The sequence below is a fragment of the Diceros bicornis genome, chromosome 7 (genome assembly GCF_020826845.1).
Source record: "Diceros bicornis minor isolate mBicDic1 chromosome 7, mDicBic1.mat.cur, whole genome shotgun sequence".
NCBI lineage: Eukaryota > Metazoa > Chordata > Mammalia > Perissodactyla > Rhinocerotidae > Diceros > Diceros bicornis.
In genome coordinates, this window is record NC_080746.1 from 80416923 (window position 1) to 80489011 (window position 72089).

Consider the following 72089-nt stretch of genomic DNA (forward strand, 5'->3'; position numbering starts at 1 on the left):
TTTAACAGTTTATTAGCTTCATATAAATTTCAAATATTTTGACAAATATTAAGGTACGTAGTCCTCCAATTGTACTTTATTTTGGGAAAGGAGTGGACTTATCTAACTCCAGAAAAATACATTCCTAATCCTTATGCCAAGTTGCTTCTTTAAATCTAAATGGAAAAATGTGTTGATGGAAAAGCCAAACACTGAATGTTGTATGTGCACACGGTAAAACATGGAATGAAGGGGCATTGTAAAGACCAAGGATGGAGTTCCAAGGACAATATATAAGGAAGCATGAGGGGATCATTTTGTGAGCTCATCAGTGGTGGCTTTGAGAATAGCGACCTAAAGCAGAGTCCATCTCAGATGTTTCTAGAACTACTGACTGCATTCTGCTACCACTACTTTGTCCCATTACAGTGTTTGTTGCTTGTGAATAAAGTCAGTCATTTCCGTTTACAAACTTGTCTTCAAAGTATTATTTGTGAGGTTTGGCAACCAGGCCTATGAATTTCTGTTACTGTATTTTAATGAAAAGTATCAGAACTTTTTCTAGATATTCCATCATGTTGAAAATCCATCTTGTTCAAAGCCTTGAAGTTTAAAAATTAGTACATGGTTGATCTGAAAAATGCTTCCAATTTCCAACAAAACACAACTTCAAAAAAATCAATATTATATTAGCTCTGTGGTTAGCAAGAATTTATGAAGAACTGAAAACAAACATAGCAAGAACAGCAAGAGAGAATAAGAAAGAAAAGACATTGACACAAAGGCAAATTTTCTTGTAAATAGAGATCTCCCAACCAAGAAAGAGTAATATTTTCTTTAAAGGTCAATGTACCTCTATTATGAAAAATGCTCTTTGAAAGCCCCAGTCACACACGAATATTAACCCAGCAGGCAAATCCTGTAGAGGAAAGTTATATGTTTTGGGGAAAAAAGGCAGTAATATAGAAAATGCTCAGAAATTTTCTTGTATTCCATTAAATACAAATAATCTATCTGATTGTTTTTAATAGCTTTTCTATTACAAGATTGTGATTTTATGAAGCTAAAATAGAAATGCTGGTTACGTCTAGCTCTCTTAAAATTATTCTCAATTCTGTAGGGGGAGGACAAATTGAAATATTTAATTAGATTTCAGCTTTTCTGCCCCTAAAGTCTCCTCATCAGCATGGTACTAATGCCTGGTCTCACCTGTTCCACTATCAAGTTAAAACCTACTGTGAGGTCATTATGATGTGGAAGTATATCTTTTTTACTAAGTCTCAGTCTTCGCAACAAGGAGACATCTTGCATCTTTTTGCATTTTGTAAGAATACATACATTTCATAGTTTATCTTCCCAAAACAACTCTTTATACTTTTAACAGTAAATATCCATGAATATTTCTTGATATTTAATACTAAAAAGAAAAAGAAAGAACATAATTAACAAATACCTGTCTGGTCAACCACAAACATCCGTAGGAGAAAGGGGGAAATGTAATCCATTCTACAGATGGCATGCTCATGTTGTTACCAGAATCTGGACGTTTAGACAAATGTAAGATAACACCCAGTTTTCTGTTGTATATTATGAAAATATTGACCAAGGAGAAAAGAAAACTACACATATGGTGTAACTAGTAAGTTACCTAAAGTTTTATTACCTAAACAACATTTAGGAAAACAGATGGTGGTAGAAATGTGGCATACTCTTAAAAATTCCAGGTCTCTGAAAGCATTTTGACTTAAATTTTTTATGGTTAACCATTTAACAAGTAAAAAATTCATATAAACCCTATATATTTTGACTTTGTATCTCCCCTGAATCAATCAATTGGAAACTAACTAATATCTTTTGCAGTAACACGGAACTGCTGGTGGATAAATGATACTCAAAGGATAATTGAGGAAATTTGTGTTCATTAACCAAAATAGCCCTTTCTTCTAGTATGTGAATGTACACCTGGGAATGGCATAGATGCACATAGATGGCTAAAGTTAGAAGGTCTGCTAGGATCCATGGGGAGGAAAGAATAGGTCATGGCACTATAACTGTATTTTTTTTTCCTTGTTCTTTGTCAATGTCTCGTTTCAACAAACCTTTGAGCACATGGGGGGATTTGCTAAGTCTCACTTTTAAATGGCAAATGAAATAAATAAGAATAAATTCAGATGTGCTTGAAAAAGTAGTTCACTAAGTACCAAAATACAACTACCTTTTGGAAATAGTGTCATATTTACATTATTTACACCCAACAATGCTTAAGTGCATTAACTGCTGGATTCCAAATATAACAATAAATGGGACACAGTCTTTTCCTTTGCATTCACAGTATAATCTAGAGGGAGAGAGGAAAAAGAACCAAGAGCCAGAGCATAATAATTTCTTACTTATATGTAAACAGAACACATGTTAGAAGCACTAAAGGGGTCATCTGAAGAAGACCCAGGAGGTTTTGGAAAACTTTAAGCTGAATCTGAAGGACCAAGTGTAGGAGTTAATTAGAGAAAGAACTTTCTGTGAGACGTAAAGAGTGTGTGTGTGCAGTGGTGGGTGGAGTGGACATTCTAGGCAGAGGGAAAAACATGTACAGAGACAGATTCAATGATTTTTAAACAAATTTTGACTTGCTGCAAATTTTAATTCTGACAAAACTTTAGTTGCAAGTTTGGTGGAGGGTAGGGTGGTTGCCATCACCTAGAAAGCCTGGATAAATGCCTAGCAGCTACATCTCAAAACAGCTTTCTTGCTCATTACTCGTCCAGTTCACTATTAATTGTTCATGTCATGAAAATTACTTGTAAATGAAGACATGGTAAACATTAAGAAGATGTTTGGCTTGGTGAGTAAGCATATGCCCAAGACATAGACTCCTTGGGGAAAGAGGGAGAGTAAGAGGTCATTCTGATAAAAGTTGGGAATTTAAAAAAAATATTTCTGAATTGAGGGATTCATAAAGGTCATGAAAGTGAACATTAAAGGTTCATTTGGACAGTAAATTATCTTCTCCAATTTGTTAATGTTTCAGGGTCTATCTCGCTTTGGTAGTGGCAGTACAGTGTCTCTTTTCCTACCTGCAGATATGCTGCCATAGTTAAATAGGACATGTTTTTTGAATAGTAATCTACATAAATTTTTTATACTTAGATTACTCCATGGCCAGAAATGTTCTCACACTGAATATATGTAAAGAGGCATGCAGCCCAGAAGCTTAGGAGCACTGGCTTTCTCATTGTACTCTTTGCCTTGTCCAATTCTGCTAGACTAATACCACCACAGCAGACCTATCAGGAAACCACCACCAAGGCTCTTGACCATCTCTTCTCTGGTTCTCTGGGTTTCCCATGACTGGTGTCAGATCCAGCACACAGTAAATTTCAGCTTACTTGGGCATGAATAAGGCATTGGTTCCTTGCGATTCCTACTTCAAAAAACGTATCCCAAAGTTACCCAACGTTCCCGTGAAGCCCCGTCACTAATCCTGGGGACAGAAGGCAGTCTCCTCCTACCCATGTGGGAATGTGGAGCACATCCACAGCTCTCTAATGGGACTTCTTCATCAACATGTCTCTCCACTTTCTTGACCCTCTCTTGTTATAGAAGTGAGTAAAGGGGTTCAAGTGTCAGGAAGCAAGTTCCTCTTTGTTCCCTTCGTAAGAGATGTAGGGAATTCCTTTTGCAATCAGAGAGACCATGATTGACTAATTCTGGCGGGGCATGCTAATCCTAACACAACTGTTCTCTCCAGAAACCACTAACCAAGCTCTTTGTCATCCCTTCTCTGTCTCACATTCATTTTTGTATGCTGATATTTATTTCCTCGGTAGTATAGTCAAAACTAAAGTTAGACAATCCCCATTCTAAAAATCTCATTATATAACAGTTTAAAATGAAACAGGAATCATGTTTATACATTCCTTTCAGAATTCTCTCTCAGTGTATATTTCTCAGAAACCATTAGATTATTAAAAAAAAACAAAACTAGGGAAAATTATTTATAAACTGTCCTCTATGAATCAGTTCTGAGTTCTAGACCCTTTTTTTTAATACCTGCAAGAATAAAAGAAATACCAAATACAGTTGTTTCCAATCAACTGAATAGGAAATTCATAAAGGGGAAATATATTTACCAGAGAATCATAGATTAATAAGAAACCTTGGAAATTATCTATATCCTCTTGTCATGACTTTGCTGTGATAATCGCAACTGAAGAGTTAGCCATGTTATTCAATTTAAATCTAAGTTACATAACACTGATATCAAAATAGTTAAAACAGGAAAACTACAGCCAAAAGAACATTAAATAACGTTGTAAAGGAAATATAATTGCGTCAATATTTCAATGGAAAAACTTTTCTTAGCACAAAATCAATCTGAAAAATAGAGTTCTTTCTTACACAAATTCACCGTCTAATTTGAAACTCTTGGAGGGAGATTGTTTTGGAATTCAGAGATTTTCTGATTTATAAGGTGAGGGGCCTATACTATATATTATTTAACACCCCAGAGAGATCTGGAATGTTACCCTGTTATCAAGTACATAAATGTTAGAGTAATAAAAGTCATGAATAATGGGATAAAAACTATAAATAGTTTCCTGTAAGCTTGTTTCAGGGTTGTCCGTAAAATGTATTTCAAAATGTTTACTAAAGGCAACACCCGTGAAGAATAAAGAGGTGGAAGGAGGAGTAGGCAAAGAGTCTCCAGAACTCTATGCACATCTGACACTAGTGGAAGAAGAGAAGGAAGGAAAGATTGAGTAGGAAAAGTCCTCAGAGCACAGCACCATTCTGAGAAAATCTAGGTGAGTCCAGTCAGGAATCCCCAAATTGAAGGCCCCCTTTAGAGAAACGCCATCCGGCAGATGGCAGGGTTGTAGTCCTGCACTGTAGTCAGTCATTGGCTGGAAGCAGCCCTTAGGAAGTATGGCCTGGTGTGAACACCACAGTGGATCCAAAGATGTGACAGTAGGAGAGCGTCAATCAGCTATGATCCCTCAGTAAGCCCTGTGAAGGGAGATCTACGTGGGGCACTTCCATGGCTGCTAAAGCTTAGCAAAGAGAGATGGAAAGTCCCAGAGCCAACACAACAATCTTATAATATCAGCACTATTATCATCTCCATGTTATAAAAGAGGAAACTGAGGCAGCGTGTTTAAGGCATTTGCCCAATTTCACACATCTAAGTGAGTGTCAGAACAGAGACTGGACAAGAAAAGTCCAATATACGCATGAGAGAGTGTGGAACATCTTGAGCATCTCTCGAGAAGTGATGAGGGCACAGGTGTATATATTTCATAAAAGAACCCTGTCATCATTATAGTAGGTGGGAAACTTCCTCAAAGGATGTAGCAAAATTTTAAAAATATACAGAAAACTAAGTGTTTTCCTATAGGAATGTCTATTCTAGGAAAGAAAGTTAATATAAATGTCAGAAATAATTCTGAGTTACACAATTTTCTTTCCTTTCTGCCACTCCCCACTGTCCACAGCATCCTCCCCAAACCACACATTCTCAATCTCTCGAAATCCAAGGCTTCCACTCGTGCATTACATTTCCCACCATCCAGTCTCCAGGAAAACATTGCTTCTTCAATTGTCACTTCTCTTCCTTCAATTGTTGATGTTTCTCACCCACAACATTATAACTTTTCACTTCAGTGTCTTTTATATCAAAAAAAAGTTCTGTGATACTTTCCAGTCACCACCCATCTTCTCTGCTCCCCATTTCAGTTACACACCTAGAAAGAATTTTCTCTACTTATATTCTCCACTTCCTCTCTTCCTGTTCTCTCTCAAACTCCTTCGAAATGGCCTTTGACCCACTACTCCACAGAAACCATCCTGTGGAAAGGCATTCTGGAGTCAAAGTGTGAATATAAGACAAAAACACAAAGGTTTTTATTATCTGGCAAAAGGAGATGTTCATTTATCTGTCAGGTGTGCATTTAGCAAGCCTGCCTATATAAAACAAATATTTCTTAAAGAAAGGTTATTTATAGTAAATTTACTGAAAGATAATAGAGAACATTAACAGTAACATACGTGGCAGTAATGTATTGGAAGCATATCTACTTAGAAAAGGAATTTTTTCCCCCCAAACTTGTGAATCAATCCACATACAAAGGAAACAGCAACAAGATGTTAACACCTGCTTCAGGACTCCAGATCTCTATTTTTCATTCCTGTAAAAATGAAACATTATTAAATGTTTATTAAACATTAAAACATCTTTATTCAGAGCAAACAAATATTGGGTTGTTAACATTCAGGCACAAAGAGAGATATTTTAAAGGTTTTGTATGTATTGAGAGTGGTCAAGATACCCACAAGAGTTTTTGTGTTTAGACAAAATTTAAGTCTCAAATTTAGATGAAATTTAAAAGCTCTACTTTTGTATATTGATGCAGTTGTCTTGGAAAACAATATAGCAATACACAGCTGGAGCAACTGAGGTATTCATACTCTTTGATCCTTCTAATTCCATTTCTAAGAATTCAACATATGTAAATAATTAAACAACGAAAACAAGAAATGACCGAGATTTCATTGATAGGTTATCTGCAATAATATAACCTTAAAGATATATATATACACACACACACTTATATATAGTAATTACTAGACACATAGAAAACAAATGCCCAATAAAAAAGGGAGATATTGGTATGATATATGTATATGGTATATGATATGGTGATGTCCCTTAAGATGCAGAAGAAATGTTCACATTATGGTTTAAAAAGCAGAAAAAAGGTAATGTATGACAAAGAGTATAATTGTAGTAGGATGGGAAAATTACGAGCATTTCTCTTCTTCTCACAATACTCTTTAATGTTGCTTTATTTTATTCTCTATACTATAAAAGCACATCATTGAATAATTGTTCAGCTTTGGCACTTCAATTTAAAGCAATTATAAATGATTTATAAAATTGCACACACACAGGGCTATTTCTATCTTGGGTAATTTACGTTATGGTGATATTTTACCTTTAAAAAAGCTTCACGAGAGAACATTCAATGCTCTTCATTTTGGGCTTGATCGTAAGACCTACTTTGGACTATGGAAAGGGGCAGGAGTAACAATATGCTAATTCTGGGTCTAGGTCTTTAAGAGGGTTTGGATATTTCCACTTGCCCCCTTATGCCTCTGCCATTGCCTTGAAGAGCATGTCATGGATAGCCCATCGGGGCCCAGAGAATGCAAGTCACATGAAGCAGAACGTCCTACCCCACTCATCTATCCAAGACTTGAAACAGAGTCTCCTGCCTGAGCTCATTCAAGATCATCCAATCTTCACGCAAACCTGCAGAGAAGAGAGCAAGCCTGATCCTGATAACAGAGTTGCCCCAGAAAACAGCATATGTGCGATTATAAGTTATAACTGTTATTAAGTCACTGAGTTTTGGGGTGGTTTGTTACCTGGTGTTAATGTAAAAATAGCTAACCAATACACGTGGCTATTGCTTGCCACAGCAGGAAAACACAAATCAGAAAGACAAACACCTAGAAGGAGAGGTAGAATGCAGAAAGAGAAACTCATAATCAGTCAAACTAAATCTTGTATTTTGCACAGGGGGGCCAGGTAAAACACCTCCAAAACTATGGCTGAGACAAAGCATGTGCCCACTGTGACTGCCCTCCTGGCTATGTCTAAGGCTTTTGTGAACTCTTCTTTCTTCATGGATTTTGAAACTCGGCGTGAAATTCAATCTAAAAATGAACACTTTTAGTGTTCTTTATTTGTTTATTAACAAGAATGGAACATGACAGTGTCATTTCTTACTTCAGTAAGCTTTCACTAGGTGGAGAAGGTGGAGTGCTGATTTATTCCTGGGCAACAAAACCATCTATAACAAGGTTTGTGAATTTCTTTTAGGTGGTTTATCAGTGAAAAAGTTTTGGAGTTAATGGAGGTACTCTTTGGGGTTCATGAAAATCCTCATATAGATTTATTTTATTTTAAATAACCAACTTGTTAACTTTTTTAAAGGTTTTCTTAATTAACATAAATGTTCATTGAGTGAATGCATAAAATACACTAATGAGCATCATCTAGGACAGCTGATCATCAAAGAATCTTTGACTGTAAGGGAATGAGGACAGGGAGGACCTAACTCTACAAACCAATACACAGTCATAAAATGTTTATGACAATGGAATTTTCTTTGTTTCTCCATTGAGACCATTACTAAGATTGCCATGGCTTTACTATAATTTTTACAAGAATTAGCTAACTCTAAGTTTAGTCACCAACTAATGGAAACTATAAATTGTGGGTGGAGATGCAGTATGTAACTAAAACAAGACTAAAAAAATAAATTTGTTAGAAATCAAAAATCTAGGCCCCCAGGAAGTTTGTTGTAAAATTTCTACATTTTAAAACTCACATCTTGTGATTCATGCATTGTTTCACAGGGTTTTAAGAAAAGCTTCTCTTATTTTATAATCTTGCCAAAGGAAAGGATTCTGTTACATTTTTAGGACATCCAAACAATCCTAAAGAAGAGTCTATATACATGGTATATCAAAAATGCATTTGTGGAGCTGGGAAAACATTTTTAGGATATCAGTGGTCATCAGTGAACACAATATTTTTATCTTTTCTTTTTTGAAGAAATGTTTTACAATGTTTCTCATTTTGTATCATACCTAAAAATTATCTTTGGCCAATTATCTTTTGGCCAACTTATCTTTCAAAATAAGTTCTGGTGAAGGAACCCCCCCAAAATACAAGAATGTCTATTTTACTCGGTCTTGTAAAAATGTTTGTATAAGCCTAAACAAATAAGGTTCTATAATATCTCACAAAAAGAATACTTTCTTGTTTAGCAATAATGTATCTTTCCTTTTTTCTCCTTTAGTAGAAAGTCTTAGTAGAAATGCTGGCATTTATCTTCTTTACATGGTTAATAGATGTTCATTCTATAAACAGCTTTAGTACATTTTTCACTTGTTCTCAGTATCATAAAGTGAAATTACACTTGCAATTTTTCACTCAGTTTCTATTCGTTTTGAGCATCTTAGTGAGTTTGTTAATGTGTTAAAATGTTAAAAATGCACTTTTTATAGTACTTAATAAAACAGGAATTTTATTTACATACCTATTCTTTTTTAAAGTCAAGAAGATTTTTAAATTAGGCTATTACACTGTATTATGTTTTTTTTCCTCATTGTAAAAGAATTATATTTTTATAACAAGATGTAATAAAGAAAATAAAATCACTCATAATTCTACTCATACACAACTACTCAATACTTTGAAGTGTTAAAAATGTGCATGTAATCATCATATTTATAATTTCTTATACAAAGTTGGGGAGAGGTATTGTTCAACATCCCTGCCGTGCCTGGTTTGGATGCTTGCTCTATCTCTTCAAATTGTGTTTTTTGCTGTTTGGTATGCCTTGCAATTTTTTCTTGACGGCTGGACATGATGGAAAGGAACTGCTGTAAATAGGCCTTTGGTGACGTGGTGGTGAGGGGCAGGAGTTGGGGAAGCATATAATAGTCCTGTGATCAGATCTCAGTCTTTTAATGAGATCTACGTCTCTGCACTGTGAACTTCACAAGCGTTTCTCAGTTTCTTTTTCTCCCCCCTTAGGTGGGACTGGATGACTAGAGCTGATTGGAGTTGGGTATTTCCCTTCTCCCACTTGGAAGGCTAGAGCTGACTGGAGTTGTTTTTTTCTTTTCTCCAGGTCAGTTAGGCTCTAACAATACTCCAGCAGGTTAGGATTTATTAACTAGTTTCCCCTGAGGCCAGGCCTTGTTAGGAGCAGAGTGTTCTGGCATATTTCAAAATGGTTCCTTTTCCCTCCCTGTTGCTAGAGACTCAAGGATATTTTTCTTGTATATTTATAGGGGAAACTGGTCAAGCCCCCGGAGGTAAATCTCATAAAATTGCGAGGACCCCCATATGGCTGGTCCCCCTGGGTCCACACTGCGCCTCCAACAATTTGTCAATTACAGTGCAGGGTTTCCGACCCCGCACTGTTCCTGTGACAGAATCATGAGTCTCTTTGTCAACCAGTGTCCTCCTGGCCGTCTCTCCAGTCTTGGGGGCATCGGTTTGCCCTCTGTCCTCCCCTCTTGTAGATCCAAAAAGAGTTGTGGATTTTTTAGTCTGTTCAGCTTTTGACTTGTTAAGGCGGAGTAGCTACTTCCAAGCCCTTTTTGTGTGGAACAGGAAGTCAGAGGTTGATATTCTTTGTACACTCTGAGTTGATAAAGAATTGCAGTAATAGAAAATGCTGTTAGGATTGAGTTTTCCTGGAGTTTCTTGAAGTATTTAAAGCCACTAAAACTAGTTGTTTCAAAATGACTTCTTTATTAATCACATAACAATTTTGTTTACCTCCAATCTGTGCAATTAAGACTTAATGTAAAAAGAGTCACGTAAATACTAGGGTCTACAAATGCAGGCAGAGTGGAGGAGAAGAGAATTAAATGTTGGTTATTATTTAAAAGAAACAGTAGTAGATGTTCTAAAAACATAAACTGAGATATCATTAAATTTAGAACTAGAGGAAATTAAAAATAATCTACCCCAAAGATTTATTTTACAAAGACAGAAATTGAAGTACACACAGTTTAAGTGATTTATCCAGGCTTAATGAGAAATTTAATGGCAAATTTGGAAAGGAACCCAACTCTCTTGTGGGCCACTCATTTTATTTGATCAGCTATCTCTCTCTTTCTGTCAGACAATGATGATAGGGACCCTAGAGTCATACATGATCCTTACAAAGGCCACTACCTATGCCATATATGTTCCTAAAATCCTAATAAAAATTCTCTACAGCTAATATAACTTCTCTGATGATAGAAAATTCCATGTAGCAATCAAATAGGGAATTCTGCATTTGTGACTGGCATACGGTACTCTGTGTGTGTGCGTATGAGCATGCACGTGCATACCCACCCACACTAAATGTCTTTTATTTCATCATCTACATCTACTCTTCACCCTTTTCCATCTTGCTCCTGGGAGACTGACCTGTATTAACCACATGGACAAGCTCTCATGCCTCTGGCTTCCGTTTGGTTTGCCTAATGGGTAACCTCAGCAGGAATTCAAAAAGAAAGGAAAGTAAGGTGTCGGGGGAAGAGGGAGAATCTCCCTCTGCCCTTTTCCTTAAGGTTCTTATGGCTGGCCAAATAATTAAAAGACAGGTTAGCAGGAGAAAATAATACCAAGTTTAATAACATGTATACATGGGAGAAAGCAGGGACACTGCATTTCTCAACACAATAGCAGAAATTCTCATCTTAAATACCATGTTCAGCCAATGACAAAGGAGGATGTGGGGGGTGGGGGGAGTCAGTTACAGGAGATTACCACTAAAGCACAGTAAACAAGAGTAAGGTTATTATGCAGATTTAAGGCCTCACCTTCCACATTGATAAGCCTCTAGAAATGAGGCCACCCCCCCCCCCCCCCCCCCCCCGTTCCCAAAACAGAGAGGGAGATACCTTTACAAATGGAGATTTCCCTTATAAATGTAAATGTTTGTCTGGCAACTCCTTGCAGGGCCATCCAGAGAATGTGGCCAGAGAGACAGAACTTCTGATAAGATGGGCTTGTTGGTGCCTTTCCTATTGTAACATTTATCCTACATTATCTTTATAGCCATCATGATAGATCTGTTCCAGGAAGGATTTACTATGTCAAATTCTTTAGGCAGTTAGTGGGGGAGGTCAAATGTCCCTAGAGAAAACAACCAAGGTAAAGAGATAGATTTCAGGGTGGCCAAATCTTGATCTCCCACAAAGGTTACAGTGTGTATGCCTGTGGCTCTGTAATTTTAGGTGGACTCTGTGCTTTGAAGAAAGATTTCTGTTCCTATCAAGGTGACCTCTACACAACTCTGAGGAAATCAGTGTGTGTGTGTGTGTAGAGTTGTCCAGCCTCTCTCTCATTGCTCAAAGATAACAACCCAAAGAAGTACTAGAGAGAAAAAAATAAAAATGAAAATTCAAACACTAAAGAATAGGAACATAATGATATATGAGATCAGTAACATAAACTGTGAAACATAAGTTCTAGACATCTTTGATCTGCTGTCATATAAGATTTAAAAAATTTTTCTCACCATAGGAACCAAAATATCTTCTTGTGGTGAGACCTAGCACTGTTATGCCAGTTTGTGTCTTTCATGCTTTAACACCGAATACTTAGACAACTGAGGTGGCATTCTAACTTTCTACCCTTGTTCTCAACACTTTATTGCATTCAGCAAACAAATAATGTCCTTCTAAAATCACTGTGATCATGTATCTTCCTTCTTAAAAGATCTTTATTAATTTATATTTGCCTAGTGAATGCAGTCATATCTCCTTATCCTTGCACACAAACCAATCCTCAGTCTAACCCTGATATACACTTTCCAAATTTATTTTACAAAATTTCCTTTGAGGAACCCATCCTAACCAAGCTGATTCACTTATTTCTCATCACCATACTAAAATATATTCTCTGATTTTGCTTATAATGTTTTTGAAATTTCTTCTTCTTCCCTCTTCACCAGAATGTCCTGTTATATAAATCTCATTTGGTTATTTAACAATACACAGGTTATTTTCTTTCCTTTTCATTCAGATTTCAAGCTCCTAGACAGCAAGAGTCACATCCGATCCTGCCTGCGGCCACAGCGCTGACCAGAAAAGAGTAACTTCGTATTTTGATTTGATAGAGAACAAATAGTTTAGAAATTTTCTCATCTCTTACATACAGTGAAAATGTCCAAGCACAGTTTGACAATTTGGCTGGGAGTGACCAAAAGCCGTTAAACCATAAACGTCCATGTGAAATATTTATTCAGTGCCTGTCATGAACTAGGCACAACACAATGTGTGGCGCTAACAGGGCTGGTGGTGTGGAGTGATGAAGGCCATCCAGCCCTTAAATAGATGGGTTAACTGCTAAGAATGTGGGAGTCCAGGTTGAGGGGGTGGGTAATGCCCTTGAAAATATTATACAGATTTTCCTCATTTTGCAGCTTACAAAGGAAAAACCTATGGATTTCAGCACAAAGGTTGTCATCCTATTTTCAGATGGAAAGAAAAAAATATATGGCAATTTCAAGAATTATCTTTTTACTTTCTTGTCAGAATCCATTTCCAAAAGGATAGTTACTTTACATTTATATTGAATACATTCCTTTTATTTGCTAAGTCTCAGATAAAATACCGTATTCTCTTGGCTGAAAATTTAAAATAAAAGGCATCTAAGTGGCTAAAAAATAGTTCATTTGCAAAAAAAAGGAAAAAAGAAAGAAATCATGAAAACTATAGAGGGGGAAATGGTTATGAGGCAAGACAAAAATAATGCTAGAGTAAAGGTCCTCAAGTGTTCGGGGTCAGGGAAGAGGGAGATGGCTACAAAGAGTAGGATCTTTAAGAGGACATGATGTCTGGATGTTTCTCTATTGCCACTTAAAAGCTGCAGTGGGTGGAAAGAGTAGGAGAAAAGAGTGCCGTATAGTCCATGACAACTTCCCGGTTGTTAGTAGGAAAGAGATTAGTTGAGTCCCTTCAAGCAAAGGATCAACTAAAGAGAGGAAATAAGTGATTACCCAGGGAGCTACAAGGAAGTCACCTACAGGAGCGTGGGGGTGCCCAGCCTCACACCTCACAAAGGTTCTGGTTTTAGGAAAGTAGGAATCCCCCCACTTAGTTTGCATTAATATCCTGGAATTTTTACAACGCTGTTTATCGATCCAAACACAATAAGCAATTTGTAAAACTTTTGTATTAAAAAATAATCAGAGTTTTTTGTTCCATGTTTGATAATTAAGCCTTTTATAATCCTATATTGTGTCTTCTTCCCTATAGTGGCTAACAATTCTGCTCCCAGTTCCAATGTGTGTGGGGGGGTTTCCACACTACCGAGCTATTCTTGGATACCAGCCGAATGTCCTACAATTCAACTGAATTCTGACACTATCTACCTAGAGATAGCTTTAGACTCCACAGACTGAGTTCAAGGCTCAGTCCCACAAGACTGCCCCCACTTCAGATGCCAGTTGCAAGTCCAAGTTGTCACCAGTGCTTCTGACCAACCCGCTATAGAGCAAAAGTTCCAATGACTCCCCTCCTTGGGTTTGATTAATTTGCTAGAGCAGCTCACAGAACTCAGAGAAACATTTTATTCACTAGATTAGCAGTTTATTATAAAAGGATACAACTCAGGAACAGCCAGAGGGAAGAGATGCACAGGGCAAGGTATGGGGAAAGTGTGTGGAGATTCCATGCTCTCTCTGAGCACTCTACTCTCCCCCAATCTCCGTGTGGTCGCCCACCTGGAAGCTCTCTGAACCCTCACCTTTTAGATTTTTATGGAGGCTTCATCAGACAGGCATGATTGGTTAAATCATTGGCCACTGGTGATTGAACTCAATCTCCAGTCACTCTCCGCGCCCCAGAGGTCAGGGAGTGGGACTGAAAGTTCCAAACTTCTAATCACAGCATTGGTTCTCCTGGCAACCAGCCCCTAACCATAGGTGGGTTCCAAAAGTCCTTCATCAACATAGCAAGAAACACCTTCATTGCTGTCATCACAGGACATTCTAATGGTTTTAGGAGCTCTGTGCCAAAATCAGGGGTGAAGACCATGTATCTATTTCTTATTATAAATCACAATATCACAGTGGCTTAATACGTGCATCCACCTTTAAAGGTCCAGCTTCTTGGGATTCACAGCTTTCTTAGTGTAGTTGTATAGAGATGATAAAGTCTACCTAAAGAATAAAGTTTCTGGGCCGGCCCTGTGGCTTAGCGGTTAAGTGCGCACACTCCGCTCCTGGCGGCCCGGGTTTGGATCCCGGGCGCGCACCGACGCACCACTTCTCCAGCCATGCTGAGGCCGCGTCCCACACACAGCAACTAGAAAGATGTGCAGCTATGACATACAGCTATCTACTGGGGCTTGGGGGAAAAATAAATAAATAAATAAAATCTTTAAAAAAGGGTAGGTGCTGGATGAATGAAGGACAGCACAAGCCACACTAGATGACTGTTTAAAAAAAAAAAAAAAAAGTAAAGTTTCTTCCAATTCATTCCTGGATGAAATCCAGGATTACAGCCTATGCTTCTCTTCTACAAGATGCTATAATGGTCCACCTTCATCCAAGTAGTGATTTTAAAGCCAGGCACCTAGGAGACCTGGAGTAGGTAGTGTGATGTGATGGTTAAGACTTAGCTTGAGAAATTGGTGCAGCCACTATGGAAAACAGTATGGAGGTTCCTCAAAAAATTAAAAATAGAACTACCATGTGATCTGTCAATCCTACTTCTGGGTATATCTTTGTAGGAAATGAAATCACCATCTCAGAGCAATATCTGCACTCTCATGTTCACTGCATCATTATTCACAATGGCCAAGACATGGAAACAACCTCAGTGTCCATTGATAGATGAATGGATGAAGAAAATGTGGTATATATACAATGGAATATTATCCAGCCATAAAAAAGAAAGAAACTCTGCCATTTGCAATGTCATAGATGGACCTTGAGGGCATTATTATAAGTGGAATAAGTTAGGCGGTGAAGACAAATACTGTATTATATCCCTTATATGTGGAATCTAAAAAAGCCAAACTCAGAAACAGAAAGTAGAGGGTGTTTACCAGGGACTGGGGAGGTGGGGGAAATGGGGAGATGTTGGTCAAAGGATACAAACTACTTGTTGTAAGATGAATAAATTCTGGGGATCTAATGTACAGCATGGTGACTATAGCTAACAATACAGTATTATATACTTAAAGTTGTTAAGAGAGTAAATGTTAAATGTTCTCACCACACAAACACACACACAAAAGGTAATTAGGTGAGGTGGTGGAGGTGTTAATTAACCATATTGTGGTAACCATTTTGCAATGTATAAGTCTATCGAATCGTCATGTTGTACACCTTAAACTTACACGATGTTATATGTCAATTATAGCTCAATAACGCTGGAAAAAAATTAAAAATAAGTAAATAAATAAAAGACATGGCTTGGGGTCAGGCAGACTCCCCCCAGTCTTGCTTGATCAGCTGCTATCTATGGGACACTGGGCAAGTTACTGAATCTTGAAGGTCCTCAATTATCTCATATAAAATGATGAAAATAATACCTATCTCATAGAGTCATTGTAGTGATTAAATGAGAACATTCAAGCAAATAGCATAATACAAAACATGACACATATTGACATTAGAAAAATTGTAGCTCTTGTAAGTTCCTGAGTGTGCCTGAAAAGAACAGAGGAGACTGAGGAGGCCAGGCTCCAAATCCTTACCCTGCTTCAACCAAAGCAGCATTGCTGTGATCTGGTTTGCATATTGAGCTTTGTGAGAGTTAATTTGAAGAAAGTTTCCACTATTAAAAAAAAAGAAAGAAAGATTGTAAACAAGACTTTAAGGAAAAAATAACATCCAATTTTCCTTAAACACTTGTCCTATGTCTGGTTCTATTCCAAAGATTTCGTATGTATGAATTTCTTTAATCTTTACAACAATGCTATGAAGTGGGTACCAGTGTCTGCAATATACATGAGAGGAAAATGAGATACAGAGAAGTTAAGTAAATTGACTAAACTATTTGGTTAATAATTGGAAGAGACAGGAGTTGGATCCAGGCAAAAAAGCTCCAAACCTGTTAATCCATTCTTCTTTTCTCAGGATAAGCCTTTTTCCAATCGACTTTTTCCAAATGTCTCTTCCTCCTTGAATTGTGAGGGAAAAATTACAGCATTTGCTACGGCACTATGTAAATCATATTAGTGAACTAACGGTGACAGACCCAAAAAGATGGTTGTCCAGGAGCTAACTGCAGGAGCCATGAAAATTTCCAGAAGCCCAACTTTAAGAGAAAGGACTATGGAATATTCTCATTTACAGAGACATTCGTGGGCTTTGAAACCAAACAGACTTGGAATCAAATTATAACTCTATGGGACGTGTATCCTGTTTTAGTCCCATTTCAGTGGAAATTTATAGAAACTCAACTCCCTTCAAGCTTAAGCATTAGGAATTGATTGAAAAGATACTGAGATGCCTTGCAAAATTTAGAGAAGAGGTGGAAGGATACAGCCAGACCATGGGACAGTAGGGATTGACACAAGGTACTCGACACCAACAGGGCTGTCTTTTCTCTATGCCTCATATTCTCTTCCTTTCCCCCAACCTCCATCCAAAGACAGGGCTACCCTCAGCTCTAAATTGCATCCTTAAACTCATGACTAAAGAGAAAGTCTGAGTCTTCACCGCTAGCTCCAGCAGAAAATCAAGAGATATAACTCTAATTATACCAGCTTGGCCCTGTCTTTCTTTTCCTATCTGATTACTAATCACTGAAACCATAGGGTTTTACTCTTTTTTTGAGAGACAGCAGGTCCGTCACAGAAAGAAACACACTGTGAGGATCGTGTAATGTAAAATCAATGGCTAACACCGGGTCTTATTTTATTTGTATCTGAAAAATTAGGTACCTCTGTCCAACTCATAGGTTTATAATAAGGATAAATGAAATTGGATATGAAAAACAATTGGGGCACAATGGAGGCTGAACAGCTCTTAGTTTCCACATCTCTTGCCCCTTTCTCAGTGTCCTGGACACTACTGTTGAAGACAAGTGGTCCTTAGAGAGAAAGATTGGAAAGGGGAGATTTGCTATTGTACTTCTTCTTGACCGTGTTTTTCTGCCATATGTTCTAAACATTTTGCAACTCACCTATGAAAGTGGAAGTAAACCAAGATGCTACTCTTCTCCAGACTTTTACTTCATGTCTTCTGGTCTGTGTTCATTGCATTTTATATTTTGCCCAATCATAGTTCCATCACAATGCGGTATAGGCGTTTGTTTGCACCTCTTTCTCCCTTGATAAACTGAAAGAGGGCAGGAAGCATACATTATTCCTGCATTAATCCTCAGTAGAGATGCACACGATAAGTGCTCAAAAATGAATAAATGAGTGAGTTCTAGGGGTGTGGGTTTTATCCTGTGATTATATACTTACTGCATTGTTTATATCAGATGCATAATAATCACCATGGTTTTAAAAGTGATATGTGTCATTGATTAAGAGATTGCTATATGACAGATGGTACTAGTTTCTTTTCATATATTCATTTAGTTCTCATAACCCTAGAGATATATAGTATTATTTATACTCATCCTTTCCTCCTCCTACCCCTTATTTTTTCAATTACAAAAACTTATATTAAAAAGGTCAAGTGATTTTCCCTCAGTACCAAATTAGAAAAAATAAGAGTCAAGATTCTGGAAGGTTTTTCAGTGTAAGATTTGTCTGAATGTCATATACATCACATAGAGAAACAGATAAAGAGGAAGCCGTGTGTGCTGCTAAGGACTTCGTTGTTGACCATCATCGTAGTTTATTGAGCTGAGAGCATCTCCCCTGGGAGGGCGTGCTAGGTATCTGAGGGCCAGAAGGTGATTGTCGTGCTAGTTCAATGCCTCTCACATGTGATCCTGTTTTGTTGTTGTTTTTTACTGAAACATATATGTTTATGGAAGCACTTTTCTGCTGATTCTTTAGCTTTTTCCTAAGAAGCACTTTAAACCTGTATCACGTAGTCTGTCTTGTAGTATTTACCTCAGAGACCTTGCAACTCAACATGGGCAGTTGCTGTGGCTGAGAAGAGGGTCAAGTCAGCCTTAAAAGCAGAATCTCTGCCAACCAGGGAAATAAGTCTGATTTTATGAGCCTCTCGAACCCAGGGCATGTAACGTTCTTACTCTTTCTCAGATATAGTTACTTCCTGGTGGCCGCCTTCCACAAACTAAATTCAGGTGAGAGAGACAGACAAACCCAATTCCACAAGTTTCTGTTTGTATTAGGAAATATTCCTTCTTAATGATGGCAGGGTCTGAACCCTGATCCAGGATACTACTTTCAAGTAGGAAGATACCTAGGTAGGAATGTATTTTTTTTCATCAGAGTGTTTCTTTAGTAATTCCAGAATTAGAATGGTTTGAGAACATAGTCCTCAAGGTCAGAGAGCACCGGTGACCTCCTGATAGACCCTGTGGACCACAGAATGGGTTCTGTTTGTTTGTGTTGTTTTAATTTTATTTGCTTTTTTTTCCTTTTCTCAATCAGTACATTCTCTGTTGGTCAGTATTGGATTCAGTGACAAAATTTCTTCTCTGTCCTCTGTCTTTTTAAAATGGTGACATCCTTTCTCTTCACCCTCCCTTCTCAGTTCAGGTGATGCTATGTGGAGGCTGTATTTTGGCACTTTTACCATAGCCCACAGTAAAAATGCATTTTACATTTACATGCATCCCTATTATATATAAATATCACTCCAAGGGAACAAATTTTCACTTTGTAACCATTACCATGACTTTGTGTAATATATTGAGATATTTTCTATCTTCTCCTATCTCTTCTATTCTTTTCAAATATTACAAGGCAAATTATGACCCACTAAATTGATTTCATGATCTATTGAAAGGTCATGACCCTTAGTTTGAAAAACACTGGTTCAGAGGGGGAAAAAATTCCTTATATTCCGCCTTCTGCATTAATTTTATTAGATTATTTAATAGAATATTAAGGGTTCCCTTTATGTCCTTTTTGAGGGAGAAATTAGAAAGCTAATGCTCTTATCCACACTCAAAATGCCACGGAGTGATGAAGAGTTAAAACAATGAGCAACTTTAAGATACTCTCACTTTTAGGAAAAAGAAGAGAGGCTGATCAGTAATGTAAAATATAATGTTTTAAAAATGAGCCCAAGATTAGGAGTCACATGGACCTGTGTTCAAATCTCCCATTTACTATATAATATTGAGAATGTTACTTAAGGGCTCCAGTCCACAAACATAGCATTTGTAAAAGAGTAATAAGAATAACGTCACTGCAACTGCCCAAAAGGATTATTTTGACAATTAGGTGCAGAGACATTTGAATATTAGAACAGCATGCTTTATAATTTACCTTTTTCAACCAGGCTCTAAAAATAATTACGCTCTAATGACCAAAGTCATTTATTGTATGTAGTTAACTTCTCCTTTATGTATCTCGAATGATAGTAACTATTTACCATTCTTCTTGGAGAATTGAAAAAATAATTCAAATCATTTTCTTGTTTTGTGGTTCAGATGGAAAATACCAGTCGAGTCTGTGATTCACTTATACCCAGATTCACAAAGAACCCAGTAACTCTTAATTAATGCATCCTTCCCTCTGTACAAACATAAATACAAGTGCTAAACTCTCGTCCAAAAAAATCCAGGTCTCTCCCTCATTGCCACTGAAGCTAGAGTATTCAGAACCTGCCACTGCCCTCATGCAGGTGCCTGCCCCAGGATATGGTACATCATGAAGGTACCAGAAAGAGAGAACATCCTTCCTGTCCTGCTAGCTCACTCCTGTGAGCTTCTGGTATGTCAGCTCTGTAGATTCGCTCGCTGGACCACCTCGCAGGGCCCAAGCCTGTCGGGACAATGATCAGTTTACAACAGATTATAGGACCCATGACTTTATGGTCCCAGACACTACTCTCTAGAAAACCTAGATGTATACACACTAAAAACCAGAGTTTACACCTGAAATTAGTAATAATTTGGCTATTTCCTCACCATGTGGAATAATGAAAACAAACTTTTCAGTTCTCACTATTAAAAACTATAGTTTGCTAACAGGGGAGATAAATATGTACTGTATTACTTTCATGTGAAGATACATATTTTCCTACATTTTAACCTATCTATAATATAAGTGAGTCTTGCAATATGTCAACATTTATATTTTCCTTAAAAGGAACTGTTATTAAATCAACAAATCGTTTTATCATCGCCTCTCAGAACAAAATTAAGGAAAGATGATATTACTATAACATAATACAGTACAAAGCTTAGTTTGCAGTCTGTCGAGATTTGATTTAGTTTGTGAATGTAATGAGAAGAAGTTTGAATAATGGAAATCGTGGGAGTTGAGATATAGATATTTCTCCCCGCTCCGCCCTGCACACGACCATCAGCAAACAGAATATCCAATTGCGGGGCATGAAGTAAATCATTTTTGTGTCAGGCTGTAAGTTTCTCATCTATCTGAAGATATCAGTAAATAACACCCCTGAAAATCCACTTTAAAACAATGTTGTAAGAATTTGTCTCCCCTAAGAATGTTGACATGGTAAGGTACAAATTATTCTCAGTGAACTCCAGTGGTCTGTGTTAATCAAATACAAGCCTGTCTGCATATTCTTCAATTAGCATCCCCATTTCTTGTGTAAGTAAGAATTTGACTGATGTCCTGGAATCCAAAACTGAAACTTGAAAGTATAAGGCCAAGCTAGAGGGAAAAAAAATGATCGACAAAAAAAATTCACAGTCTATATGAAAACCTAAAAGTGTCTAGAAGATGAGTGCAAAAAACTGATATTGTCACTCTTGTGTAAAGATTAGCATCTAGACTTACCTACAATCATAGAATTTCAAGATCCATAGTCAAACTAGAGCGTACTGTTATGGTTTACAAATATTCACTTCCAAGTAACACATTTTTAGATATAAATATGACTCTGAAAATGATTCACAAAATTATTTGTATTCTTTTTAATCTGCTTTATTTACTGAGGAAAATATAACTGAGTTAAATAAAAGCATTTTGCTTTATAGTATACTGTTTCTTTCCGGCTGTTTCATTGAGTTATATTACAATCATAATTTTGTTATAGTGTAAATGCTAAATAGAGTTGCTCAGTTTTGTATTAGAAAATATGGCTCTGTCTCTGTCTCTTTCTATATATGTACACACACACGTATTATATGTATATATACACCTGTATATGAAGAGTATATATATACACATATATGTTAAATGAATAATTCCAAATTGCAGAGCTATAATAACTCATTTAATAGAGTTATATGCAAAAGCTTAAGCTTTTAATTAAAGAGAGTTCTGTTGGAACTGAAATATTACCACCAAACAGCTGCGCAATCCAGGAAAAATTCTCTTGACCTCCCAAGGCTTCAGTTTTTTCAACTCTGAAATGGGAATAATACCATAGTGTTATTGAAAGAATTAAATAGGTAGCGTATGAAAATGGAAGTAGAGTCTGGCACATGGTGAGTACTCAACAGATTGTCCTCCAGAGAAATTTAGATCCTAAAATTGGAGGAGGAGAAGCTATATAGCATAAATTATGAATTATATTTATTTAAAAATATGTAGATAAAGGAAAATTTCTGTTCTAAAGGAACAGAAATTGCAAGATTTATTTAAATATCAATTTTTTCTCATTCACTAAAATCTGATATATAAAATGCTGATTTATATGTAACTATGTAGGAGCATATATTATACGAAGCAAAGTATGTACATGTACTCTTTCAAAATGCAAAATTTCATGTTGGTTGTATGTCTGTATAATCAATATTTTCTTCTAACTGTATATATCTTCTAACTATATATTCCTGTCTTGAAAGTTTTGCTAATTTCCAGTAATGGTGAAAGTGGGCTTTGTCATATACAACTAGACAACATCTAAGCATGTGAAATACATATGTAAAGTATATATACAATTTTGAGTGTGGCTGTGGGCCTTGCACAGGAAAGGGAAAATGGATCTAGAGGGAGAAATATTTTATATCTTTCATATAATTGCTACATAGAGGCATGGCTGGATTTGCAAAAGAAACCAAGTAGCTACTCACAAGTAAGAAATATCTTAGATCATGACAGCTGCATCGGAGGACTGGAGTTGATATGAGGTAAAGGTATGAATAAATACTGAAGGGAGTGACTGAACACAAATACTAAGGAGTGTGTTTTCTTCTGATTATGCTCTGGCCTTGTTATGGTCTGAATGCTTGTGTACCCCGAGAATTCATTTGTTGCAATCCTAACACCCAATGTGGTGGTATTTGGAGGTGGGACATTTGAGACATGATTAGGTTGTGAGGGCACAGCCCTCCTAAATGAGATTAATGCCCTTATAAAGGAGTCCACGGAGAGCTTCCTAGCTCCTTCCACCATGTGAGGACACGGCAAGAAGCCCTCTGTGAACCAGGAAGCCCTCAGCAAACACTGAGTTGACTGGCACCGTGATCATGGACGTCCCAACCTACAGAATTGTGAGACATAAATGTCTGTTGTTTATAAACCACCTAGTCTATGGTATTTTGTTATAGCAGCCTCAATGGACTAAGGAGGAAAATTGGTACTAAAAAGTGGGGTGTGGCTATAATAAATACCTAAAAATATGGAACTAGCTTTGGAACTGCGGAATGGGTAGAGGCTGGAAGAGTTTTGGGGGTACATACTAAAAAAAGCCTACATTGTTGTAAATGGACCCTTACAGGCAATTCTGAGATCCCAGAAAGAAAAGAGGATCCCTGTAGAGAAAGCCTCAGTCTTCTTAGAGTACCTAAGTGGTGGGAAGGCCATTCTGATGAGGTCTTAAATCGAAAAGGAACATGTTATTAGACAACGGAGGAAAGGCCATCCTTATTATAAAGCGGCAAAGAACTTGGCTGAATTGTGTTTGCGTCCTGGTGTTTTTTGTGTTGAAATAAATTTTTACGTCCTAGATGGAGCTGCTCCTGCTCTCAGGACTGCCACTTCAGCAAACCAAACTTTCATGTTGCTGTAAATGCTCTGTTCGGCCAAAACAGCAGTGTATCCAATCAGCCAATCCTCAAACGCCAAGCCAACTCTGAGCTCTATGCTTGTTTCCTTATTCCTTGATCTTTCTCAATAGGATCAGATACGCACCACCGCCAATCATGCCCTGTTTGCACGTCACTGTTTCTAACACCATAAACTTGCTCTTGCTCAGCATCCCTGGGGAAGAGTGCTCCACTGCTTGTGAGGCACTGGACTCCCACAATCCATGGATTGTTTTCCCTCGAATAAAGGCCATCAAACTCATTAGTAAATTGTTTTCATTTTCTCATTTGACATACAGAAGGTAGAACTTGTGAGCAACGAAACTGGATATTTGGCCAAAGCTATTTTTAAGCAAAGTGTTGAAGGTGGGGCGTGGCCTCTCTTATAGTCTTATAGTGGCTTATAGTCAAATATGAGAAGAGAGAAATGACTTAAAGGAAGAATTATTAATCAAAAGGGAAGTAGAACTTAAAAATTTGGAAAATTCTCAGCCTACCCATGCTGCAAAAAACGAGAAAGCATATTCACAAGAGAACACGAAGGGGGTGGCTAAGCAACCCTTTAATTAGGGGATTAGTGTGGGTATGAACTAGGGATTTAATCAGCTGTCCCTGCAGGAAAACAGCCAATTTGAACAGAAGAGGAAGGAATGAAGGAAGGTTGTGGGACTGAACCGTAAAGCTATTTGGGATATGCAATATTCTTCAAGACAGGGGAAGAAAGACCTCAAAGATGATTCAGAGACCATTAGGGCTGCCTCCTCAGTTTCAAAAGCTGGAGCCATTGCCTGGTTTTCAACAGGCCAGGTGACCCAGCCCAAAGCCTTGGGGACAGCATTCATGTACAGCAGAGCCATGGGGACGTGGCCACCTCCACCTAGATTTTGAAGGATGGAGCCACCTGGAGTTTTGTGTATGTCACCAGTCAGAGGACGCAGACAAGGGCAAGGCCCAGGGGAACCATGCGGCAGGGTTGCCCCAGAGACCCCAGAACAGTAGAGCCACTGGTGTGGATTTCAGCACCGGGGAGCCACAGGCACATAACTCCAACCCATGAGAACTGCCAAGTGGGCTGCACCCAGCAAAGCCATGCGTGTGGGATGTCCCAGTGTGTCCAGAAGGTGAGACTGGCATCCCACAGGCCTGGTAGGCAGAGCATCCTGTTAAAGAAGGTTATTTGTGAATCTTAAGATTTGATGTTGCTTGCCCTGTTGGGTTTTGGACCTGTCGTCCCTTTCTTTCCTATTTCTCCCTTTTGAAATGGGAATGTCTATCCTATGCCCATGCTACTATTGTATTTTGGAAGCACGTAACTTGTTTGACTTCACAGACTAACAGCTGGAGATGACTTGATCTCAGGATGAATTGTACCTCGAGTCTCACCCATGTCTGATTTAGATGATGTTTAGATGAGACTTTGAACTTGAGACGTTTGAGTAGATGCTGGAACGAGTGAAGACTTTTGGAGCTATTGGGATGGAATGAGTGTATTGTGTACGTTGAAATCTTAATGCCCGATGTGATGATATTAAGAAGTGGGGCCTTGGGGAGGCGATTAGGAGATTAACGCCCCGTTAAAGAGGCCCAAGAGAGCTCCCTTGTCCCTTCCACCACGTGAAGACACAGTGGAGAAGTCTGTGACCCAGAAGAGGCCCTCGCCTGACCACGCAGACACCCTGACCTCGGGCTTCCAGCCTCCAGAACTGTAAGAAATGTACTTCTGTTGTTTATAGGCATAGAACTGTGTGGTGTTATGTTTCAGCAGCCCAAACTGACTAACACAGGTCACATTTCTTTTCCCTACCAATCTAAGAACTTACGTCATAGTTCTAGAAAGATGATGCTATAGTGAAAAAATAAATGACTAAAATCTGAGTAAGAATATAACAATACAAAGGAGTGCTGGCTTGGGGCCTGGAAAAGAGTGAATATAGCATAATATGGAGATAGGAAAGAGAGAGTATTTTTCCTATACCAGCAAAAACAAGTAAAGATGTGTGTTGTAGCCAGAATTGTATATAGGACATTCTCTTATATTACCCACTGGGCCAAGAAGTCCCAAGCAAGTGTGGCAAGTGAATTCTCAAATGTGATCTTGCTGTCCCATTTCCTTCTTCACCTGTACAGCTACTGGCATTAATTATTCTGATGGGTTTCCTTTTCTCATTGCAAGGGCATCCCTTTATGAATGCCACAAATGCTACAGCACCCTTTCCAACCCCAGGCCTGGGAGACACAGGACACACACACTATAATAATAGGCTATTCATCCAGTTCAAGACATGTGACTGTCAGCTCCATGTAAGGCATGGTGTGGAGTTCAGCTGGCAGGGGCTGGGAGACCCCTGAGTGGTCTAGAGGAGTGGGGTACAGGTTCAGCACACACTAAACTCATCTGGTTTCATAATGATGATAATAAAAGTAAGATTGTGAACTTGTTCCTCATTCATTATGTACTAAAGTTAGACTTTATTCATAAGCATGGCCATTTTTTCCCCGTAAATGTGAGTTTGGTCCCAGAGGCTAATATGAGAATAATGTGGAGGAATAAAGAGCATGAGCTTTGTAGTCAGTCATGGGTTAAAATCATGACCCTTCCACTTATCTTTTCACCCTAGGCAATTTATTAAGATCTCTGAATATGTTTTCTTGTGCAGAATGAGTCAATTACACCTTCTCCATGTATTTCTTTACTCAAAAAGATAGAAAATTTTTATTTAAGCAAGTGATAAAATTTTGGAAAAAATTAAGATAAAAAACAGATCTTAAGTTGCTGCATGAATGTTTCTCATATAGCATTGGCTGCCTGTAACTGCAACCCTTTTTTAAATTTAGGAAATATCCACCTCATGAGGTGAAGTCTGTCGCCCACTAGAGAAGCAGAAAATATCAGATACTCACTTTCCTGGGCTCTCTTGAAACAAAAGCTCAAAAATATAACCCAGCCTCCTTCAAGCACATGTTTTCATAAAGTAATTTGAATCAGAAGCTAGCGATGTAAAAATCAGAAACTGTACAGTCTCTTCTGCAAAAAGTGACATTAGTGTTCACAACTACCCCCAGGTTCCAGAAGTAGCTCCATAGATGAGTGTGGATGGTTGTGTCAACCACGTAAGCTGTTGTGTCTATGCCCATGGCAGTGAAGTGATGTATTCTCTAGAAATCCTTATAGCACCTGGAACATTGTTCTTGGCTACACAGCCACCAAGATAACATATAAATTGAGATATTTTAGGATGCCTTGATATTTTAGGATGTTTTTAAAAATGATTAGGAGGTAAGTCACAATTTATTTCTAAGTGAAGTTTCCCCTCCTCTGCTTTGCAGAGGCTGATCAACCCCTTCTTGATGTTTACTCTCCAAAAAATAAATCATAGATGCCTACTTCATAATGCATTAGAGAAAAAGACACTGAATGAGATAGTTCATGATTGCTTTAAAAGTAAAGAGCTATTTTAAAGAAAAAGGTTGTTTTTTGCTTTGTTTTTATGTAGATCTACTCCCAAGCTCTTTCAAATTTGGGGCAGAGTTCATCTCAATAACTCAACAGACTTATCAGGCAATAGAACTGAGGTCCCGGGTTTTTTGGTGGCTCTCAGGTGGGCGCGCAGCCCTCAGCTCCTAGAGGCCACCACAATTTTCTACCATGTAGCCCTCTCTACACATCGTTTGCAACATGGCCATTTGCTTCTTCAAGGCCAGTGGGAGAATGCTTCTTTCCAGTCTGCTGACATAAAGTCATATAATATAGTGAAATCATGGAAGTGACACTCCATTACCTTTGCTGTATTCTGTTTATTAGAAGTGAATCACAGATACTGGCCACATTCAAAGAGTGGGGCTTACATAAGGGCATGACTGATGATGAGGTTGACTCATTAGGGTTCAACTTAAGGCATGTCTGCCTTGGTAGTGACAACCAACATCTCTGTTCCTATTTCTTTTCATTACATTTGGGCCACAATATAAGGCAGGAGTGATGGCAGCAGCAGTGGAGCTGGGACGTACACAAAGGAGATGAATCATAACAATATATTTTTCTGTAGAATACTGGATCTTGGCAGGTGAAGGGTGAATGATGCATGTGAAAACAGATAATCCAAAGGCAGATGTAAAACTTGTTTAGTATGGGCTACTCGGCCCTGGGAGCCTGGGCAGACATGGTCCACAGTAATAAATGTTAAAAAAGAAGAAATAGGGATTTAGCTAAAAACTGTTTTGATTGCAGCACAGAAAGTGCTGCTGACTTCCTGGGTTATCTGCTAAAATAGAAGACTCTAGGATAGACATCTAAAACAGAATTTATTACACTGCTAAAAAGTCCTCAATCGATATCCATGCCCATAACAATTTGAAACCGCCTGTGTGAACAGAATAGGTTGGATTGAAATAATCCTCACAACACTAGAAACCTCTTTGTGATTTTTTTACTCTTTTGTCATAACATCTGCCACAGAAAACAATATTGAACCAGAGTCACCATTTTTATTTCATCCTTAACAGATGCCTTTGAAAAGTCTTAATGTATAATGATCACAGCAAAGTCAACACCAATTGAGTTTTAAGGCAGACAATTATAGCAGTAGTAAGAGTATAAAGAAAAATATACTAAACATTTTATTCACCACACTGGGTGGAATAGCTAATTTAATACTCACCATTTATCCTTAAAATATTGACCTCCTGAGGCCGACCTGTTGGTGTAGTGGTTAAGTTCGCGTGTTCCACTTTGGCAGTCTGGGGTTTGCAGGTTCAGATCTTGGGCAAGAACCTATGCACCACTCATCAAGTCATGCTGAGGCGATGTCCCATACAGAAGAAATACAACTCTACAACTATGATACACAACTAAGTACTGAGCTTTGGGGAGAAAAAGAAAAAAAAGAGGAAGATTGACAACAGATGTTAGCGCAGGGCCAATCTTCTAAAAAAAATATTGACTTCCTGTGCACTAAATGCCTTGCATTTCATGTGTTATATCTGATGGTTAATAACTAAAATGAAACTCTGTGTAATTTTCCCAGGGCTATGAAACCAGGAGGAAGTAGAATTGGTTTTCAAATCCAGGTTTGTCTGACAAACCAGTGTCTCCCACAATACCTGTTCTACTTTTAACCAGTCAAAAATAGATGTTTTCTTCTGAGGACGCTAGGTATGAGGGAGAGGAAAAGGGAGAAGGATTATAAGGAAGAAGAATTGCAAGGCTTGTCCTGTCAAGGGCAAAGAAAGAACTGGGCAAAGGGCTGAAAAATGTTGTTTCCATAGCTTGGGAAATAGCAGTGGGGAAATGCTGTACTGAATAGCTGGAAAATGTAAACAAAGGTAAATTAAAAATTGTAATATTTTTGCTTCTGAATCTTAATATTGGCAAGATGAATAAAGCAAATACTTATATTACCTAGAGTATTGTAGATTTTTCTTAATCAAGTTAAATTTAAAAATATCTCAAGAAATATTGATTTATTCACTTAATTATTTATTAAACATCTAAATATGCCAGACAATAAGTTAAACTCTAGCTAAAAAAATATAAAGACAACTCCTGTCCTCAAGTAGCTTACAGTCTAATGAATGGTACTGGAAAAACTTGTCTATGTAAACAAGACAGGATGCAAATAATCACAGATTCTGTTTTTTACCATGAGCTTCAACGTCAGCTTGAGGTTGTCACCACTGTCTTTTGATTTAATTAAGAGGAGATGTGTGTATACCCCATTTCAGCTTTTACTGGAACATCTATCTACTGTTTACAGATAATTTCTTACCCACAATAGTAATATTTACAAAGGCTTTCTGATGAGTGATGTTAACTCTGGAAATGCAGTGCATGTGAGTTAGAACAAGAAATATAAACCACAGTAATTTAAACAAATAGTTTAATTACATTTTTCTAGTAATTATATATTTACATAAAACAATTGGATATCAAACTGACAAATAGGCACTGAACAAAAATTTGGACAGGTCCTTGCTCAGTGAATTAAAAACACCGTTAGCTCATTATTCACAGGAACAGTGAAAAAGCGCATGCTTTTAACTGAGACCTGGGCTTCAGTATCTGTCATACCAAAATTGTGACCTTGAGAAAGCTACTTATATTTAAGAGTCCTGGTCCTTTGCTTTAATAGTAATATATTGAATAATGTTAAGAGTCATGGTAAGAATTAAGTTGATAAACTGTTTATTAAAGACAGCTGTCAATAATTACGTCATTAAAAAGTTGGGAGAACACAGGAGAATAGCTGTCACCTCAGAGTTACAAGAAATTGACAATTTTATGTCCGCATCTCCTTATTTCCTTGCTTTGGCATGTGAATTGCTAGCAAATATGAAAAGAAAGGTATTTACAGACCCCTCTCTCTGCCACACACACACACACACACACACACACACACATACATATCTCGACAATATGAGACATCAATTTCTGTTTTTGAAGCTATCGTTGAAGAATAACTTGAGCTTCCTTGAATACTTTCTTGTCCTCACTAAGATGGCATTTCTGGTTATCCAGAAGGCAAAGTACATTCTTTCTGTGGAGGATCAACCAAAAGGCTCTTAGGAGATTCCATTGAAAATACAGGCCAAACGAGGTGAGAAAGGCAAAGACACAAATTTGTCTTTTGCCTGACCTTTGTTCCTGTCATTTTTTGTCTCTTCCATTTCTCCGAGGAACGTACTCAAAGACATCCTCATTGATAAGAGATGTGATTGGAGAACATTGTGTCCTCTAAAGTTGGTCAATGATGGATGAGCTTTTTATACCCTTTGGTTCCTTCTGGAAAGCAATCTCCGATTTTGATAAATATTTCTTAGAACACAGTATAATAATAAAGAGAGGGCGTGAGACACTAAAAATCCAACTTGGGACTCCTTCAGCATATCAAATCCTGGAACACAGGTGACAGATGAGCTCTATCCTGCCTGGTTTCTTCATTTGAGAGATGTGGTACCTGAAATTCAAGGAACCCAAGCCATCACCTAATAATAAACAGCTAGTAGAAAAGGGGCCTAAATCCATATGCACTATTTCTGAGTCTAGCGTTCTTTTCCTTAACTACTACCTGTGAATACCATAGTTTTCTATTTATAAAAACTGTAAGGATAAGAAATTGGTAGGAATAGAAAACAAAACAAAACATAATATTGAAATGTGTGTTGTCTTGAATAAGGTTTTATTATTTTCTTTCTCATATGGCCTTTTTTATTATGTAAATAGAAAATATCTTCTATATTTAGAAATTGAGCTTCTTTTTATATTTGAGACATGGAATATGTTTAATATATTTTAATGTATCTGTATGATTTTTGATTGTGTATTGATTTTATGTATATCAATATGTTTGTTTTATTATAGAATATTTGATATATATAAATGAATATTTTAGCAAATATATGCACATGTAATACTGAATGAACACTTGGAATCTACTATCCAACTTAACAATTAGAATATTACCAACATCCTGTTTCCTTGTGCCCCATTCTCAGGCCCCAATTCCTTTCTCCACCTCCCTCTACTTAAGAGATAGTCATTATCCTGATGTTCTTTTTTAAATTATTCTTTTGCTTTTCTTTATAGATTCCTATACTATTTATTTTTCCTTGTTTTTTAAATCCACATGGATATGGTTTCATGTTGTATATTGTGCTGCTATATTATATTCTATTTTATTCAATGCTTTGCTTCTAAGATTCATCCATAGAGATGTCATATGATGTTTATAACGTAAGACAGGAATAGAAATTTCCATACCATATTTGCTAGCTAAAAATGTACTTTTAGATCAATAATTTTTGGCATGTGCCAAATTAAAAAAAAAAGTTGAAATATTAAAGTTATTTGCAAAGTGTTACATCTGATTTGGTAAAATTGAAACACTCATATCAAATGAACACTTGGAAGCTAGTGCAATGAAATTGAGCATAATGTCTAAAAGGTAGAGAAAAACATTGTCTTTGTGTGTTGAATATACCTAAAATTCAAGAAATAATATTATATTTTTTTCTTAATTGTGGTAAAAACATATACATGAAATTTACCCTGTTAATAAATTTTTAAGTGCATAGTAAATTATTGTTAAAAATATTCTCATTGTTGTACAGTATATCTATAGAACTTTTTCATCTTGCATGACTGAAAGTCTGTACCAATTGCACAGCAACTCCACAATTGCCTCTCCTCCCAGTTCCTGGTAACCATCACTCCACATTTTGCTTCTTTGGGTTTGACTACTTTAGATACCTCATGTAAGTGGAATCATGGAATATTTGTCCTTCTGTGACTGGTTTATTTCACTTAGTCTGATGTCCTCATTGTTCATTCAGGTTGTAGCATATGACAGGATTTCCTTCTTCTTTTAGGCTGAATAATATTCCCTTGTATGTATATATGACATTTTCTTCATCCTTTTATCCATCAGTGGACATTTAGGTTGTTTCTGCTGCTTGGCTATTGTGAATATGTTGCAATAAACATAGGAGTACAAATATCTCTTTAAGATCCTGTTTCCAATTCTTTTAAATAAATACCTAGAATTATAATTGGTGGATCATTATGGTAGTTATATATTTAATTTTTTGAGGATGTTCTATACTGTTTTTCACAGTGACCACACCATTTTACATTCCCACGAACAGTGCACAAGGGTTATATTTTCTCCACATCCTCGCCTAAATTTTTCTTTTTTTTTCTTTTTTTTAGTAATGGCCATCCTCACAAGTATAAGGTGGTATCCCATTGAGGTTTTGATTTCCAATTCCATGATGATTAGTGATGCCATTTCTTTGGACAGACAAATGGAGAAATGTCTATTCATGTCCTTTGCCCATTTTTTAATTGGGTTATTTGTTTTTTAGTTATTGAGTTATAGGAGTTCTTTATATATTTTGAATATTAACTTATGATCAGATAGAGGGTTTGCAAATATAGTCTTCATTCTATGGGTTGCCTTTTCATTTTGTCTATTGTTTCTTTTGCCGTGCAGAGGTTTTTTAGTTGCTTGTCTATTTTTACATTTGTTGCCTGTTGTTTTAGTGCCATATCCAGGGAATCATTGCCAAAATCAGTGTTCAAAATATTTTCCCCTATGTTGTCTTTTAGGAATTTTATAATTTAAGGTCTTATGTTTAAATCTTTAATCCATTTTTAATTGATTTTTGTGTATGCTGTAATATAAGGGATTTCAGAATTATTTTTTATATTTCTGCAAAAAATGCTATTGGGATTTTGATAGAGATTGCATTAAATCTTTAGATCACTTTGGGTAGTATGGACATTTAAACAAGATTAAGTTTTACAATCCATGAACACGAGATATCTTTCTGTTATTTGTGTCTCCTTTAATATCTTTCAGCAATGTTTTTTAGTTATCAGTGTACACATTTTTTTCCTCCTTGGGTATGTTTACTCATAAATATTTTATTCTTTTTGATGCTACTGTAACTGGGATTGTTTTCTTGAATTCTTTTTCAGATTGTTCATTGTTAGTGTATAGAAATGCAGCTGACACTTGTATGATGGATTTTGTATCCTGCAACTTTGCTGAATTCAAGTATTAGTTCTAACACTTTTTTTATGTGTGTGGAATCTTCTGGTTTTCTATGTATAATCTTAGGGTTCTCATGTCATCTGTAAACAGAGATAATTTAGTAATTCCTTTCCAATTTGGTTGCCTTTTATTTCTTTTTCTTGACTAATTGCTCTAGATAGGACTTCCAGTACTATGTTGAGTAAATGTGGCCCGAGTGGGCATTCTTATCTTGTTCCTGATCTTAACAGAAAAGCTTTCATTTTTTTACCACTGAGTATGATGTTAGCTGTGGGCTTTTCATATATGGCTTTTATCATGTTGAGTTAATTTCTTTCTATTCCTAACTTGTTAAGTGTTTTTATTACAAATATATGTTGGATTTTGTCAAATGCCTTTTCTGCATCTATTGAGATGATCGTGTGATTTTTATCCTTTGTTCTGTTACTGTGGTGTATCACATTTATTGATTTGCATATTGTTGAACCATCCCTGGACCTCAGGAATAAATCCTACTTGGTCATGGTGTATGATTCTTTTAATGTGCTGTTGAATGCCATTTGCTAGTATATTGTTGAGGATTTTTACCTCTATATTCCTCACTGATACTGGTCTGTAGTTTTCCTTTCATTTTTTTTTAATGGCTTCTTCTGGCTTTGGTGTTAGAGTAACGCTGGCCTCATAAAATGAGATTGGGAGCATTACCTCCTCTTCCATGCTTTGAAAGAGTTTGAGACGGATTGAATTAATTATTCTTTAAATGTTTGGTAGAATTCACCAGTCAAGCCATCTGGTTCTGGGCTGTTCTTTTTGGGCGATTTTTGACTACTAATTCAATCTCCTTGTCATTTTTTCTGTTCAGATTTTATATTCCTTCACGACTCGGTCCTGGTAGGTTGGATGTTTCTAAGAATTTGTCCATTTCTTCTAGATTATCTAATTTGTTGACAGGTAATTGTTCATAATAGTCTCTTAAAATCCTTTTCCCTCTCTGTGGCATAAGTTTTAAGGTCTCCTCTTTTATTTCTGATTTTATTTATTTGAGTCTTAGCTCTTTTTTTCTTAGTCCAGCTAAGGGTTAGTCAATTTTGTTGATCTCTTCAACAAAACAAGTCTTACTTTAGTTGATTTTTTTCTATCATTTTTCTACTTTCTATTTCATTTCTTTCTTTCCTTTTTTTTTTTTTTGTGAGGAAGATCAGCCCTGAGCTAACATTCATGCTAATCCTCCTCTTTTTGCTGAGGAAGACCGGTTCTGAGCTAACATCTATTGCCAATCCTCCTCCTTTTTTTTTTCCCCCAAAGCCCCAGTAGATAGTTGTATGTCATAGTTGCACATCCTCCTAGTTGCTGTATGTGGGATGCGGCCTCAGCATGGCTGGAGAAGCGGTGCGTCGGTGCGCGCCCAGGATCCAAACCCAGGCTGCCAGTAGCTGAGCACATGCACTTAACCGCTAAGCCACAGGGTCGGCCCTATTTCATTTATTTCTGCTCTAATCTTTATTATTCCCTTCCTTAGCTAACTTGGATTTAGTTTGTTATTTTTTTGTTTTTCTGAGGTGTAAAGATAGGTTGTTTATTTGAGACCTTTCTTCTTTTTTAATGCAAATGTTTACTGCTATAAACTTCTCCATTTGTACTGCTTTTGCTGCACCCCATAAGTTTTGGTATGTTATGTTTTCATTTTGTTTGTCTTAAGATATGTTCTAATTTCCCTTTTGACTCATTGGTTGTTCATGAGTGTGTTATTTAATTTCCATATTTTTGAATTTTCCAGTTTTCCCTCTACTATTGATGTCTACTTTCATTCCATTGTGGCAAAAAAAGATATCTAGTATTTCAATCTCTTTAAATTTGTTAACACTTGTTTTATCATGTACCATCTGATCTATCCTGGAGAATGTTCTTCATGTGCCTCAGAAGAATGTGTATTCTGCTCTGGTTGTGTGGAATGTTCTGTATATGTCTGTTAGTTCTGTTTGGTGTATAATATTGTTCAAGTGCTTTGTTTCCTTAATGATGTTCTGTCTGGTTGTTTTGCCCATTATTGAAAGTGGAGTATTGAAATGTCCTACTATTATTGTGTTGCTGTCTATTTCTCTCTTTGTTTCTGTCGATGTTTGCTTAATATATATGAGGGCTGATGTTAGTAGTATATATGTATATTTATAGTTGTTATATCTTCCTGGTGAATTGCTCTTTTTTAAAGCTTTATAGAGGTATAATTGATGTACAAAAATTGCACATACTTAACATATATATCTTTTTTTGTTTGTTTATTGCAGTAACATTGGTTTATAACATTGTATGAATTTCAGGTGTACATCATTATACTTCTATTTCGGCATAGGTTACATCATGTTCACCTCCCAAATACTAATTACAACCCATCACCACACATGTGTGCCGAATTATCCCTTTCGCCCTCCTCCCTCTCCCCTCCCCCTCTGGTAACCACCAATCCATTCTCTGTCTCTATGTGTTTGTTTATTGTTGTTATTATCTACTACTTAATGAAGGAAATCATATGGTATTTGACCTTCTCCCTCTGACTTATTTCACTTTTCATAATACCCTCAATGTCCATCCATGTTGTCACAAATGGCTGGATTTCATCGCTTCTTATGGCTGAGTAGTATTCCATTGTGTATATATACCACAGCTTCTTTATCCATTCGTCCCTTGATGGGCCCTTAAGTTGCTTCCAAGTCTTGGCTATTGTGAATAACGCTGCAATGAACACAGGGGTGCATGTATCTTTACGCATTGGTGTTTTCAAGTTCTTTGGATAAATACCCAGCAGGGGAATAGCTGGATCATATGGTAGTTCTATCCTTGATTTTTTGAGCAATCTCCATACTGTTTTCCATAGTGGCTGCACCAGTTTGCACTCCCACCAGCAGTGTATGAGAGTTCCCTTCTCTCCACATCCTCTCCAACATAGAACATATATATCTTGATGTGTGTGGACATATGCATACACCTGTGATACCATCACCACAATCAAGGTACTAATCATATTCATCAACTCTAAAATTTTCCTTATGTTCCTCTGTGTGTCTGTGTGTGTGTTTGTATTTGTAGTAAGAACACTTAACATAACATCTATCATCTTGTCATATTTGAAAGTGCACAATACCATATTATTAACTATAGGAACTCTGTTGTACAATAGATCTCTAATAATTATTCATCTTGCACAACTAAAACTGTACACCCATACCCATGGAGCAACAATTTTCCCACCTCCCAAACTCTGGTAACCAACATTCTATTCTCTGTTTCTATGAGTTTGACTGTTTTAGATACCTCATATAAGTGGAATCATGCAATATTCTTCCTTCTATGACTGGCTTATTTCACTTAGCATAATGCCCACAAATGGCAGGATTTCCTTCTTTTTTAAGGCTGAATAATATTCCCTTGTACGTATATAATGCATTTTATTTATATTTCATCTCTAGATGGACACTTGAATGGTTTCCACCTCTTGGCTAGTGTGAACAATGCTGCACTGATATGGGCGTGCTAGTATCTCTTTGAGATCTTGGTTTCAATTCTTTTGGATACGTACCAAGAAGTGAGATTGCTGGGTCATATGACAGTTTTATTTTTAATTGTTTGAGGATCCTCCATACTGTTTTCAATAGTGGTTACACAGGTTCCAATTTCTCTACATCCTTTCCTATACTTGTTATCTTTTTTTTTCCCAATAATAGCCAATCTAACAGGTGTGAGGTGATATTGCATTGTATTAATTTTTTGCACCAGGTAGTTTATTCATTTATCAAGGACATTTTGAGCACCAACAGGCTGTACACTGTCTATACTGCAAGCCCCCCATCCCTCTCCTCAAGCCCATGATATCTTATTTCAGCTTCCCTGAAGATTATTGAGATTGAGCACCTTTTCATATACCTGGTAGCTATTTGTATGTCTTCCTTAGAGATGTCTATTCTATTCAGACCCTTTGCCCGCTTTTTAGTGGGATTATTTGTTTTGTTTTATTTTTTATTTTTTTACTGTTCAGTTCTATAAGTTCCTTATATATTTTGAATATTAAATTGTTGTCATATATATGGTTGGCAAATATGTTCTCCCATTCCATAGGTTATCTTTCTCTCTGTTTATTGTTTCCTTTGCTCTGGAGAAGCTTTTTATTTGATATAACCCCACTTATCTATTTTTGCTTTTATTGCCTGTGCTTTTGGTGTCATATCCAAAAAAGCCATAGCCAATACCAATTTCAAGAAGCTTTTTCTCTATGTTTTCTTCTAGTAGATTTATGGTTTCAGGTCTGACATTGAAGTCTTTAATCTATTTTGAGTTGATTTTTGTGTATAGTGTGAAATAAGGGTCCAATTTCTTTCCCTTGCATGCAGATATCCAGTTTTCCCAACACCATTTATTGAACAGACTATCTTTTCCCAATAGTGTGTTCTTGGCACCCTCGTCAAAGATCAGTTGACCATAAAAGATGATTTTGTTTCTGGGCTCTCTATTCTGCCCCATTGATCTATATCTGTCCATTTTTATGCCAGTATCATACTGCTTTGATTACTGTAGCTTTATAATATATTTTGAAAGCAGGAAGTGTGATACCTTCAACTTTGTTTTTCTTTTTCAAGATTGTTTTGGCTAGTCAGTGTCTTTTGTGGTTTCATATGAGTTTTAGAATTTTTTTTTCTATTTTTGTAAAGAATGTCATTGGGATTTTGATAGAAATTGCATTGAATCTGGATATCACTTAGAAAATGGACATTTTAATGGTGTTAATCCTTGAAATTCATGAACATGGGTTGTTTTTGTATTTATCTGTCTCTTCTTTAATTTCCTTCATCAATATTTTGACTCCTTTATTATTATATAATATCCTTCTTTGTCTCTTGTGATAGTTTTTGATTTAAAGTCTATTTTCTCTAATATAAATACAGCCACTCTTGCTTTCTGTTGTTTACTATTTATGTGAAATATCTTTTTCCCTCTTTTCACTTTTGGCCTTTGTATGTCCTTAAATCTAAAGTGAGTCTCTTGTAGCTAGCATTTAATTGGGGCTTGTCTTTACATTTATTCAACCCTTCAATGTCTTTTGATTGGAGAGTTTAATCCATTTACATATAAAATAATTACTGGTAGGAAACGACTTATTATTGCCATTTTGTTAATTGTTTTCCTCTCTTGCCGTCTTCCTTTGCATTCTATTGACATTTTTTAGTAGCATTCTTTAATTCCCTCTCATTTTCTGTTGTGTATTTTCTATAGGTATTTTCTTTTTGTTAACTGTGGGGCTTACATGAAACATTTTATATTTATATCAATCTATTTTAAGCTGATAACAACTTAATTTCAATCACATACTAAAACTTTACTCTTTTACTTTTTTCATTCTCACATACTTTATGTTAATTGGTCCATGCATTTATGTTGAATCGATGTCTCTGTGGGGGAGTACAGGGTCTGGGGCTTCTTATGCCATCAGCTTGCTGTTATAACTCACCAAGAAATTCTAAATTTCCAATAATTTATCTAATTTATTATTTATCTAATTTATCTTATTTATCTTACCTTTGTGGGTTAGATGGATAATTATGGAGAAGTACATTGAATCAAATAGGTGGCTGCTTTGGGTATAACAAAAAGATTGAAAATGTGTACATACTGGCCCATTTATTATTTTTTAAAGCATCTTATTAGCTCTCATAGTTGTATTACATAACTTTTCTTTAAGTTCTCATTTTCTAGATACTGAATAAAAATGGAATAATTCAAATAAAAAATCTAAGAAGTTAAAAGTTGTCTGTGAGGATAAGTCAGTCATCTTTGAAATTAGCTTTTCTAGTTAGTCCAAATAAAGCTTTAGTTTAGAAGTTACTCTAAACAAATAGGTGGGAAGAGATCAACCTCTTTATTCACATAGCAATCCTATTAAGCCATGACATGCGTGTGTACACAAGCACACACATTTGTATGTGGAGGTGTGTTGAATTTATCACAGCAATTAATTTTTGAATAGTGGAATTAATCTTTAACAAATTACTAGTTGAATTAATCTTTAGAAAGTTACTAGTCCTTTAACCTTATCTTTTTAAAATAATGTATTTTTATTATCTGATCTTTTAGTCTCTCCCCGGCTTATAGTTTTCCTCCAAATGATGAAAACAAAGTTTTTCTGCGTATAAATTTTGATAACTCAGAACAAATAACCACTTTATTGAATATTTATCCACAAGAAATCTAAAAAGATTGATTGTCTTGGAGAAAAAAAGAGAATATCCTATGTACATTGTACATAAAATTTATATAAGCGCTCACTCTTGTTATTCAAATTAGACTAGCAGACTTCAATTTCACAACAGCTTTGAAGACTAATGACTAGGAATGAACTCAGTATGATGAGACAATATTGCAGCTAGTTGTCTTCATTTTCTACATGATAGGGAGGAGACTGATGCTTTCTTTTGTCTGTGATGTCTGAGATTAATGTCAAGAGTATCAGCTCTGTACTCAAGCCTGGAGTCTCTGGATATAGCGAAAAAGCATGCTTAAATGTTATGGGAAACAACACTGCATTCAAATGTATTATACTAAGTAAAAATGTAAAAAGGCTCTGTTAACAATTTTGGAGGCTACTGTTTTCTTATCTGAATTAAAAGTCCTTAAACGACACACATAAGATGCAGTAAGCATAAGGACATTGCATAGACTCAACCTCTGTGGGCAAGCTGATTGAGTACACTGCCTTTCAATACTGAATAGATTTGAATTCTGACCCTAACTCTTACAAACTACGTGAATTTGGGCCATTTATTTATCCTTTCTGAACTTTTGTTTCTTTAGCACTAAAATGAAAATAGTAAGATTGACTGTATAGGGTTGTCATGAGTATTCAATAACATAATGTATACAAATTCCATAGCACAGGTCCTGCTACATAGTAGAGGCGCCAATAAATTGCAGTTATTATTTTAGTCTGTCAGATAAATATAAGTAAGACTTAAGCCTTTTACAATTTGTTGCCTATAACATCATTATTTTGACGAATAATCTACATTGTAAGCTTCTTTTCCTTGGTATCTGGAAAATCATTTCAATTCCATATTTTGATCATTGGGACCATATGAAACTATGAGAGATTTGAAAAGTGATAGGAAAAAGATCTTTCCCTCAAGAAACTCAGTGTCAGTTACACTTTACACAAATACTCTAAGAGCCATAACACAGGCATGGTATTTGGAGAGATTAATTCTGGCAGGATGATCTACTAGAATTTTATTTTAACACAGAGCCAGTCAGTTGAAAGATTTCTGTGATTGATCAACTCCTGAACCAAAAAAAAAAAAAAAGTCTGTTTTACTTATAGGAAAAAAAATCAATATAAAAGGATTGCTATGCTCTCCTAAATATGCACAAATTCCTCAAAGCATCTTATTTAAGGATAGTCATGTGTGTTACATTTGACTGCATTTTCTATTCAAAAGAATAAAAAGAAATAAGCTTAAAGAACAGATGGCAGACGCGTGCTCCAGTGAAGTCAGGCAAAAATCTCAGCCTCATGGATATAAAGAAATTATAAAGAAAAACTGTACTTCTAGGACTTTACATGTTGGAGTTGAAGCAGTCAGGTGAGGTGATGAAACAGTTTATGCTCGGTGCTAATTAGGATGAATGACAGTTGTGTGGCTTCCAGTGAAGCTGAAATGCTTTTTACTTTTCAGAACCTATCGACATGCTACTCTTCAGAAGCAAAAGACCATGAATTAGAGTTTTTAGAATGACATTAGTTAACTTCCAGAAAAGGACTAGATAATAATTTTAGGTCTATACCATACCAAAATACTTCAAGGTTAAATTTTCGCTGTATTTTAATATGAGATGCTTAACCGAGATTTTCGATTATTGAATTCTCTCAAGTCACCCCCCTCAGTGTCAGTCATTGTACAGCTTTGGACAAATACTAACCCTCTCTCTGAGTTTTAATTCATCATCTGTGAAATGGAAATATATAAGCCCAGTTAAGTTCACAATGTTTTATAAATATCAGATAAGGTGTCAACATCCTTTTAAGAGCTGATGCTATCTTCCTTAAAGATGATCTGGTCAGCGTGCTTCTTAAGGATTCTCACAATTGTAGTTTCCTAGGGAGCTGTCAAGGCCTGGAGATGGGCTGGGGTGAATAGTGAGCCAAGTCATCTGGAAAACATATTAAATTGTTAAATGTACCGATATTGACCTTGATGGTTTATGTCATACTATGGCATCAAGAGGGGTTTTTTCACTATTTAATTCAGAAATTAAATTCTTACATTCAGCTTTTTAATCAACCATGATTATGTCTGTGAATGGTACTAAGGAGAGATCTCATTTTAATTTGTTTTCTTTTTGGATAGCTAATTTTCCTAGTATCATTACTGACTAATTCAGCCTTTCTCTCTGTTAACGCCATTTCTTTCTTAATCCGAACTCTTTCACGCACTGCTGAAGAGCTCTTTTATCTCGGACAACTCATTTGACTTCTCACAGATCCGGTTTCATCCATAAACTATGAGGTTCAGTTATAATAGTCTTTAGGTCATTCATACATCTAAAATTCAGTGATTCTAACTTCTCTGTGTTTACTCTTCATTCTCAAAGTGGAAATGTATGGAGGACTGTTGTAATGGACTGAATTGTGTTTCCCAAAATTCATATGCCTTCAGTAACTCCAGAATGTGACTGCATCTGGAGATTGGATGTTTAAAATGCTAATAAAATTAAAATGAGGTCGTTAGGTTGAGACCTAATCCTATACCACTGGTCTCCTTATAAGAAGACAAAATTTGGACATCCACATGTATAGAGGGAAGACTATGTGAAGACACAGGAAGAAGATGGCCATCTACAAGCTAAAGAGAGAAGTCTCAGATGAAACCAACCCTGCCAACCCCTTGATCTTGAACTACTAGCCTCCAGAGCTGTAAGAAAATAAATTTCTGTTCTTTAAGCTGCCTAGTCTGTGGTGCTTTGTTATGGCAGCCCTAGCAAACTAACACAGGTGGCATACAACAAATAAGCTAAAAATGCATTTCTCAAATTATCAAGTAGTATATAAATGGAAAGCAGATATGTTTAATTCAGCGTTGATTACATTCATAGAACTACTGTAGTATGTAACCATCTGTTCTATTTCTTGCTCTAAATTTATATACAATTAAAAAGAGAATGACTAGTTTATGAATGTTTTCTAGAATAGGTTCAAAACATTTGTGTACTTTTCCTGAAATGTAGTCTGAAAGCTGGCAACTGAATCCCTCCCTCTGAGGTTGTTTGGACTCCTTTCTTCTGATTCCTTTCCTCTCTCCTCCTGTGGTGCTTCTGTCTGGAGCTGACACAAAGAGCTACCTTTCTTTGTTTTCAGGTGATTTCCTGCTGACTGGAGACTTCCTTTATCTGTGGCTTTTGAAAAGCTTTCCATCTCTCCCCTTTTACATCTGCACTCTCAATGACATTCGGTAAGTGCTCAATTTTATGGCCAACTTGAAGACCTAGCCTACTCAACTCAGGGTTGTCCTTGCTGGTAATGATAAAATGGATTGGAAACACACGTAAAATAAGGATTTGTATAGTTTGGAGGATATCCTGAAATTTCCCTGGCTTTTAGTCTCAAGAAGAGCTGTAGTTTAAGGCAAACTTCATATCTATCTTTCTCTGTGCCTGTAAACTAATCACTTGACTTCTCCGGTCTCAAAGTCCTTGTTTGTAAATTGAGAATTAAAAAAAAATCTCCACTTTGTAGTTGTGATGCTTAAATTAGGAAATAAATTTGACAACATTTAGCCAACTGCTTTTTATGTTCTATATGCTTGTGTGGGAGATCAAGATTTGGCCACCCTGAAATATGTCTCTTTAGCTTGATTATTTTCTCTGACGGACATTTGACTTCCCCCAAAATAAGAATTTTACATAAAGATCTGTTCCAGGAAAGCCTTACTGTCATCTAATGGCTGTAATATAATGTAAAATAGATGTTACAATAAGAAAGGCACCAAGCCCATCTTATCAGAAGTTCTGTCTCTGACCACATTCTCTGGATGGCCCTGCAAGGAGTTGCCAGACAAACGATTACATTTATAAGGGAAATCTCCCTTTGTAAAGGTATCTCCCTCTCTGTACTGGGAAGAGGGGGGATGACCTAATCGCTAAAAACTTATCAGTGTGAAAGGTGAGGTCTTAAATCTGCATAATAACCTTACTCTTGTTTACTGTGTTTTTCTGGTAATCTCCAGTAACTGACTCCCCCCACCCCCAACATCCTCCTTTGTCTTTGACTGAGGATGGTATTTAAGATGAGAATCTCTGCCATTGTGTGGAGAAACTCAGTGCTCCTGGTTTCTCCCATGTATACATGTTATTAAACTTGGTATTGTTTTCTCCTGCTAACCTGTCTTGTTAATTATTTGGCCAGCCATAAGAACCTTAAGGGAAAGGGCAGAGGGGGATTCTCCCTCTTCCCCCACACTTGGTAATTCTAAAAAAATAATTCTCACCTGCTCTCATTCTTTAATCCCTTAAATATTTAATTTATTATTTTTACTTTCTTTATAGCTTTTATTTGCAAGTGGAATTATATCCACTACATTTTTTAACATATATTATCTCAATCTCCCATTAAATTTCCAAGAGTGGGGACTTCATTTTGTTCTTTGCTCTATTCTCAGTAATAGATAATATGTTCTACATAAAGAATTTTTAATAAAATGATAGAAATATTATTCTTTAATTCTTAGAAAAAATTTCCTGTACAAAAGAATATAATATCAGTAAGTTTGCCTGCTGTCTCTCTGATTATTACTAACATACCTAAAAGACCAGAAACTGTGCTGAACTATATTCACAAAACCAAGAATAATGAGATCAAGAAAGACACTATAATGTCTTGTTTTAGTGGTGGCCCGTAGGCACAGGTACTATAACTATGAGATAGCTCCCGAGTTCTCATATAGGAGAGAATTAAACTACAAAAAAGAAACTATAAGATGTTCTAGTTCTCCATTGTCTGTTCTTACATAATCACACTCTAAATCGTTGAATTTTAAATATAGGTGGACCATGAAATCTTGTTTTCTCACTATCACCAATGCTGTTAACCACTGACATATTTATTGAACACTTAACCTATACTGATGGGGTAAATCAAAGAAACACTTTTTTGTTGCCGTCTTAAAGTTTATCCTCTCTTAGATAGATATAGTCATTCCTTCATCTAATATGCATTCATTGAGTGCCTACAAATATATTTTGGGCCAAATTTTCCTGCTAGGTGTTTGAGATATGGAGATAAAAGACAATGTTCCTCTATGCAAAGAGCTCACAGTCTGAAGAAGGAAGCATACAAGTAAACCAGTTATTAATTCCATCATCTCATGGAAACAATAAGAATACACAAAGTAGCAAGTTGGCAGTGCAAAGGGAGGTTACTATCAGGAGTGACATAGTAGATTGGGTGATGCATGAGCTATGTCTTTAAGGGCATGCCAATCTGAATAGAACTGATAGGGAGAAAGGATATTCCAAACAAAGAAAACACCATGTGTGAGAGTAGAGAGCTGAGAGGGAGCAAGGTTTTTGTTAAATTGCAAGTAGCGTTGTAGGCCTTGAGCAAAGTGATGCACACTGGATAGTAATGGCTAATGAGTCTACAAAAGTGGAAAGACCCAATCTTGGTCAGACTTGGTGCCAAATGAATTCTGATTTTATAGCCCATGCTAGGGAGACATTTAGAGGGTGACGTGATCAAATCAGTATTTTAGAAAAATCATAGCAATGTGGGAGAAAGGATGGAAGAATTCATGAAATTAGAGGCAAAATAATGACATAGACTCCCAAATGAGCGCAAATGATTAAAAAACAAAATCACAAAGTAACATTTGAAATTAAAGATACTTGTTTTTAAAGATCACATTTAATAAATTATGAAATATATTTCCCCTTATTTTTCCCTTTGTTTGTTGTTTCTTTTTCTTTATCTTCTATCCATTCAATTTGATTTCAGACACAATCATTTCTATAACATATTACACATTCAAATTTTACAATTCCTCATTGAACTTTCAAACGGAAAATTTTAAATGTTGATGCAATAGCCTTGCTGAAAAACTGACATGCTGTCATGTGCACCCACTTGATTAATGGTGAACCTGTGTTCAAAGACCATGCTTTCCAAATCGTGATTCTTGTATTTCACTGTTTAAATATAACACGGAGAGGAAAATATCACATCTAAAGCTTTTTTTTTTAATTCTTTTTTTTTGTGTGTGTGAGGAAGATCAGCCCTGAGCTAACAACCATGCCAATCCTCCTCTTTTTGCTGAGGAAGACTGGCCCTGGGCTAACATCTGTGCCCAGCTTCCTCCACTTTATATGGGAGGCCACCACAACATGGCTTGACAGGCAGTGCCTTGGTGTGCGCCTGGGATCCAAACCCGGGGTGCCAGCAGCAGAGCGCGAGCACTTAACCACTATGCCAGTGGGCCGGCCCCCCATCATCTCAAACTTCTAAACATGATTTCTGGTACATATATTCTATATTTAAAATATCAGTAGTAATAAAGAAGTCCTCCATAGAAGTAGATCATATCTACTACTATAAAAATATCTAAGGCACCAAATAAACTTAAAATTATCCTCACAGTCTCCTTTAAAGAGTGATATTTTCTATTCCTGGAAATATTATTGAATACTTCTGCTAAAATCTAAGACAACTACAATTACATTAACAATATAATGACAAACATTTTAAAACTTATGCAAAATAATGATCTGCATCACATTGATACTATATTAACATATAATTTTTCTTATGTAATCTGAAGGAATATTCATTAATCAATGAGTGCATTTCTAACTACTTTTATATTGTAGTCTCAGGATTATTAGTCTAAACAAAGTAGGTTTTTATTAGGATGAAGGAAAAAAGCTAATGTGGTAATATTTTCTATGAACTTTAATTTGGCATTTTGGATTTAAAAAAATTTCAGTGCTAGAGAAAAGAGTGCACAAAGTTATTTTATTGACTATTTCTGTATTTGGCAAGTTAGCAAACTTGTCTCTTTCTTCGTATCTTCATTAGGGAAAGAGTGTAATTTGAATATATTTGGAATCCTTTTTAGTTATGATTACACATGAATTTCTGGAATTTATAATAATATTTAGATAAATATTTATTGTGCTCAAAATAAGGAGGTTTAAAGGAATAAAATGAAATGATCCATTGAAAAAAGCTCAGAGCTGATCTTAGCTTTTCATGATTTGCAATCATTCATGTTTTAGAAAGATTACTCTGGAGGTACTGTGGAAGGTGGATTAGATTTGAGGTATCTAGAGTTTGAAAGACTAGAGACTGATGGGGAGACTATTGGAATAGCCACCTGAGAGGTGATGATGAATTCATTCCTAAGCTGCATACATTCATCATCACACATGATCTGAAGGAAAGCAAAAAGAAATAGACATCAAATTTGAGGAATATTAAAAAAATACAATAGTCAAGAATAATAGTCCAGAATTAGGTAGCTAAACTTAGAACCTAGTTGATAAATATATCCAAATTCCAAACCATTAGCAGTCTGGGTCCCAGAATGAAACTGATGACAAATTTAAACTGGGTTATTTTGGTGAATTTTAAAAAATAATTATTTTTAAAGATTTTGGAAGTGATAGAAGTAATCATAGCATAAGAACATTGCTCCAAGGCTAGGAACATGGGTACAAGCTGTTACCAGAGTTCAGAGGGAGAACTACATGCATAGTGGGGCACAGGAGACCTTTCAGGGAAAGCAGAAGGGGAAATATCCCAGTCTCACTTTCTTCTTGGCCCTTATAAATTCATGCTGGTACCCAATTGACTGAACTTTACCAGAAGCTAGATGGCGAGGAGGCCATCTGTAGTACCCGGCCAAGAGTCCAGCAGCCAAGGCCCCATTGGCAACCAGAATGAACTGGAGGGTGGGCTTCCACAGAACAGCCAGGGCTGTTCAGACCGGGCAGCTGCTGCCTTCCAGGGCACCTTTGTCGTGTTTGGCAGCCTAGAGGCATTTATACACATCTCCTTCCCCATGGTACATTGGGAGCTCTTCCTCTAGGGTCTCTTTGGCCAGCAAGGAGCCAGCCTGGTCCATTTCCTTGAATATCTGCATGTTGTACTTGAAGGCCTTGTTGGCCTCCTCCACTAGCTTCTCTTTTGTCCTTAATGGTCAGACTCCTGGAGCACGGAGCATGGAGGGAAGATGGGTAAAGTGTATTAAGGGTCAAATAGAAAACATCCAGAAAAAATCATATAAAATAGTCATGGGAAGTGGATATTATCAGGAAAATTAAAGAATGTACAGATGAGCAATTGCTTCTATTATATTGCATTTTTAAGATCACAGCCATCGATAAATCAGGCTCCTACTGAATTCCAAGTGGCTGATATGTAGGAAGCATATAGTGAATTTTTCACAAATGAGTAAACAGAACAATGAATGATTCAACTTACCTTTATCTTCTGGTCGATGCTCCATCTCTCATTTATGACTGCACTGTTATCATGTGGACTTGGTATTATATACATTGTGTGTGTCTTTTAATTCTGATTTGCAGCTTTAGATGAAAATTATCTGGCACTTCTGGCTCACTTTCACTGCTTTATGTTAAAACAAGAATACTGATTGAATTCTGGTGCTCTAATCTCTGCTTTCACCTCAGGACTCACCTGAAAAGTGGCATTTAGGTAGAGTGGGACTCACATTAGGACAGCGAGTAATAACCATCAAAGAATGGTGGGAATTATTTTAAGAACTATTTAACATGTAGAATCGAAAAGACTTGACAACTAATAGAATTTGGGTATAAGGGAGACATGGAGAGAATGTGAATTCCATGGACTGTGACTTAACATTTCTGTCGGTTAATTAGAGCCCTACATTAAACAAGCAAACAACAACCACAGCAGTGATAACAATAGCAAAAAACAATAGTTCCAATGAGTTTTTAGCACAACTACTTCATAGTTTCAGGAAGACAGTGTTGCCTCCTAAGTAGTCTGTGTGGGAGGTGTCATCAGAGTCCTACAGAGAAAATCTGCCTGACCATAGGGCATATGCCTAGTAAAGTCACGCCTGTGTAGGGATGTCCGACCCATTTTGGGGCTTCCTGATGGTTAACTCTTGTAAAGTAAGACTTATAATCACTGGAGAAAGTGATGCACATGCTGTGTTTTAAGGGACTCTGAGATGTTCTAAATAAGATCTCCTCTGTTTGAACATCTCTTATAACATCTCTCCACTTTGGATTACAGTAATAACTGCCAATGTCTTATCCACTCTCTGTCTTAAACTAGGAGTACCTTGATTTCAAAGACAACATATTTTTTTATGTCTGGATCTCCTTTAGTAGTGAGCATAAGACCTAACATAATTTCCCACATGTTTATTTGCATTCTCAATGCATCAATTTCAATTCAGCTCTTTTCCGTCTTTCAGATGGATTCTAGAAATGGCCTCCTAAGCAATGTTCCTGACTTTCATCTTTTATCATTACATTTCCTATTCATATAAAATAACTAAAGTTATCTTATAGATTCAGATGTTCAAATATGAACCACGTTCAAAACACATTTGTAGGTCCTCAGTGCCTAGAGAATAAAGAGAGGACACATTTATGACATTCAGCACCTCATTACCATCCCATACCCACCTTTCTAGTCTCATCATTTTCTATTTTGCCCAACTCAGACTTGTATAAGCACTATTCACAATGACATTTGCTATTATCTGAAAGAATACTCCTGCATTTCTATTTTTGCCTTTAATCATGATTTTTCAAAAAACCTAGCCTCATAGTTATCATTTTTTCCCACTATCTATTAAAATCTTCCTAGTCCTCAAAGACTGTATCAAATAAAACTCTACTAATTCTTTAATCACATGGCATGTTGGTAATCATTGGACTACAGCTCAGTGTCTGGGGTATGCTCGATGTTCAATAAATGCTAGTTGAACTAAATTAAATTGGAGAATTCATTTCATTTAGACTTTTGTTCAATAGATAGGTCTGTATCTGCCACTGAATCACAAGACAACTGTGGACAAGAACAAGGCCTAAGTCATATTTGCACCTAGAATGATGTTGTGTATACAGCAATCTTGAAATAAATGCTTGTTACTGAATTTATTAAATTTAAATATTTATGAAGTGCAGAGAAAGATGTATGATCCATGTTGAAAACCCTTTAAAAGCCAATTAATCTCTTGTAGAGAAGGCACAGTAGAACACAGAGAGGTAAAATATTGCATGAATTTGATACAAAGAATCTAGACAGGTAAGCAAATCATTGGAATTGAGAGTATGGAAAAATGCAACAAAGAATTATTTACATGGCAGGGGTGCAAGGAAGGTGGTGAACTAAAAAGTTGTTTAAAAAATTCTGGTTTTTAGTGTAGGTAGGAAATTAAGTAAAGTGCCAGGAGAGACTTTGGCCTAGGAGAGAAATTCCAATACTTTCTAGGACTACGATATCCTCAATGTCTCAATAACTTTTTCATGACTCTCTAGGTTAAACAAATACTTAACAGACTTTTTAAATTATATAGTTAGGTGCAAAAAACTTAATAGGTATTTATGTTCTAAAAATTTATCAGTCATTTAAAAAAATAATACATAAAAGTTGAAAAAAATCTTATGTAATTCTTAAATAAGCACAGTTATCAACGAACGGCAAAAGTATGCCCATTGGGTACTGTAGAGCTTCTCAAATGTTGGAATAAGATTGCACACTATCAACCTTCTATCCTGTTCTACACTAATTGTCACGTGGTGCCTACTTTCTATCATAACAACCTCAGGAAACCAAAGTTTGCAGAGATGTGATGTCATATGCTAACAGGCACACTACTATTCTCTTTGCATCCAGTTTCACTGGATGATTTAGAAAGTAGTTTCCATTTGATTCTGCTTAATTTTCTAATATACTTTCCGGTGTAGAAATTTACTTATTTTTTTAAAGAGATGGCTGCCAATATTTTGGAAAGAGAAAACGCTCTGGTCTTGCCTGGAGTGAAAAGATCAGGTTTTGTCAAAAGTCAGTTGGAATCTATAAGATGCCTTTAGGCAGGAGTCCTCCATACACACACAATGCCGGTACACAAAGTCTCAGATAATGGGCATTCAAAATAATTTAACTATGGTTATTATAAGTCGTGTAAATGGATCTCAAATCTGATCTGGGTCAGCTAGCACCTATTACAAATATCATCACCATTTGAGGAAGAAGGAAGGGATTTGCACAATTTGCAGAAAGGTCAGGAAACATTAATGTGAAAGCCAGCAACTAGACTTCTCAAAGAAGCACCAGAGGTTGCTGTGCGGCTTAGATCCCCAGGGACCTTCCTTTTCATCTGAGGGATGGACTGGCCTTGTTCCTCAGAGGAAAGCATTATTTTGAATTCTCATTATACAAGAAACAGTGTTCTAATCACTTTACTCACTTATTCTTCACAATAATTCTATGAAGTATGTATTATTAACAATTTCCATTGTACAGATTATACAGCTGAACCATCTAAAGGAGGTTGAACAATTTGCTTTAAGGTTACATTGGTAATAAATTTTAGAGCCAGTACTTCTACTCAGGGGGTCTGGGTCCAGTCTTTATTATTATTGTTATTATTATTATTTTTGGCTGAGGAAGATTCACCCTGAGCTAACATCTGTTGCCAATCTTCCTCTTTTTTCGTATGAGCCTCTGCCACAACATGGCCACTGACAGATGAGTGGCGTAGGTCTGTGCCCAGGAACTGAAACCTGGGCCGCCGAAGCGGGGCATGTCTAACTTAACCACTAGGCCACCAGGGCTGGTCCCCAGTCTTTATTCTTAATCCAACTTTATACTTACCAGCTCTATGATTTTAAGCAGTTTTCTAATGTATGAAATGGTCGTGTTAATATTTTCACACAATTAGATATATGAATCAAATACAAAAATGTCTTTGATAATCATTAATGAGAGGTTTAGTATTATACAAATGACAATTGCTATTATTATCACTACAGTATTCTTTTATGCTTTGGGCTCACAACGGGGTTTAATCAAAGTGTCTTTCGGAACTTTTAGGAAAGGCCAACAGTTGTGTTTTGTGAATACAAAATCATGACTAAAGAATGAATTCAATTCCTTGATTTTTTTCCCCAGTTTTACTTTTTATGACTGAAAAACCATTTGTGCTCTTTCTCCCCTAACATAATAACAATGAGATAATATATTGTGATCATGTGGCACCTTTCATCTAAAAACGTCATAGGGTAAAACAAACATTATCTCTTTATCAACTCTTTATCATGCAATCTGTTTCTGAAATAGATGGCAAATAATTCAAGCTCAGATGTACTAAGTGACTTATCTAAGGTTGCAGTACCTATGACACACACTGAAGAAAATACATGGTCAATTTATTCCAAGTCCTTCACCAAGGTTAGTGAACATCAACCAAAATATCTCCTCAGATATTGCTCTGGCTCTGGAGTCACTAGATGAAGAGTTAGATGCTAGGTAGGAGTCTCTTTCCTTCTTACAACAATCAGAAACAGCTGCATTTATGTGTGTGAATTTGACACTTTGGTCATATGCATTGTGTCATTTGATTTCCCATCAGAGCAAGTGTCATTATCCTCATTTTACAAGTAAGGAAACAGGCCATGAATAGGAAGAGCTGACTTTTATTGAATGTTTACTATACACTGAGTATGTTACATGTTGTATCTCATTTTATCCTCATAATAACTCAATGTTGTTGATACTGTTATTATCAGTTTTCTGTCTACTATACTATTATGTATATAATATACTATTATAATAAGATACTGTCATTAGTTTGATATTTAAAAAAAAGAACCTGTTACTCAATAAGGTTAGGAATCTTGTTCAAGGTCACATAGCTAATAAGTGGCAAAGCTGAAATGTTAACTTAGACCCTCTAATGCCTAAACTATGAGTTTTGTCTCTAGATACCTGACCTCAGGTCACATATTGACCATCTACAGCTAAAGACCACCAGGAACACACCTGTGGGCTACAAAGTTTTCTAACTCCAGTCAAAGAGATAATTGGATGAGTTAAAATTACAGTGGGAAAACATGAAAAGCAGATCTTAGGCTTGCAGGAGGCACGGACTTAGATTGCAAAGAACCCTTGAGAATCACAAAGGTCCTTAAGGATGATGTTCTTTCCAACTTGTGTCGCCAGAATTTGGCCAAAGGCCAATACTCATCAATCAGTTCCCAGACCAAACGAGCTCTTGATACAGGGCAGAAGAGACTAAAGAAAGCAGTTCCTTAGGGACAGTGTCAATTTTCTATTGCTGGATAACACATTACCACAAACTCAGCAGCTTAAAACAACATCCATTTATTAGCTCAGAGTTCTGGAGATCAGAATTCCAGGTAGGCTTATCTGGATTTTCTGCTGAAGTCAAAGTGTTGACTGTGCTGCTCATTCATTGTTGCCTAAATTTAGTTCCTTGTGATGGTAAGACTGAGGTCGTTGTTTCCCGGCTGTCAACCAGGGGCCATTCTCAGTTTCTGGAGGTCACCTGCATTTTTAGACACACAGCCACCTCCAAATTCAACGACAGTAACTGCACATCTAATCATTCTCAGACTTGAAAACTTTTTGGCTTCCACTTCCGCTACCAGCCATGGAAACCCTCTGCTTTTAAATGACTCATTCCGCTAAGTCAAGTCAACCCAGATAATCTCTGTCTCTTAAGGCGAGCTGATTAGTAACCTTAATTACATCTCAAAATCTCTTTTGCTGTATAAAATAACATAATCATGGTCGTAACACCAGGGCTCAGAGGTCATGGGAGCCATCCTAGAATTCTTCCTACTAAAAGGGGAAAAATACAAAACTTAAGAAGTTCTTATAAAAATTTGAAATGAGACCTAAGGCAAAATTTATTCAAAGAACACTGGTCTGAGGAGACTTTCTGAATTCTTTAGTCCCTGGAACAAGATTGAAAATGGACTTCTCATTACTATGTCCATCCTTTTCTTACAGATCTTTCCTCTTATAGACAAACAACAACAGTACTCAAAACACTAGACAAGCAGACAGTAGCAACAGGTGTTAGAAGGCCAGAAAACAATTTTTCCAAAGAAAAATACAACTGTGACTTAATAATCAAAAATTCCTGGGGATCTTTATTCCTGACAAAATAAATACAGTAAATCCAGTGCTGAAGAGTCTCAAAAAATATCAAAGCTCAACTCAGCATGAACTTACCTCCCGTCCATGGACAGAGTGGCACTTCAAACAGACATAAGGACTAAGTGCTCTTATCATCTTCACTTCACAGACCATGAAACTACCTAGCCCAACCACACAGCTAGTAATTGGCAGCTTCTTCATGCAATCACCTTAATTTACTCCCTCTCTATATTCAAATCTCAGCTACATCAGCTCTGTAAAACTTTGAAGTGCTGTAATTTCTCTGAAATTTCACAAATGTTAGGAAGTTTGAGTCACCTTTAAGATATTTAAGAAATGTAGAGCATGTGGTACACGGCCTACCACAGAGCAGGACTTAACATATGCTGATTCACTTTCCTTTCCCTCTAACAAAGAGTATTTTCAGTCGTGCTGAGCACTTATGCTTTCTTAGGATATAACATCTCCTATCAGAATATTATAAAATTAAAATAATCAAATCAATCCCAACAATACATACTTTTTTGTGAGAGAGTAACTTCTTTGATTTAGTACTTTCTGCTGCCTGAACCTACCTGATTCTGTTGATTTCTAAGGCAGAATTCAGGAAAGGACCTAAGAGGAAAAAAGCAGAGAGTTCCTTGCCATCCATAACGTTGGAATATTGAAATTATCTGAGCCTGTTGGGACTGTGACCCTGAACCCAATTCTACTCCTTATCCTCCCTCTAGGGCTTAGTCTCTTCAGAAAAGAGACATCTATGTCACAAGCACACTGTTCTGAAATCAGTGGTAAAAAGGCTTGCAGCATTTCTCGAACAGAAATAGGATGAGGAGGAAACTGGAACCTAATTATTTAAATTAATTTATAGCTTTTTAAAAATAATTAGTTCATGCTCAAATAAGTGAAGAAGAAAAGGCAAAATATTCCAGGTAGTCACTACATTGTGTTCCCCACAACACCTAGTAAAATGCCTAACATATAGAGGCACTCAATAAAAAGAATGCTTGCAAAGGGGTTACAGTGGTTAGACCAGCAAATTGGATTCGATTGTTCTGTGTCACAATCCCAGCTCACTGATCATCATTCAGGGTGACTTGGGGATATTACTTCAGCTCCCTGTGCTGCATTTTCCATACTGCGTAATACTACTTGCTTTTATGTCTTGCATCCTTTGAGAGTGTCAGAGTGTTATAAAGATTGAGTTTTATTGTCAATTACATTTGTATTCAATTTAACCAAAAGCTTGTTCAATCAGTTCTTTTTCAAAGAGGTACATTCCCTCTTTGACTCTTGATTTTTTCAGTGAATGGCTGAGGTCTTAGTAAAACTCCAGGGAGCTGTTTATAGGCAGCCTGATTTCTTTAGATAGCATGGAAATGAAGTACAGTGGGTGTAAATGTAAGACATATAATCAAATAAAAAATAAGGACCTGATTTAGATACAGACTTCAGCATTGCATGAATTTTACAATCACTTGACAGGATAAAATCCAATAAAGGGAAATGTGCCTTTGATAATCTAATGAGGCAATGCATAGAGACATAAGAAATCCCGATATTTATAGTCTCAAACTAAAAATCATAAAAGCAAAAACTAACCTGCAAAATAAGCCTTAGTAAGGTAATTGAACTTTGAGGACTCATTTAATTGAATGAACACAAGGTTTGCATGGTGGTGAAATCGCAAGAAATAAAGAGTAGAGGAAAAGTGAAATGGACTAGACAGCTGCCATCACTTTCAAATTTCACAGAAGCCAGAAAGAATAGAGCAAAATGGAATTTCAAATACGGTCTAGAAAGTCTTCAAAGGCTGATGGCATATTTTATGTGGGCTTTTGTACTATGATCTACACATAGGACATCTCTTTCCATCCTCATAGAAGTCTGTACTGACCTTATCTTTGTGGCTTGAGAGAAAATATGCCAATTGGCCAGGGTTGAGACACGCGTACCTCTAAAAGTTGGCAGTGTCTTTAACCCTAATTAAAACACAAGACAATGTAATGTACAGCATGGTGATTATAGTTAGTAATATTGTATTGTATATTTAAAATTTGCCAAGAGAGTAGGTCTTTTTTTTTTTTTTTTTCAAGAGCTGCTTCCTGGACCCCATCAAGGCACCTGGGCAGGTGGCCCTTCTCTCTCTTTTTTTTTTTTTTTTGAGGAAGACTGGCCCTGCACCAACATCTGTTGCCGATCTTTCTCTTTTTCTTTTTTCTCCCCAAAGCCCCAGTATATAGTTGTATATCATAGCTGTAGAGTTGTAGCTCTTCTATGTAGGACGCCACCTCAGCATGGCTTGGTGAGCCCTGAGTAGGTTCACATTCAGGATTTGAACTGGCGAACCCTCGGCCGCAGAAGCGGAATGTGTAAACTTAACCACTACGCTACCAGGCCAGGCCCAAGAGTGGATCTTAAGTATTCTCACCACACACACACACACAAAATGATAACTACATGAGGTGATGGGTTATGATGGATATTATTATATTAACCTGATTATGGTAATCATTTCACAATGAATACATATATTATCACATTTTACACCTTTAAAAAATCACATTTTACAACCTAAATATATATAATTTTTATTTGTCAATCATACTTCAATAAAGCTATGAGAACAAACAAACAAACAAACAAAACACAAGGACTAAGAAAGATGAGGATTACTTTTCCTCAAAGGAAAATTAGTGTTTATTTTAGAGGTAGGATAATGGAGATTGGACAGACAAAAGAAAAAATAATGTATTTAAGGTGGCTATTATATATATATATAATACATATATTTGTATTATATTTATATAGTGTATGTTTTTACATATTATGTGTATATATAAACACAAGTAAGTATAAATATATATAATTATAAATGCAAATATATGAATATACATGTATATATGTGTATTGTGTATATATACACACACCCACACACACTACACTAATTCATTTCTTTCTTACTCAGCTAAAACTATTTGGGCATCAGGTACTTGGTGATAATGATGTTTGTGCAAAGGCACCTTTGGATGGGATTTTGCTTGAGACTTCATCTTTGATCTCAGTAGACGTGCAGAGGCACATTTGAGTGATCTGATTTCACAAGTCATGTGACTCCAGCAGCGTGACTCAGACCCCTTACATTTCTTGATATGGACCTTTGGAGTATAGGCCGCAGAGATCCATAACACACATTACTTCATTTCTAGGTTTTGTCATGAGTAACAATAAATGTTGAAGCAATTGCGTAACTCAATCTATCAATGGGGAATTGATATAGTGAGCATTAATGCCTTGTTTAATGTTATTCTCATGCTGTAGGTTTTCTAAGTGAGTGAATTAAAACAAAACAAAATAAAAACAAAACACAAGATAATGTCCTCAACAAAACTGAGTAATAGGCAGTTTTAAAGATGGGGAAACTGGTGAAATGCCGTATCAACATATTTCATTGTAAAAATTTTAAATTGTAAGTGCTTAAGATAAGTTTAGATAATGTCTTGATTGTGTAGCTTTATTGTCAGTAGAAAGTAATATAACTCTAATAGCAGGCACTTACAATATTTGATGAACGTTAATCTAATTAAGAAACTTAAGTTTAGGTCACTATTTATTTGGTATTAATATAAACATATATAAATGTATATATATAATGTATATATATGTGTGTATACACACACACACACACACACACACATAAAGAGAGAGCAGTATAAGCAGAAAGAGCCAGTTTAGGAGTGTGATATGTAGAAAAACAAAAATAGGACTGGACTGAGATTGAAGTCAAAACTCTGCAATTAATACACTATTGATCTCACGCTTAAAACACAAAAACAAAACCAAAAAAGTATTGATCTGGGTTAAAGTGAGGGTCTGTTACTTCTTAGCTGTACCACCTCAGGAGAAGTGTAACTTTTGAGTCTCCGTTCTCCACTCCACATAGTCACTGAATAAGGTCCTATACAAGAAAAGCATGATGTAGAAGTTACTGCTCCTTGTGAAGAGTATAATCAGCTCTTGAAAACTAATGAACAAAATCAATCGGAGAATATCTAATTCAGTAGAATTTAACAAGTAATACAACTGGTTAAATTCTATAGGCCAAGTAAGTTATAACTTATGTTGTAAAATACGTAGTACATAACAGGTTTTATTAAGAAAAGAATAAAATTCATTATACAAGAAGAGATAAATCAAAAGGATAAGTGTAAGAAAACTAGGGCCAAACCTAATCATATTATGCACTCAGATGCTCCCCAAATCAAGTCGTATTCCCTAGGGTGAGTTAGTATTTTCACCCTAGGGTGAAAGCCTGCTTGATGCCATTGGGTCTCCCAATCCTATTAGATTATGGAGAGTGGGCTCCCAGTGTAATTTTTTGGCTTCTCCTGATATCATTTATCCAGGTGAGGGTGTAGATTCTGCTAAGAGCTGTTGCTCAGCTGTGTTGGACTCATTACAGTATGGATACTGTCTGCTAAGTATCTGCATAGCAGTTGGATCTTTAAAACTTAAGTACCAATCCTTTGAAGCCATAAAGTCACTTATGGATTTGAGTATCCCTTGACTGGGTGGTGAGACTGTCGTGGATGACGGAAAGTTATGGGCCTGGTGGCTCAGCAGTTAAGTTCATGAGCTCCACTTTGGCGCCAGAGGTTCACAGGTTCAGATCCCGGGTGCAGACCAACGCACTGCTTGTCAAGCCATGCTGTGGCGGCATCCCGTATAAAGTAGAAGAAGATGGGCATGGATGTTAGCCCAAGGCCAATCTTCCTCAGCAAAAAGAGGAGGATTGGCAACAGATGTTAGCTCAGGGCTAATCTTCCTCACAAAAAATAAATAAATAAATAAAAGAAATCCCCAAGATGAGAAGACTTCCAATGAGAGGCAAAGTGATATCAGAATCCGAGATATAATTCTTTGATCCTCTAAAATTGTAGGAATTTCGAAAACCTCACTTAGGCTCATCTTCCAAGATGTTCTTTTCTAATACTCTTATGGCATTCTAAATTAGATTTGTTTGTTTGTGTGTTTGCAGGAAATGAATAACCGACCAAATGATTTCAGAGTTATTTAGGGACACCTGATGAAATGACAGACTCAGGACTGACTTTGTGTGAACAAGTCTAAGAAAAGCTCATTCTGATATTTCTTGGGTTAATATGATTGATAAGGATTGTTGTTTAATGCTGGATTGTCCAATAGAAAGTAATACAGTTTACAGTGCAGGTAAATCTTTCACTAGTAGCATAAAAAAGAGAATTTATTGAATAAGCACAAATTTTGAAGCAATGCAGACTAGCTTTGAATACCATTTACATTATTTTAGTAATTTAGTGAACATGAGCAAATTACCCGATCTTTCTGTGACAAGCTCTTCTGGAAAAGAGAAAATTAGTAAAAATCCCTGCTAACTTGCCTTCTGTAAAGAACACATGGGATAATAACATACATGTGTCATGCAAACAAAAACATAAACAGTGTTATTTCCTGTTATACACATTTTCCTCTTAGATAGTAGTCATGTGTCTTTGTAAAGAATGCATCTCAAATGATTACCTTCTAAACTATCATTAAAAAAAGCTATTGTTAAAAAAATGCATTTTTTTGCCTTAGAGATGTACCTCTGTTTTATGTTTTGTTTTGTTTTTCCTTTTTTATTTTGAAATACTTATATTTTCACATTGACTGGAAATATAATACAAAGAGGTCCTGTGTACCCATGACCCAGTTTTCTCTAATGGCTTCATCTTACATAGTTTTCATAAAATATAAAAACCATGGATTTGACATTGGTACAATGTGTGTGTGTAGTTGTGGTAGGGTCTTAAAAATGGCCTCCCAAAGATACATTCAATTACTGCTCCCCAGATCTGAAAATATTACTTTATATCTCACAGGAATTGAATATTAACTTATAAGGCAGAAGATGGGATTAAGTTAAGGATCTTGAAAGAAGGAATTCATCTTGGATTACCCAGGTGGGCCCTAAATGCCATTGCAGTAGAAGAGAGAGGCCAAGGGTGGTTATCCACAAACCTAGAGGAGAACACGATGGTGAAAAGAAGCAAAGGAGATGTGATCACCGGCCCAGGGCTGCTGGCAGTGACCGGAAACCGGAAGAGCTAGTTCCGAATTCTCCCCTGGAACCTCTGGAGGGTACAGCCTGGCCAACCCCTTGATTACAGCCCAGGGATACTGATTTTGGGCTTCTGTCCTCCAGCACTGTGAGAGAACAAACTGTGTTGTTTTAAGCCGTCCCAGGTTGTGATAATCTGTTTCTGCAGCCACAGGGAACTAATACAAGTTCCATCTCATTTTAATTCCATAGAGACATTGGTGTAACTACAAAGCAATCAAGATACAAACTATTTCATCAGAGCAAAGATCTTCCTCATGAGAACCCTTTACGGTCTCTGCCTTTAAGAGTCTTTTTATGTTTCTTTTATATATAATGTCCAGGGTTTTATTTGTATTTAGTGAGAAGACTAGAGAAAATTACATCTAAATGTAATTTTAAATGTAAATGAAGATGAAAGTGTCCATTTTCCTGGAAGTAGAAGTTTCCAGAGTCTGTTTTAACAAATTGTGCTGTCATTTTTCCTCCCAAATAACATGCCGTTCACATGCCTTTCGTTTGTATGCACCTAGTTGTGTCTGTTGTGGTTCTACTGTTCCCCAAGGGCAGGTATCCAGCTTGCAAAACTACTCACATGTTTTAATGGTCTGGGCTATTAAAGACATTATGTCTGCTCTGTATTTACGTTTTACATTTAAATCTCGTTAAAAGATAGAAAGTAATGGGTTAACAAAACTTCTCTTCTTCAAAATAAAGCTTTAAAAAGGAGAGGATGTACATTTGCCGTGAAAAATAACAACTTGAAAGTGAAAAAAGAGATGAGATTTATTTTTTTTTTTCAAAATAAAGGTAATCTAGCACTGCATTCTTACAGGAAATTTCGAACAGATAAAAAAAAAAAAAAAAAAAAACTTCAGAACCCCAGTCCTTCAATCCCACCTCTCAGTTAATTCCCGATGTATTTCTATTCAACTGTTTCTGTGATGAGCCTCACCTGGGGAAAGAAACCCAAGCTATGGAGTTGGCAAATGCTGTTTGGCCTCAGTGTGCATTTCTGGAGGCTGTTGACTCCTGCTCCCCATTTCTCTCACCCCGTTTTAGCTCCTGCCTCAGGCAGATCATTATGCACTTTTAATCAAAACAATATTTTAAATGACATCTCTAGAACACTTCCTCCAAACACTGTGTAATCAGATGAGGGACACCTGCCTGTGACTCTGAGCGTCTGATCCTCTTTCCCAGTGAATTCGGTGTCACCTCCTGCTGAGTACGCGGGTTCAATACTGGCGGATTCGATTTCTCCCCTCGCCCCCTCCCTGCTCCTCCCATCCTCAGGAGAAGCGGCATAAACGATCGGCCCCGGGCGGGTGTGCAGCCGGGGGCCCCGAGCGCAGCCCGGTGACCGAGCGCGCGGGGCCCTCGCCGGGCGCCCCCCCCGCCCCGCGCCGCCTCCAGCGCGAGTGACAACGCGCCCTCCGGGCTCGGGAGCGCCCGGCCTCCTAGGCCGCCGGGGACATCACTCCCAGACCTGCTTCCAGGCTCCTAGCTCCCGGTTTTGTGAGGCGTCGGTCGGTTAGTCTGTCTCCGTCTGTCCGCCGCTGGAGAGGGCTCATCGCTGGCCTGGGACAAAACCAAGCACCAAGAAGTGACCGAATCCAGAAGGGGCGAGAGATTGAGGCAGCGAGGGCAGGAGGCCCCCGGCAGGCGACAGCGTGCAGTTCAGCCCAGCGCTCTGCCTGCTGCCTCTCCCGCCGGCGCTGGTCCTCAGCACCAGGTGAGTCCTGAGCGCCGGGACCTGAGCCAGGGGCGCTGCCGGTAGGCTGGAACTACTGCAGGTCGCCTGCGGGGGTAAAGGGACGCAGTGAGCTCTATGCATCTCTGTCCTCCCTTAGAAGGTCTTTCTTTGATTAGATTTCTGATCTGCTGCTGCAGCAAAGGCCTTTTGGGGGAAGTGTCAGGACGTCCTCCTGTCCAGGAACAAAGGATTTTTCTTCCCCCCAAAAAACATGTTTCTCGCCAGCCCTAATAGTAGTGACCATGCAGGCTACGGTAACAGGGACCAGAAGTGGAACAGAATCAAGATACAAGGAGGAAGTTGTTACCAGGGAAGGTCCCTACAAAGGCCTCCCAACACAGGAGTCTGATTTTAGGGTGTAGGGAGCCGGAGAAAGCAGATAGCTTCGGGATACCTGAAACTTTGTACAAAATACCCCTGGACCCCTGAAATGACCTGTTTTAACTTCAGGGGGAAGCCAAGTGGTGAGAGTACATGCGTTTTCATTCGTGTGTCCTCTGAGCTGAGCTAAACAAATAGGGAATAAAGCCGTTTGCAGTCAGAAACGCCTTCCGAGCGCTGATGCTCTCTCACCACTCCAGATGCGACTTTCTAACGGCATTACCGCGGTGTAAAAGTTTTGGCAAATATATGTGAATTAAGGTACAGAATATTTATGTCACCCCAGACATTCCCCAAGTGCCCTCTTTCGGGCAAGACTCCCTCAAAAGTAAACATTTTCCTTGTTTCTATCACCATAGATTAATTTTGTCTGTTCTTTAAATTTTTATAAACTGAATCATATAGTTTATACCCTTTTGTGTCCAGCTCCTTTCACTTAGTAAAAAGGCTCAGATTCTTCCACGTTTTTAAATCAGTAATTTGCTCCTTTTTAATGCTGAGTGATATTCCATTGTATGAGTAAACCAGAGTTTGTTTCACTTTTTACTTGTTCAGGGGCATTTAAAGTGTTTCCAGCCATTCCTTTTTATTTTTTATGTAATTAAATTTATTTATTTAATATGTTGTTATTTTTATTGAGGTAACTGGTTTATAATATCATATAAATTTCAGATGTACATCATTATATTTTGATTTCTGTGCAGACTGCATCATGTTCACTGCCCAAAGTCTAGTTTCCATCTGTCACCACACACATGGGCCCCATTACTCCTTTGCTCTCCCCCAACTCCCCTTCTCCCCTGGTGACCACCAATCTGTTCCCTGTATCTATGTGCTTGTTTATTATTGTTGTTGTTTTATCTTTCACATATGAGTGAAATCATAATGGTATCTGACTTTCTCCATCTGACTTATTTCACTTAGCATAATGCCCTCAAGGACCATCCATGTTGACACAAAGGGCAAGATTTCATCTTTTTTATGGATGAGTAGTATTCCATTGTATATATACACCATATTTTCTTTATCCATTCATCTTTTGATGAGCAGTTATGTTGTTTCCAAGTCCTGGCTATTGTGACTAATGCTCCAGTGAACTTAGGGGTTCAAATATCTTTTTGACTTAGTGTTTTCATGTTCCTTGGATAAATACACAGAAGAGGAATAGCTGGATCATATGGTAGTTCTACTCTTAATTGTTTGAAGAATCTCCATACTGTTTCACATAGTGGCTGTACCAGTTTACCTTCCCATCGGCAGTGTATGAGAGTTCTCTTTTCTCCACATCCTCTCCAACACTTGTTGTTTCTTGTCTTTTTAGTAATAGCCATTCTGATGGGCATGAGATGATATCTCATTGTAGTTTTGATTTGCATTTCCCTGATAACTAATGATGTTGAACATCTTTTCACGTGCCTGTTGGCCATCTGTATTTCTCCTTTGGAAAAATGCCTTTCAGATCCTTTGCTCATTTTTTAATTGAATCGTTTGCTTTTTTGCTGTTGAGTCTTATGAGTTCTGTATATATTTTGGATATTAACCCCTTATGAGATATATAATGTGCAAATATTTTCTCTCAATTGTTAGGCTGCCTTTTTGTTTTGTTGATGGTTTCCTTTGCTGTGCAGAAGCTTTTTAGTTTGATGTAGTCCCATTTGTTTATTTTTTCTTTTGTTTCCTTTGCCTGGGGAGACATGATATTTAAAAAGATACTGCTAAGACTGATGTCTATGAGTGTACTGTCTATGTTTTCTTCTAGGAGTTTCATGGTTTCACCTCTTATATTCAAGTCTTTAATCCATTTTGAGTTAATTTTTGTGTACGGTGTAAGACAATGGTCAACTTTCATTCTTTTGCATGTGGCTGTCCAGTTTTCCTAAGACCGTTGACTGAAGATTTTCTTTTCTCCATTGTCTCTTTTTAGCTCCTTTGTCGAAAATTAGCTGTCCATAGATGTGTGGGTTTATTTCTGGGCTCTCAATTCTGTTCCATTGATCTGTGTGTCTGTTTTTGTGCCAATACTATGCTGTTTTGATTACTAGAGCTTTGTAATGTTCTTTGAAATCAGGGAGTGTGCTACTTCCAGCTTTGTTCTTTGTTCTCAGGATTCCTTTCGCTATTCTGGATCTTTTGTTGTTCCGTATAAATTTTAGGATTCTTTGTTCTATTTCTGTGAAAAATATCCTGTGGGTTTTGATAGGGTTTGCATTGAATCTGTAGATTTAGGAAGTATGGACATTTTAACATGTTAATTTTTCTAATCCATGAGCATGGAATATCTTTCCATTTCTTTGTGTCTTCTATTTCTTTCAACAATGTTTTGTAGCCTTCTATGTACAAGTCTTTCATTTCTTTGGTTAAATTTATTCCTAGGTAATTTTATTCTTTTTGTTGCAGTTGTAAATGGGATTGTATTTTTTTTTCTTTTTTTGGTGAGGAAGATTGGCCTTGAGCTAACCTCTGTTGCCAATCTTCCTCTTTTTGCTTGAGGAAGATTGTTCCTGAGCTGACATCTGTGCTAATCTTCCTCTATTTTGTGCGTGGGACACCACCACAGCATGGCTTGATGAGCAGGGTGTAGGTCTGTACCCAGGATCCGAACCCATGAACCCTGGGCTGCCAAAGTGGAGCACACGAACTCAACCACTATGCCGCTGGGCTGGCCCCCGTGGGATAGTATTCTCGATTTCTCTTTCTGCTATTTTGCTGTTAGTGTATAGAAATGCAACTGATTTTTGTATGTTGGTTTTGTACCCTGAAACTTTACTGTATCCATTTATTATTTCTAAAAGTGTTTTGGTAGATTCTTTAGGGTTTTCTATGTGTAAAATCATGTCATCTGCAAATAGTGACAGTTTTACCTCTTTCTTTTCAGTTAGGATCCTTTTTATTACTTTTTCTTGCCTAATTGCTTTGGCTAGGACTTCTAATACTATGTTAAATAAGTGTGGCAAAAGTGGGCATCCTTGTCTTGTTCCTGTTCTTAGAGGGTAGCTTTCAGTTGTTCATTGTTGAGTATGTTAGCATGGGCTTGTCATATACGGCCTTTATTGTGTAGAGATACTTTCTTTTATACTCATTTTATTTGGAGTTTTTATTACAACTGGAGGCTGAATATCGTCAAATGCTTTCTCTGCGTCTATTGAGATGATCATGTGATTTTTAGCCGTTGCCTTTTATAAAATGAAATTGCTAAGAACATTCTTGTAAATCTTTTTTTGGATTTTTTTTTCAATTCTTTTGAGTAAATATATATATATATATATATATATATTTATCCAAGGGATATGGTTGGAATTGCTGAATTATATATAAAATAGAAATAGTTTAACATTATGAAACACAGACCACCTGTTTTTAAAGTGGTTGCACAATTTTTTATTCTGACCAGCAAGATATGAGTGATCTAGCTATTCCACATGCTTGAGAACACTTGGTATTTCAATCTTTTTAATTTTAGCAACTCTAGTCTGCAGTTTTCCTTCTCATTTTATTTATTGTGCCCTTTGCAAAGCAGATATGTTTTCATTTGAATGAAGTCCAATATATCATCTTTAATAGTTTATGCTTTTTTTTCCTCATCTAACAAATTTTTGCATACCACAAGGTCATAATATTATTTTGTACATTCTCTTGTAGAAATGTTATTGTTTTAGCCTTTATCTTTAGGTCTATGATTCAATTCAAAATAATTTTTTGTGTTTGGTATGAAATAGGGGTCAAGTTTTTTGGTTTGCTTATGTTTTCATATGAATATCTAATAAGTAATTTCAACATTTTTTGCTGAAAAACTATTCTTTTCCCATTGGATTGCATTGAGGCCTTTGTTGAAAAATATGTCACTATAATTGTGAGGGTCTGTATCTGGAATTGTGATTTTGTTTCATTGACCTATTACTTGTATATCCTTATGATAATTTTTCAGATTGTATTTTTTAATATAGTTTTATAGAAATTCTTGAGATCAGGTGGTATAAGGTTTAAAATTTGTTGTCTTTGCAAATGTTTTGGTTTTTCTAACTCCTTTTGTATATCTACATATATTTTAGAATTGTTAACTCCTACAAAAAGTCTATTGGAATTTGATTCAGATAGCATTGCATCTCCAGAAAAGTCTGAGGAGAATGACACTTTAACAATCATAAATCCTCCCAAAAATGAGCCTGATATATCTTTCCATTTACATAGATCTTCTTTAATTTTTCTCCAAAATGCTTTATAATTTTTAGTATGTCAAACTTGCACACTTTTGGTTAAATTTAATCCAATGCATTTTATGTATTTTGGTGCTATTGCAAATGGCATGTTTTAAATTTTATTTTCTAATTGTTTGTTGACAATTTTTAGAAATATGAAAAAATTTTGAATATTTACTTTGTATCCTTGAACCTTGCTACATTTGCATATTATTTATACATATTTTGTTGTTGAATCCTTAAAAATGTCTATATACACTACCATTTTATCTGGGAGTAATATAGTTGTGTGTTTTCCTTTTGAATTATTTTTTTTTCTTGCTTTATTTCATTAGTTCACTAGTACATTGCTAAATAGAGGTGAAGAATGTGGATACCCTTGCCTTTTTCTCAATCTCAGGGAGAAATCATTTAATATTTCACCATTAAGTATGCTGTTAGTTATAAATGTCCTTTACCAGACTGAGAAAGCTCCTTCTTTTCTTATTTTTTTCTGAGTTCTTATGAATGGGTGTTAATTTTGTCATTTATTGCATCTGTTATGATGATATGATATTTATTATTTATACTGTTATTGTGGTTAATTTTATAGATGTACATTTGAGTACATTTGAAACAACCTTGAATTCCTGGAATTTGGTCAGAATATCTTGTCATTTTTATATATTGCTAGATTTTGTTTCTAACGTCCTATTGATGATTTTTGATTTTTGTACTACGTTCATGAATGCTATTGGTTTGTAGTTGTCTTCTGTTGTAATATTCCTTTTAGATTTTGGTATCAGTGTTATATTGGTCTCAGAAAATAGTTTGGAAAGTGATATGTTCTTTATATTTTCTGAAAAAGGTTTTTGTAAGATTTGTATTATTTCTTTATTAAATGCCAGATAGACTATAGCAGTGAACCAATTTGGGCCTAGTGTTTTCTTCTGAAGAAGATTCTGGCAACAATTCAATTTTTTAGTAGACATAGATATAGATTTTCTATTTTTTTGTGTTCATTTTAATAAATTGTGCTCATCAAAGAAGAGAATTCATTACATCTAAGTTGTTGAATTTGTTGACATAAAGATGTCCATAACATTTCCCTTGAAAAGTGTAATATTTGTAGAAACATTAGCCATAACCTCTCATTCATAACTTTAGGAATATTATTTTCTTGATCAGTCTTACTGGGGATTTTTCAACTTTAGTGTTTTTTCTCAAAAAGCTACTATTGACTATGTTCATTTTCCTTCTTGTTCGTTGATTTTTATTTCATTTACTCCCACTCTGATCTTTATTATCTTCTTTATTCTACTCACTCTGGGTTTATTTTGCTCTTCTTCTAGCTTCTTAAGGTGGGAACTTTTAAATTGTTTTCTTTTCTAAGTGTTAAATCTAAATATAAATTTCCCTCTAAATATTGCTTTAACTTTTCCCCTTAAATTTTGGTACTTTTTTATGTCAGTAAGACTTTATTTTCAGTTCATCTTACCAATAACATTAGGACAGAGACTACTCTTCCCTCTTGGGTAGTTACGCACTGCATGTTTTTATTCCAAGCATCCCCAGGCATTAAACAGAGTCACATAATGCACCTTTAACCTGACACTTATCACTGCTCCCCTAGAATTGGTGAGCAGGGGCACTAAGGTAGGATGGAGAGGTTCTTACACTGCACCTGGGGGATATAAAAGTCAGAAGACAGAGGCTGGCATATGGGCCCTTTGACAATGTTTGCAATTGCAAAGATTTTGTATGTGTACATTTTTCTAGGTAAGAGATCTGAGCTTTCTCCAGAGGATTTCTGACTTTCCTAGCTAAGAAAAGCACGTAATTAAAGCAACACTCTAAATCTGCAAATGCAACTTATGTGGATGGTTTCTTTCAATCAGAAGAAGCAACTCTAGCTACTTTGTACCTAGTGTTACTCACTCAAAGCTAATTTTCTCTAATCCCTTAGCAGTTCTTTATCACTGAAATTTTTGTTGCCACAGTTTATGCCTTGGCAGGTTTTACAGCCTCAATTAGCCTTTTTTTTTTTCTGTTATGAAAATTTTACAACACATTTGAGCAAAAGAGATTTTTTTAATAAGACTATAATTATGCTAACAGATACCTATTAAAATTAAAATAAATTAGAAAAACACAATAATGACCACATAGGGAGCAATTTCTACCAAGCGAAGAGCACCCAGGTCCTGCCTGACTCCATATTTCACGTCGTTTATATCTGTGTGTCGGATTACTCAGTGTGCGTGCATCTTTGAACTGGGCATCCTCACTGAAGGGCAGTATCGAGAGGACCCTCACATGGATGTGGAGTCAGGCAACTTGAATTTGATATCATCTTTAGCAGTGATTTTGGACAGGTCATGTTCCCCCTCTAGCACCTGGTTTCCACGTCTGTGGGACCAGTGCTATCCATTGGAAATATAGTGTGAGACACACATGCAAGCACATAAGTAATTTTAAATTTTATAGTAGCCATTAAAAATAGTAAAAAGATATCAGTGAAATTAATAATATATTTTATTTAATCTGATATTAACAATATTATTATTTCAATAAATAACCAATATAAAATATTAATATAATATTTTACAATATTTTTTAAAAGTAAGTCTTCAAAATCTGTTGTGTACTTTATGCAGCGTAACTCAATTTGGAGTAGCCACATTTCCAGGGCTCAGTTTCCACATGTGGCTACTGACTACTGTATTGGACACCTTAGGTTTATATAAAATCGCTGCTTTAATTCTATGAAAATGGAAGTTAATGAGAAAAAAAATTCATCTCTAGAAGTTTGATTTGTGTCTTTTTTATATCTCCTATGTCTCCGATTAGTATATTCAATTATTATTCTGCCTGATTGAAGATATGTAATACAAGGGATAGTGATAACATTTAATATCTTTATCTACTAATGCACTCATCTGTGTCATTTCTGGATCAGTTTGGATTGACTGAATTTCCAATTATTGGTTGTGTTTTCCTGCTTCTTTGAACACATGATATTTTTTTATTGGATGGCATGCATTGTGAAGTTTAAGCACTCATACTTTTAGATTTCTAAAATTGTCCCTGAGTCTTGTTCTAGAATGCTGCTAAGTTACTTGGAAACAGAGTGATCCTTCCAGGTAGGTCCTGCATTCATGTTTTCTTAGGTAGGGCCAGAAGAGTATTCAGTCTAGGGTTCATTTTCCCCATTGCCAAGGCAAGTACCTGCTTAGTACACTGCCAGGTGAATTATGAAGGTTTCCACTCTGGTTGGTGGGAACTGGGGTTACTCCTGGTCCTGTCTGAGTGAAGGAGGCTGCTGCCTGAAATCCATTTGGGTGGTTCTTTCCTCAACCTACAGTGGCTTCCTTCTGTGCGTGTACTGATGGGTACTCAACTAAATACCCGAGAAGGCTTCTCTGCAGATTTCCAGTGTCCTCTCTGTGTTCTCTCTCCCCTCTGCATTCTGTCCTGGGAACTTTAGCAGTCTTAGCTTCCCAGAATTCCCAAGTTGGTCTCCTTGACTTGAAGAGCCTGATAGGCTCTGCCTTGTTTCCCTGTCCCTACTTCCCGGTTGGAAGCTTTCTCCTATGGGGCAATCAGAGGACTGGTGTTTTTCCCTTCTCTCAGGGATCACTGGAATTTGTTACCTAATGTCCACTGTCTTAAAAGCCGTTGTCCCATATATTAAGTCTGGTTATTTACTTGTTTCATACGGGAGGGTAAATCCAGTGTTTATTAATCCATTTGGGTAGAAAAATAGTAGCCCAGACACGGATTGGAGGGAAATTTATCCACAAACCTGGGGGCTTCCTCCCTCTGTGGTTCTCTCCTTTCCAGGATGCCCCCTGGGCCCCACTTCAATTTTCAGCAGCTTGGGAAACCTCAAATTCCATCCTCGCCCTCCTCGGTCCAATAAGACAATTTTTCTATGTGAGTTGGTTCACAGTGTACTGAATGGATAGTGATTTTTGTTATTTGTCGTTGTTTTCTTTTAAATATTTGGCCCAGATTTTATAATTGCTATAATCAATATGTTTAGTGCTACATAAGTTATTCCACAAAGAATGGAAATTGGGTGTCCATTGAAATTATTTATATTCTGAGTGCAGATAAGCTGTATTTATTGAAAACTTAAAATACAATGACTGAAGAGCTTTGTGATTCTTCACTTTTGATTAAGGCCCAGCATTTGTAAAAGGTTTGCTTTCTTGTTTAAAAAAAGCTACGCAAATTTGAACTGTTTTATTTCCCAGGGCTGAGTCTCTTTCTTCTGAATAGCTTGTTATTGACAGAAACATCTTTTCTTGTGGTACTGATTTAAAACAAAATAACCTATAGAAGACAGAACTTGGATGAATAGAAACATTATCTATTTGTGCATTAGTGAGAAGCAGAAGAAAAAATTAAGGGCAAATATAAATATGAAATTTAAAGATAATGAAGAAATTCTGTCATCTTTTAAGAAACGGGAATTCACAAGTATGTAATCCGTTCCTAATCCATACACCTGAGGGGGACTAGAATATGCCATCCCAAAATGTGCCAGTTTGACATGTGGATTGTTTTGAACTGAAGGCAATTAAGACCCAGCAGACCAGGAAAGCTTTTTACCGCTCCTTTAACTGCCTAAAATAATTTAGATAGGGCGCCTGTACCAGGAAGAGAGGTATTATCAGAGATAACTTTTTGCATCAGAAAGACTTATCTGCATGGCATGGCAAAGATTTGTTTACCAAACATTTGCTCTTCTCCTCTTCCTGTGAATTGTCTTCCTCTCCTTTGAAGCATCCCTACCCCCATCTCCTTAGCTAAGAATGGTATACAAGCCTCAGTTACCTGACTGCCTGGGAGTATCACATTTTACCCGGCTCCTGTATTTACAGAATTAAATTTGGTTTTCTCCTGTTAATCCTGTCCTTTTCAATTTAATTATTAGGCCAGCCAAAGAACCTAGAAAGGTAGAAGGAAAAATTTTTCTGCCTCTGCCTACCTATCACTCAATCTAGCATAACTAAGCTTTCCTTTCAGTGTAAGGATTATTGGATTACCCCCCAATTTTCTGATTTATCTTTTTTGCACATAAAATCTAGATGACCTCCACAAATTAAAATATGAAGCCACTAAGATACATTATTTATATGCTAGTTTGTTTTCTAATGAAGTTAATAAAATATAGATTTAAAAAAAAATGTTGTCCCTCAATATTGTTATAACTTGTCCCATTTATAGATATTTAAATATTTTTGATGAGCTCTGTAAAGACCTATGCAAATTTTTAATCACATTCTTTAGAGATTTTTGCCCTTTTTTTCTAACTCTAGAGCTAATATTTAATAATTACATGTTTATTCTTATAGAGAAAAGAAATATTCAAAATTGTGCACTTAGGCAAATGCTTGTCAAATATACTAAAACTTATTATAAACATATAATTTCTAAACTTAGTGGTGTGATAATATTAAAGACAAAGGAAATAAAATTTCTAGAGTGGCAAGAGTCCACTTTTGAACCTGCTGCAATGTAATTGTCTCAGAAAACTTTATCGTTCCTGGCTGCCAAAATATTAATGATGGTAAATTGGGCAAAGAAAAATAGCATAATCTTTTTTTGCTGTGAGTTTTTACAAGATACAGTCTTTAATTTAAAAAGTTACCTGTTTATTGGCATAAAAAATAGAGTAGTCATCCCTACTAGTTAATTTGGATAGGAAAATTCTGAGATATAAGTTGTATATGAAGGTTGAGATCAATTTTTTCTTAAATTATCCTTCCATTGACAAGTCATCAACAAAACAAAAGATTGGTCTTGAAAAAGCAAAATCTGAAGAATCAAGCCATACTTTTTAGTGTGATTACTGTTTAAGTACTTATGTTACTGGATGCCCATGGCACATCATCACTGTGAGCAAATTTGAAAGCGAATACACTGCTGTCAATGTTGCATTTTGCAAGGAGACATTTCGCTTTAATTGGCTCTAACAGAGGCCACTCTCTTTTCTCCTCCTCCGCTTCCTCCTCCATCTCCTTCTCTTCTTCTTCCCCTTCTGAACCTCCTCTTCTTTTTTCTTTTCTTCCTCTTCATCTTCCTGTTCCCCTCCTCCTTTTCCTTCAAGAATTCTTGTCTGCTTACAGTTAGGACGCAGGTTAGTTTGTTTGTGTGGGAGATCAAAATTTGGCCACCTTGAAATATGTCTCTTTACCTTGATTATTTTCTCTGATGGACATTTGACCTCCCCCACTAACTGCCTAGAGGAATTTAACTCTGAGTGTAGACAGACTGGCAGGGTCCT